Below are 71,894 nucleotides of genomic sequence, written 5' to 3' on the forward strand. Positions count from 1 at the left end.
GCCAACTATGGCGCCTAGCACCTACATCACTAAGACAGCGTACTCACGCGAGACCTGTGCTCGCGCTGTGGGCGTGCTTGGTTGCAGCGCCGTTGAAGGTTCCTTGTTCGAGTCGGTAGGCTTGGAAACCATGCTGTGTGAAGGGACGGCGGCTTCAGGGGAGAGTCCCGATAGGAATGCTCCGCGGTCGGACCCCGTGGACGGCGAAGTCGGAACGGCCAACCCGCCCACCTCTGGCTGCAGCAGCACGGCTTCTTGGGGTAAACTGGCCTTCTTGCCTTTGTGTCGCGTAGACCTGACCTTCTCCGGCTTTTCTGATTTGCGCCTCGATGTTCGTGCACCCTTGGTGCGCGACTTGGAACGGGAGGGGCCCGAAAAAGCTTGGCTGTGTGAACTCGATGCCATCGCTGTTCTCAGAGACTTCTTCCCTTTCCTCCCGTGGCGTGCGTTCACGAGGCGCACTGGCCAACGTCGTTTTCTTTGGCATTGCAGCTAAGTCGCAGTTCTTTCTTACTGCAAAGCGCCGGCGACAGCGGAGATCGTGTATTATCCTTCTGTCCAGCAGTAGGGGGTCGTATTCAGACACGATCATCCAGACAAAAGGCAGTAAAATGAGCCACCGGAGTCGTAATCAGCCATCGGTAGATGGCAATATAACGTCCGAATATGTTTTCTAGCTGAATAAAGTTGTTCCATCCATTCATGTCTGACGACTGTGCAATAAAGAATGCACCTGGACGCGGGAAAGGATGCAGTAAAATGGAGATATATGCCTAAGCAGAGTAAAAGTGCCAACTGCTTTCGCAAAGAAAATTCATGGGAAATTTCCAGCATTCATTGACTTGATTTCCTTGCAGGGTTAAAGCTGGGTGAAAACTAGGATATAACTTCTAAAATGCGATTCCTGAATCGGTTGACATATAACTGCCCGGATAAAGTTTACACTACGTTTAAAATTACTCCTCCATTTTTGCAAGTGCCCGGAAAATACTTTTTGAAAAACATTGCAAATTTCCCAGTACTACAGTAAAAGTAACTTCAGACATTTATTCCGTCAAACATTACACGCCCAGAATGCCCGCCTGGTGTCACTATATATAGTCGACGCTGTTCTCCTTCCACACCAAATCATGCCTAGCTAGGTGGTGAAGAAACGCGTGGGAAATGGGGTGTAGGGAACTGACCTGCCTATTGAGCAGCCGGGCAGTAGAAATGGCATTGGGGTAGGTGCGCATAGGTAGGATTGACAGTTGGCAGAAGAGAAGCCTCCGGCAAAGTGATAAATGAGAGAACGGGTAAAGGTGCTTATCTCGACGGAGCTGGAGGTGCACTTCCTGAATAGCGCAGCGCAGCTGCAGTCTTCAACCGTCCTCCAATGGTTTCGGAAAAGCTCTGATGTGTAGAGCGCTCTTCTGACTGATTGAAGGGAAGGGGGAATAGCGCGCTCTTGTATCTGGCTGAGTGGGGCTTGGAGGAGCTGGGTGCTTCGAAGGAGCGCGGAGGAGGGCAAATAAAACAAGGCGTTTTTTGCTGCAATAATCGCAAGGAGAGAGTATGTCCGGAGGGTGGAGGCACGGTCGCTCAATGGCCGTGTTCCAAGTATGGGTCGCTGGTGTGAGTTTGAGGTGCTGGGAGGATGCGGATGGTACAGGGTGTAGCCGTAGGAAAATCTAGAAGCTGCAAAAGAGGCGTTAGTGTAGGCAACTCACTGTGTAGCGAAGACCGAGAAATTATGCTGCGCGGTGTGTACGACGAGCGGCACAGAAGGGGGAATATTGAACGAGAGAGGAAAGATGCGAGGCAACTTGTACGTGATGGGTATACGTAATTGAGAGGGGAATGGGACGAATTCCAGCTTGAGCCAGAAACCAGTGACATCGACCGGTAAGAAAACCCGAGCAAGCTTTGATTCACGAAGAAGATTGATAAGCGAGCAGAGAGGAAGAAAAACGTTCATGACGAAGAGCTTAGTGGTAGAGGTGTTGGCAGGGAGCTTTACAACATTGCTGCATAGGCCAACTTTGGTGATCGCAAGGACGTTTAGATTAGTGTGGTTTAAATGAACGTGCAGTACAAAGTACAGGAACTTGTCCAGGGCGACTTCATGGGCAAGCCGCCAAGTATAAGTCTAACGGACTCCTGAACAAAGAGGCACCACAGGCTGCCCAGTGCGCGGTAAGCGGCTGCAGCTGCGTGGTGGGATTGAACGTTCTTCACAGCATGCAAACAAAACAACCTCGCATTTGATAAGGGCGGGAATAGCAATACCTCAGATATCATCATCATCATCACCATCATCAGCCTGACTATACCTACCGCAGAGCGAAGGCCTCTCCCATATTTCTCCAATTAACCCGGTTCTGTGCTAGCTGCCTCAGATATGGAGGTACTTAAAAGGGTTATGGGCACGCTGGATACAGAGAGTGTGGTTTAGAAGGACTATTTGAGATTTCTCCTGAGCAGGAGAGAGACGAGCTGTTGTGACAAATGCGTCGGGGAGGTACAGGCCACATTGCAAAGCAACTTATACGTGACCGGGAAATCGAAATGAACACCGAAGAGTGATGTCTTCGGCGTAAAATATTGTTACTCGGTGGCATGACAAGCGATGAAACACGGCGACACAACAGAAATAGTAGGACTTGATGACAATACGATGAGATATGCTTTAGAGGTCAGCGGGCCTGGCGCGAGTGCTTCGCCCCGTGCCGTTTCCCGCTTCATCGTCTTCGTAGCAATAGGTAGTGATAGTCAGAAATGGGGGCTAGTTGGGAGACGAGAAGGGCAATAGCAAGATTTAACAAGGTAGGGGAAAGGATGACACCTTGAGAACTGCCCCAGGCGAACGAGCTGGGGGTAAGACAAACGGGTGCCTTCTCTGAAGTGAGTCACTCGGTTAGGAAGGAACGTATTCCAATCAGGCATGCACGACCGTGATGATCGACTAAAAGCTCTCGGCATGGAGTGGCGCATGCGTTAGTCATCGCATTGCTTTTGCCGTAGGCTTTGAGCAAGAGTTGAAAAACAAGAGAATTTTTCCATTTCAGTTTTGGCGAGCGGAATCGATGAAACGCCGTACGCAACAGTCGCGTTCTACTTTAGTTACATGCCTACCGTGTCAAGCTTTCTTTCTCAAATTCGCTACTTGTATTGAATATTTTAAGGTGATTATTTCAGAACAATGGAGGTTCACGAGAGTCTTGTAAATGAAATAGCAACAAATACGAGCGGCAGAAAGGTTTCAGCCCGAAGACGCGCAAATAGCAATGGCTTAAAGGTTGCTTTGACGATTATTGTCGCTTCATTTTCTACGCTATCAGAAAACGGGCATGCAAAGGCCACCTGGGCACTACTCATCGTTTATGTTAAAGCATACCAAAAAGTGATATTTTGAACACAATGAGTAAAATTTACATGTTACAAAAAACCACTTGATTTAGTCGACACACAACATGTCGAGCAGAAAGTAAACGCAGCCCAAACATGGAAGCGTGGTTCTTCCCTTCATGGACTTCCTAAGCCTTCTTTGAAGACGTGCGCATAAGGGTAAGTGTGGCAACGTCTCAGTAAGTGCCAATGCTCTGAAGTCAATGCACCGCTAGGTAGCTTGCGTAGGGGCTGAGCACTGATATCAATATCGGGCAGGCGGCGCGATGTGACAAGGCGGTTCAGCGGCCGCCCACACAGGCTGCAAATCCCCATGACTGGCCTGGCATATAAAACATTTTGAAAGAATGGTCCTCGCCACGCATGCTTCAATCACGCGCCAACTATTTTGCAGAAAAATTTCAGCTTTGTTTAGTTCTTGTTGGGAAGCGAATCTCTTTAAAACACCACAACACGACTGCTAAAGCGAAAAAGGCGACAGGCATAAATTAAAGTCAAGAAAAATCCCGGTCCTTTCTTTTCCTTCGTACTCCGTCTTTCAAACGTTTTTAACCATGCGAAAAACACTATCGTCACCAGTCGAAGGATACTCGCTTAGAAGTGAAAGAAGAATTGCGGCCATGGACGAAGCTAACGAAAATGAATTGGGCGCGAAGCTTTCTTCCTCCCCTGGGAGCAAACCTGCGCCAAACTACTCGTCACCACAGCTGCAGGAAAAAAAAAACGCAGTCAGTGAAAAAGAGTACGTTTGCCCCTCTAGACAAGGCTACACCTGACCGTAGTCGGGACCATATCGTTCCAACCACTCTGCGTCTGGTTCCTGTGTTGGACGAGGGCTGGAGGTCGCCGCGCGGCAGCCAAGGCGAGCACTACCTCTTGGATGACCGCCCCTTAATGGGAACGATCGATGTGTCGTCGCAAGGTGGGCGGTTTTTCTTGCATCGAAGAATGAATTTGTGTGAAACCCGCAATACCATTTCATCATTATATAAAAGGAGGAGGAAACAACTTTATTTAACGCATTACATTAAGCGTTAAGAATGTCCTGGGCCAGGGTCACCAAGGCCAACTGATCTTGCAGCTGGTCAGAGGCTAACCAAGCCCGCCATGTTGGGGGAGGAGGGTGTGGAAAGTGAGGAGATTGGAGGGCGACAGGGCATGAAAAGATGCAATGCTCCAAGTTTGCATAGTGTTCTGGGCAATTTGGGCATGCAGGGGAATGTATGATTCTGTATAGAAAAGATCGGGCAGGAGTAAGCAGTGTATTTAGTTGTATGCGTCTAAGAATGCGGATTTGCGTGGTAGTGAGAGATTTATCAGGAAGAGGAAGTGTACGGAGAGTTTCTCTAATGTTGTCGCAGTGAACGTTGATTTCTTTTTTGTAGTGAAGAGTAGTGTCCCACGTTGGTGGATAAGGCCAGGGAATCCCAGGCGCCCGGTGTTGAAGTTTGCAGGCGAGGCGATGCACTACCTCATTGCCTGGGATTCCAGCGTGACCAGGAATCCACCTCAGTGTTACAGTGTGGGGACGTAGTTTGGTAAGAGCTCTGTGTAGATCATCGTGTAGTTCTTCAGAAATGCGACCCGTGTGAATGGCGCGTATAGCTTGTATTGAATGAGTGTATATGGTATATCCTGAAGGGTTAGGGGGTGCTTGTGCGAGGTCTTGAATACTGGTAACTATTGGTAGGGTCTCGAGAGTCGCTGTAGGAGGAGGATCTATGTAAGGACCGAGGGTATGCGTCACTACATCGCTACAGCTCTGAATTGAGTAAGCAGCCGCTCCGACGTTAGTTCGTGGTGCATCTGTGTAGATGATCGTGGAATCTGTTGGGTGAACATGGTTGGAAACGCGAGCGGAACGTCTGCCAGTGTTAGTGTCGGGTGCAACGTTTTTTGGAATGGGGATTATTCTGAGGTTATCCGGGAGCGAAGAAGGAAGGGTAATTATAGGGAGGTCTATAGGTTTGAGTGCAACCTGCTGTAGTATCCAATGTCCTTGTTTGGTGCTAGAAAGACGTCGCGATGTTGTTGTATGAGGTCTCCCAGGGGCAAGAACAGCCCCGTAGAGTATAGGCGCTCCGTGGACGTATGTACAGGGACGTTAAGGGCGGCCTTGTACAATATGTGAAGCGCAACCTCTATCTGATGTCTTTGGCGACAAGTTAGTGTAAGGTAAGGAGTCGTATATAAAATTTTGCTAAGTGCTAATGCGTGGACAAGCTGCCTAACTTGACCCTCGCGTAGCCCGGCGTGCTTATTGACTATGCGGCGAACTAGATGCGTAAGCTGATTGCAAACTTTAACGGTTGTAGATACATTGGCCTGATTGGTTGACTCATGGATATGAAGTCCGAGGATCCGGCAGGATGATACACGAGGGATGGGGTGACCTGCCATTGTGAGATTGATCAGCTGGTTATGTTGGCGTTAATAGCGAGTTTTTGCAATCAGCAGCAATTCGGATCTTTCAGGTGCGGGAGATAGCCCTACTTTATCAAGGTAACTAACGACTGCATCGATACCTTGCTGTAGGGTCTCCTCTACTGCTCCAGGAGACCCAGAAGTGCACCAAAGAGTAAGGTCGTCTGCATAGAATGTGTGTTTTAGATTTGGGATAGACACTAAAGTACGAGATAGGGGAGCCATTGCAAGGTTAAAAAGGGAGGGTGACAGAATAGCGCCCTGGGGAGTACCACGTGTGAGGGGGAAAGGATCAGATATCGAATCGGGGAGACGGAACTTGGCCGTACGGTCGCGGAGGAATGCTGTGAGGTAGCCATACATCTTTGGACCACAGCCAGTAGAGGCAAGGATCGAGGATCGTGGGCAAGGTTATCAAAAGCTTTTCGCACATCAAGGGCCACTATGGCTTGGATCTGGGAAGTGGGCGGAGGGTCAAATTCGTGCATGAGGAGAAAAAAATAGGTCCTGAGTAGACACACCTTTTCGGAAGCCAATTTGTTGAGGGGGAAAGAAATCTATGGATTCAAGATGAGTCTCGAGCCGATTGAGCACCATCCGCTCCATGGTTTTTCCCAGGCATGATGTTAAAGAAACTGGGCGAAGGTTTTGAAGCGCAGGTTTTTTGCCTGGCTTTGGAAGTAGAGTTATAAGTGATTGTTTCCAAGATGCTGGGAGTGTGCTTTCTTCCCAATGTAAGTTTATAATGCTCAGAAAATGTTCTTTGTCCTTGTCAGAGAGATTTCGAATGAGTGAGTATGTAATCTGGTCTTCACCTGGGACTGACTTCCGCTTTAGCTGTTCTAGCGCCCAGTCGAGATCCCAGAGGGTAAACGGCTGATCGAGTTCTACATTGGAAGCACCAGTGTACGGAGTATAAAGGCTGGGTAGGGGAGGAGGATTGTAGAGATCGCGGAGTTGGGCTGTTAAGGCATCCGCGCCCAGTTGAGAATAGTGCTTCTCGAGAGTGGGAACAGGCGCCGGTTGAGGCCCGAGTAGTTCTCTGAGTAAATGCCAGGTTCTTTTTTGATTTAGTGTGCCGTTAATGGTGTTACAAATTTTGTTCCATTGATTGGTGTCAAGTGTAACGCAGTGTTCGTTAACCTGTCGCGTCAATTCGGTGACTCGGTCGGAGAGGCGAGCATTGTTGGGTTGAGTGCGAAGAGTGCGCAAGAGTCGTTTCCGCCTCTTCCAGATGCGTATAAGGTAAGGGTCCGGATTATTTGACGGGGCTGAAATGGAACTCTCCTGCGTAGCTTGTTTCTGAGCATGTTTGAGTGCTTTTGTCCAGCTCTGAAGACTGCCAGTACTATGAGAGGTGTCGCGTATAGTGCGAAAGGTATTCCAGTTTGTGTGGGAAATTTTACGTTTACGCGGACGTTAATAATGTAATGGTCGCTGAGCAATTTTTCATCTGTAACTTGCCAGGTGACCTCTCGCAGTCCGCGGCCCACTGTGAGGTCTGGCATGGTGGATTGTTGGTTCCTGTAACCTTCCCGGGTAATGGAGTTTGGGGTGTTATAAACAGTTAATTGAGCTCCGTTTAATGCGTCGTTGAGTATACTGCCAGGTCGGAAGGTATGTGGGTAACCCCAGATAAAGTGCGGGGCATTAAAATCCCCACCTATCAAGAAGTCGGAGTCTCGAAACAATCTTGAAGTAAAGTGCATTAGCGGTTTGAAAAGCGTGTACTCTGTAGGAGGGTTATAAAAATTTAGAATGGATAAAGGGCGAGAGAAGTGATCAGAATACAGTGTAAATGCAATAAGGTGACGTTCAAGACGTCTGGGGACTTCAATGGCCTCAAATCGGATGTCCCGACGAATATAAGTGCTCACTAATGGGGCACAGTCGCTGTCATGCGGTGCATGCAGGGCACAGTAGCCTGGAATACCTTTAAGAGCACGCGATTCTTGAATGAGAATGACGTGGGGCTGCGAGGGTAAAGTCAGGAGCCATTGGATAAAGAGTGTTCGATTGGTACGCAGGTTTCTGCTATTCCACTGTACAATGTGTATGTGATTGTTCCCTGCCATTCTTAAGCTACGTTAGCGCGCTTCTCGGGAGGGGCAGAAGAGGATGCAGCAGTTGCTTCAGGGGATGTAGATGGACGGGGCCGTTTAAGAGAATGGTTTAGGAAATCCATGCGTTCGTCATCCTGCAGGAGATTGCTAAGGAGGGTATGCATGAGTTCGAATGCTTGGCGAATGGCGGAAATTTCTTCTGCAAGGTACCAGATAATAGGGTAATTTCGATCTTTTATATGGCGCATATAATTCTCAGATGTGATAACTGGTGTGGAATCGGAAGATGTATAAGAGAAAGGTTTGGGAGGGGAAATGGGAAGTGGCGGGCTCGGCTTACCCGGTGGTGGGAGCGTAGCTGGCTTGAGAAGCGGACGTGGGGCAGCTGGCAGTTCTTGAACTTCTTGATGCCAGACATTGGTCCGGGGGGTGGTGCCGTCTCTTGATTTGCATGTGACAGAGGGGGGAAGTCCTCGCGAGTCGGAGGATGATGGGGTGGCGTATTCTTCTTGCCAGGGTGACCAGACATTTTCTGTCGCGTAGTCAATAGTCGCTTTGTAGTGGGACGCTGGGAATTAGATGGCTTTTTCTGTTCTTGGACAGAAAGTTCCAGCTGTTCCCTGAGACTCTTCCTTCGGTCATATGCAGCCTTGTGGCTCTTTTGGTCTTGTTGTTTCTGTACAGGGCAGGTGTGGTCAAAAGTTGGGTGGGTTCCACCGCAGTGGAAGCAATAGGCGGAGCAACGATGTGGTTCATCTTGTTGGCTGAGCTGGGCTGAGCAGGTGGGGCAGCGTTGATATGTCGAAGGTGAGGGCAGTTCAGCAGCCGGTGACCATATTCACGGCACCTGCTGCACTTCAAAGCATTTGGTCTTTCAGGCTTGCATCTGTACAAGACGCGGCGGAACAGAATTTGTCGAGGTACATGGGTGCCTTCAAAAGTTATTAATACAGACTCAGTCTGTCCCATCATACGAGCGGACAGGATCGTCGCATGCCACGATTCAAGGCTTTCTAAAAGTTCGGCTTCTGAAAGACCTTTCTCGATTCCATGAATTACGCCCCGGCACGATGCCACCGGGGCCGTCATGTAAGATTGGATGCTATGAGTTTTGGCTCGGATGGATAACGAGGAAAGTGCTGCTACCTTTCGGGCGGTCAATTCGTTGGTGGTCTTCAGAAGGATGACATTCTGGTGGTATTTGATTTGTAGAGTCAGAGCCTGTCGCTCATGTGGCGCCAAGTCTGCTGCTGAGGAAATTTCTTGAAAAATTGCGTAGGGTTTAACCTGGGAGATATTGAGCGTACTTGGTGCCCTGATTACGACAGTTTTCAGTGTTGAGAAATGTGTCGCCGGAATCTTTTGTTTGCCTTTCCTCTTTGGGGTAATCCAGTCAGACGCATCTAAATCTTCAGAGGTATGAGCGCGTTCTTCTCTGGCGTCTGAGGCATTGGCGCGTGCTTCGGCAGCGTGGGCACGTGTTTCTCCAGGAAATTCATCGACGGCACGTGGCGGCGGCAGTGCCGTTGCCATGGTAACACAATCGAGATCCGTGGCAAGGCTTAGCGAGCCTCGGGCATCATCGGAACCTATATATGGTCGGTTCTTAGCCAAAAAGCTTTCAAATTCAGCACATTATATAAAATAATGTAGCTCTGTTAAAGAATACATTCTTGCACTTCAACATCTAACACAAGGAGATGCGGCAAGGCATAAGCCCGAAGTGGGTAAAAATCTTTAATTATATATAAGATCATTGAAGAAATCGCGTGACCATAAATGAAATTTCTTTTTCTAGTAATTAATTTGCTGACCTAGAATTCCTCTGCAGGACGGGAGGGAAAGGCACCATAGAAAAGTGACAACATCAAGAGTAGGCGGTCATTACCAGTCTGTCAACAAAGCACACTCAAGCCCGATAAGTGGACAACACTGGATTTTATTCATATGGGCAATAACGTTCCTTACGCGTTCAAAGTTCTTATACATAGGCTCCATTAGGTGGATCCCTTGCAGTGTTTTGCTGTGCAAGTTTCTTTTATAACCCTCCCCATGGATGCAGCATGAAAATAAAAACCACCACAATAGACAGTTTATTGACTTCACTTGCTCGTTAGCTTAAGCGCTACAATAGTTTCCCCTAGAAGTGAATCCAAGTTATTCTGCTTCCTAAAGTGGGTCATTAAAGCACTGGTCGGCATCATCTCGCTCCCCTAGGGTCGAGCAAACTCCGTTCCACCTACAAGAGGGATGAATATGTGTTGTTTCTTGGGCAGTAAAGTAGCAATAGTAGTAGCAGTAACACACACACACACACACACAAATATTGTCTCATCATCGCTGTCCAATTGCGGTCATAATGTTGAAAATAACACTGAGTAATGACTAACTATTGAGAACACGATTGTCGCAAAGAATAACTAAATGCTGAGTATATCACTTAACCATCACCTCTCATACTGTTCAGTAATAGCCAGTTTGCTTACAAATAAAGTAGTTCCACTAAATCTATCACAGTCCATAGTCCATCTTTCCAGAACATACAAAGGGCAAATTATCAACCAATAGGAGAGTAAATAGATGGGAAGGCAACCTAGATATGAAAAAGAGAGGGGGTAAAGATGTACAAGGCAAATGAAAAGAGATTTTATCGCTGTCTTCAAACACCTTTATAGCTCTCATGTACACTCCTCCCTCACCCGTTTTTCTTTTTTTTTTCGTTTTGTTGTTCTTTTAATTTCTTTTTTTTTTCCCTTTTTTATTTTAAACTCGCTGTGCTTTTGGCGGTGCTGGATGGGCAATGTTATTTTTACTGCTTCTTCAATTTCCCACGTTAACTTCAGTCCGGCGATATTCATTGCGCCATTTTATTGAGAATGAGGACTGCCTCGACCCATAAAATGGGGTAAATTTATGGCAAAAAATTTCTGGAATCTATTAAATATAATATGGTTGCCAGTTCCATGACACGTGCAACGCGATATGAATTTTGTATTAGTAGATGCAGATGTGATTTCATTCGTCCTAGAACAAAAATAAGGGTCGGGATGTATACAGAGAGAGAGAGAGAGAGAGAGAAAGCACTTTATTTGCACCCGTCAGCGAGCATGGCTGATCGGGTGAGAAAATTATGCGCTGGCGGTCAAGGGGTTTAAATCAGAAAGCACGAATATACTGGATAGCAAGACGAGTGAAAGGAAAACAAATGACCTTAGCTGCTATTCAGCTCTCGTCTGCGATTCTCTCATCTGGACTGGCCGACTTTTTTCTTGCGTCGTGAGAAATTATCACTATCCATGAAGCAGCAGGATTTAGCTAGAGACCCTTGGACAGGTCCCGGTTGTCGCACGATAAGGCAAACTCACTGTAGCCGGGGGTGTCCACTGGATATGGTTCTGTGCGCTTACTACCAGTTTAGGGGAGAAGCTACAGCTGACAAAAGCGAATCAAGAAGAAATGATTATGCTAGCAATCAAGTCATGCATGAAAAATAATGACCTTAAAGGGAAACTGCATCGGTTTTAGGCTTCGACGAGTTTCTATGGGCCGAATATATTGTAGCCTGCAGTTTTAGCATGCAAAATGTATTGGGATTATCTTTTGAAACAGCGGTGCAATTAGCAATTAAAACTACGACGACTATCACCCTTCTCCGCACCGCACATCAAAGGGTGCACATGGGTATAACACGGGGATATAACTTGCACAAAATCGAGCAAGCTCTAAAGAACGGTGGTAGCCTTAAAGGGGTGAATGGGTAATTAGGCATAGGCAGAAATCAGATGTATGCACTAGAGGACAAGACGGGCAATGTCATCCCAAATGTGGACAGGATAGTCAAAGAAGCCGAGGAGTTCTATACTAATCTATAGTAGCCGAAGTAGTCAGGACAATAACGAGATCGGCAATAATAAAGAGCAGTGAAACGTTCCGCCAGTGACGAAGGATGAGGTTAAAGAAGCTTTAGAAACTATGAAAAGGGGAAAGTAGCTGGGGAATAACAGGTAACTGCATACTTCTTGAAAGACAGGGAAGATATCGTGCTAGGAAAACTGACCACCCTGTATACGCAATAACTGATGTCATCGACGATGCCGGAATCATGGAAGAATGATAACATTATCTTAATTCATAAGAAAGTGTATGCTAAGGACTTTAAAAATTTCAGGCCAATCAGCTTACTATCCGTTACGTACAAGGTATTTACTAAGGTAATCACCAATAGAATCCGGACAACCTTAGACTTCATTTAGTGCCTGCACAGCAATCATTGCTCTGCGTAAAGAAAGTAACGAAATTTCCATAAAGAAAGGGGTTAGGCAAGGAGACAAGATTTCCCCAGTAGTGTTCACAGCTTGCTTAGAGGAAGTATTCCGAGACTTGAAATGGGAGGAGTTAGGGATAAGGGTGGATGGAGAACACCTCAGTAATATGCGATTCGCTGATGGCATTGTCTAGCTAAGTAACTCAGGGGATGAACTGCAAAGAATAATTGATAGCCTAGACAGAAAAAGCAGAAAGGTGGGCCTAAAAATCAATATGCAGAAGACTAAGATAATGCTTAGCAGCCTAGGGAAGGAATAGCAGTTTGCAATAGATAGAGGAGCACTGGAAGTCGTAGATGAATATTGTTATAAGTGTAGCCGACGCTGTCGCCAGACGATGAAGATGTTATGGACGCTCCTGACTTTTAAGGGAGCCTCTTCGTTCGGGAATGCCCCGTAACAATATGTCTACTTAGGATACATAGTAACTGCAGATCCGGATCATGAAATAGAAATAACTTGGACAATAAGATTGGGATGGAGTGCACATAGCAAGCACTCGCAGGTTATGACTAGCAGATCACCGGTATTGTTCAGGAGGAAAGTATATCATCATCATCATCATCATCAGCCTGATTATACCCACTGCAGGGCGAAGGCCTCTCCCATATTTCTCCACTTAACCCGGTTCTGTGCTAGCTGCATCCACTTGACCCCTGCGAACTTCTTAATCTCATCCGCCCACCTAACTTTCTGCCGCCCCCTGCTACGCTTTCCTTCCCTTGGAATCCAGTTTGTTACCCTCAGCGACCATCGGTTATCCTCTCTTCGCACTACATGTCCTGCCCATGTCCATTTCTTCTTAATTTCCACTAGAATGTCGGTAACTTGAGTTATTTCTCTGACCCACTCTGCACGCTTCCTATCTCTTAATGTTACCCCTACCATTTTTCGTTCCATAGCCCTCTGGGTTGTCCTCAACTTAAGTAGAACTCCCTTGGTTAGCCTCCACGTTTCAGCCCCATAGGTGAGTACAGGCAAGATGCAACTGTTGTATACTTTCCTCTTGAGCGATACCGGTAAGCTGCTAGTCATAATCTGCGAGTGCTTGCCAAATGCGCTCCATCCCAATCTTATTCTTCTTGTTATTTCCTTTTCATGGTCCGGATCTCCGGTTACTACCTGTCCTAAGTAGACCTATTCGCCTACTACTTCCAGTATTTCGCTACCTAATGTAAACTGCTGTTCCTTCCCGAGGCTGTTGAACATTACCTTAGTCTTCTGCATATTGATTTTCAAGCCTACCTTTCTACTTTTTCTGTCTAGGTCATCAATCATTATTTGCAGTTCATCCCCCGAGTTGCTTAGCAAGGCAATGTCATCAGCAAATCGCAGATTACTGAGGTATTCTCCATCTACCCTTATCCCTAACTGCTCCCATTCCAAGTCTCTGAATACTTCCTCTAAACAAGCTGTGAATAGTACTGGGGAGATTGTGTCTCCTTGCCTAACACCTTTCTTTATGGGAATTTTGTTACTCTCTTTATGCAGAACTATGGTTGCTGTGCAGCCACTATATATATCTTCCAGCACTTTCACGTACGGCTCGTCTACCCCTTGATTTCGCAATGCCTGCATCACCGCCGAGGTTTCAACTGAGTCAAATGCTTTTTCGTAATCAATGAATGCTATGTATAAGGGCTGGTTATATTCCGAGCATTTTTCTATCACCTGATTGATGGTATGGATATGATCGATAGTAGAGTACCGTTTCCGAAACCCTGCTTGATCCTTTGCTTGATTGCAGTCTAAGGTTGTCCTGATTCTATTAGCGATTACCTTATTAAATACCTTATACGTAACAGACAGTAAGCTGATTGGTCTGTAATTTTTAAGGTCCTTAGGAAAGTATAAACCAGTTGCATGTTACCTGTACCCACCTATGGGGCTGAAACGTGGAGGCTAACCAGAGGGTTCTACTTAAGTTGAGGTCAACACAGAGGGCTATGAAGCGCAAAACGTTAGGCGTAACGTTAGAAAAGGGGAAGCGTGCAGAGTTGATCAGGCAGATAACTCGTGTTAATGACATTCTAGTGGAAATCACGAAGAAATAGACATGGTCAGGGCATGTAGTGCGAAGAGATGGCAACTGATGGTCGCTTAGGGTAACAATTTGGATTCCAAGGGAAGAAAAGCGTACCAGACAGTTAGGTGGGCGGATGAGGTAGAACTTCGCAGGGGTCAAGTTGGTGCAGCTAGCACAGGACCGGGATAATTTGAGAAATGTGGGAGAGGCCTTCGCCTCGCAGTGGGTATGTACAGCAGAAGATGATGACATCGACGGATAGGGGGTGCATGATGGCGTCACTGAGATTACCAGTACATTCCCGACATAGAAAGGTTTGGTTTGAAGATGTAAAAACAACGCCACCGAAAGCAAGCCATGGAGACATTGCTAGATGGCATTAAATACCCCGCTGTATCGCTGTATGTGGGCGAAGGCAACGAAAATAAGAAATAATACCCTCCGTGACGTCATTACCGAACTTCTCCGAAGTCCTTCAGTGTTGTGAGCAGAAGCTCAAAATTTAATCGTCGATTACGTCATTCGTTAAAAATGCCTTGCATGATTTACCTACAGCCTATACAGATTTAAATCGTTGAATATGGCAGCACTCTTGAAAAGTGATACATATGCCCTTTAACATTGCGGATAGCTGCAACACTCGCAAAACAGAGATTATATAAGCGATAGACTAGCTCGTAAACATGTTCACGTAATTTGCCGAGCTTCGAGACGTAAATGGTAGATGTCAAGCGTGGCTGCATATAGTGATCTAAACGTGAAGTGGGAACACTCGGGTCCTTTTGGGCCGAGCTCGAGGTTCTACGACCCCGCCAGACTGTGTTGTGCCTTAAAAAAATAATTTTGACTTTAAGGGCTGTGGATAAAATTATATTGCCAAGTAGAAGTAACCAAATAAGTTTTATTTCATTGCTAAAATTAAGGCAAGAATGGGTGCAAAATATAGTAGCCATGGCTAGGAGGCACGTGGTGTGGCCGATTCAAAGGGTTGTTATCTGTGTGTATAGTTACAAAATTGCAACTACAAGCAGCGGGCTTATCTCGAAAGATGGCTTCTTTTTTTCAGCCCGTCGGCTCGTGTTCAGCTTCTGGGAAACACTATAGCGAGCTTGCTTGAAACGATGCATGATAGGTAATCCGCCACGTTGTTGTCGTTGGCGGCAGACGACGCAGTGGGGCACTGCCACATAGCCTCGTCTACACGGTCGCGTAATCCGCGCAAACGAGACTGACGGACTGCCACACAGCCTCGTCTACATGGTCGCGTAATCCGCGCAAACGAGGCTGACGCTATCGGACAGGCTGACTGCGGCTTATTCACGATTCCAAAAATACGTCTACACGAGCACGAGAAGGCAAAGGATCTCTTTAAGGCCGGTTCACACTACGCGAAAACAACAGCGGCGTGGACAAAACATGTCCGCCCGTCAAGCCGGAGACTTGTTTCCGATGACACTTGTTTCCAAGCAGCTTGTCACGCTGCACAAGCAGCTGAGAAACAAGGCAGGTTGCCGGGGTGTTACGTCGGTGTGACAGACTTGGGCAACGAAAACTAAATGCAAACCGCGGTCATCGGCAGTGTTTGACTTGTTCGCGGGCCGACCGAAAATCCCGGCGACGACACACCACCCCCGCCACTTAACCATGATTGATCGTTTTTTAATGGTTTTCGTGCTGGCAAACAGCACTTGAAAAAAAAAAAAAGCTCCCCTTCATCGCTTTGTTCTCTCCCGAGGTACGGCGCCTTGAATACAGTCGGGCAGTGGGCCACAATTGAAACCAGCTGTGGTGTAGCCGCCCTGGTTCTCTTCTTATCTCCGGCCCTTTCGTGTGCGGAAGACCCCTTACGCTATATAGAGAGGCAGCATAGGAGCCTCGCCGAAGTTTTTTCAGTGTGACAAGGAGTTCGCCAAGGATTCCTGCAGACCTTTCCGTTCCGTGTAGCCGGAAGACAAAGGCGTACTTCCGGACAGTTCCTGTTGAATCAGTGTGACAGAGTAGCTGACATTACGCGAACACGCTGTCGCCAGACAGAGTCGACCAAATGTTTCCGCAGTGTGAACAGGCCTTTAGCGACGCCAACGCGAATGACTCGCATCGGCCAACACGCGGAGATCGAAGCCAATCCAGGAAAGTATGAGTACTCGCCAGGGAAGTCAGGAATGTCGGCGATGTCGACGGGCGGCCACAGATCCAGACACATAGTGCAGTCAGTCGTCCGCGCATGAACATGTACGCGCCGTACTGCTTTGCGATTTCTTCATATCGCGCCCAATTTTTCAGGCCCAGCGTCGACGTATACGTTCCTCAAGGATCTGCCGACATCTTGCACGCACGAACAGCCGCATGTTTGCTCGGTGGACCGTCGAAAACAAGGCACTCGATCAATTCAGCCATGGCTGATTAGTCAGCATACATCGCTTCATGCAAGCTCCCTATAGGGGGTATTCACTGACGCGCTGTGCGCGGTGCATTGTGGGTAATTGAGGCGCAGTCGGCCATTTTTGTGTCCACGGAATGAACAGGGCGAACGTACGTATCAAAGACTGCCGTGCGGTTCTACAAGCAGTGGCATCCGCAACTATATGTTGTTTATTGAGCTATCGTAGACTGTAATATAGACGCGTGCACAGTGTAAACAACGGAAGCTGAAGAGCTGCGAGTACGACTTCGGCATTTTGAGGTTCCGGAAGTACACACGAACAACTCCACTCGAACGAGACACCTCACCGAGATGCGACGTCACGTATGGCTGGCACGGCTCAACCGCACAAGTATCATGGAATATGAGAAATGTATGTCAAAATGGGCTGGACTGGAATCTTCCGGATGTGCCCTAGCAGCCAGCTCTTGTCACTATATTCGTGCACGACTGTTCTTCACGCACTCGGAAGACACATTCCCGGTAAAAGAGCAGCGCGGTATCGCTTCCAGTCATGCGCATGCATGCAGCGCGCCGCCAACACCTCTTCGTCGTGTTTTGCTGCAATAAAATCCTTCAAAGAGGGCTCGCTAAACTTTGTGTTTGCCGTACTTGCCTCATTCGTTCAGAAGCCAAATGTTGGCGTCGTCTGTGCATGTCGGCTGCTAATCAAAGCAGACCGCATGCAGATTCGGCGAAGGAACGTAGGCGGGCAGAGTTGTTTTGCAGAAGGTTTGAAAAACTTTATAAACTTACTTATCTCTAATAACAAATCAAGTTTAGCTTGGCCAAACCTGCACTGTATTTCAAGAGTTTTGTTGCAAAAAGTTATTTCGAGCCCGCAAGGCAACGAGGCGGCGCCACCGGTGTCATCGCTGTGGCCTGTGGCAGCGGTTTCTTTTGCTTCCTTACCGCCACAGACGATCCAAACATCCGACTTCTTCTGATCGATTGAGGCAAGTACACCAAACAAGTTTTGTATAAAAGATACTGACTACCAAACGCCATTTCTATGCAGAATATCAGCTACAAAAACTCAGCGGTTTAGTTGGTATAAACGTTGGACAGCAGGCACGTAATTGCACAAAGAGCGAGTTCGTCTGCTTCAACCGCGGCTCTTAACCCAGCCGCTTGTAACGTAGTTGCGTTCTTCGAGTGGCCAGTAGGCTTGCGATTGGTTTCTTCTGACGAAGCTCGTCCGTAGGATAAGGAATTCATGAATTCGCACATATTTATGCGTATGCACAGGCCGACGCTTACCGTGCAGTTGCGCATATCGACTGCACACGGGTCGGTACCAAAGTTTTGTTTCGTACAGGTCTCTGTCCGCATCGCGCATACTTTGCCGATAGATCGAGCTGTCACTCATGATACCGATTGAGTTTTTATAACAATGGTGCTGGAATGAGGCAGAGTGACAAAGCAAACGGATGCGCGGGAACAGCTAAGCTAACCGCCGCCCCGAACTAGTACTAGTCAGAACAGGACACAAAGATGGCGTTGGCTGCACACTGACGTCAGCTGTGACGTCATGTGAATACCCCCTATAGGATACACGAATGCCTTCATTTCCCTACAGCAAATATTATTCGCCAAACATCACTGTGACTATGACGAATAGTGCATTCGTGTGGTAGCAAGTGTAACATTAGTTTCCGTCTGCACAGCACTGGGATTTTTCTTTATTGTCGCCGTCTAAGCGACGGGCTGTTTCAAGCGAGCGAAAATGAGCATGTGTCGTCGCCCTGCGCGCAGATGAGCGACCACGGCCCCAGCCGTCGGCGTACCTGACCTTCGTGCAGGGCTGTGCTGTCGCTGCCACCATGTGCCTAATCATTCTGGCGTTCGGCGCGGTCGTGGCAGGTGTGTCGAGAAAAAAGAGCCATCACGCCATGCTGTACATCGAGGTTCGCCGCGTCACAGAGCAAACCGAGCCCACTTCGACGCGCCTCCGCGAGTACGCTCTTAACGAGGAGGGCGACGAGACGTCCGAGCACACGCTCCGCAAGCAGTCGACCTCCGCCGTTGGTGCCAACTGCTCAGGGCTCTGCGTTACGGTCCTTACCGATGATGACGCGACAACGGAGGCCGAAAGGGAGGAGGATTATATCACGTCGACGTAACCCAATTCTGCGTAGAGGTGATGGGGGAGAGCGAGACTTTGTTCTTGCTGCTGCCATCTGTCATCGCCTGAAGATGCGCAGCGTAATTTACAGAATAAAAGAATTGAAGGGGCACAAATTCTCCTTGCGAATCCTTCGCGTAAATGGTCCTATTGCTACCCGCCCGATTAGTAGTGGTCTATCTTTTCATCTTTATTATACAGTCATGTGTGAGAAACCACCCGACAGAAACACCTTGGTTAATCGAGCTCTACAATCGTGCCTTCGTGATATAGGGGTAGCGCGTCTTAGAATGCAAGGGTCCTGTAATAATAATAATAATAATAATTGGTTCACAAGAAGGAAAAGGGGCTGTATCTGTCTCACTTGTTTCTGTGGACACCTGACCGCGACGTAAGGGAAGGAAGGAACGTGAGAATGAATGTGGAAAGAGAGAAAGAGGAGCCGTAGTGGATGGCTACCGATTAATTTCAACTCCCTGGGGATCGTTAACTAGTACTCCCCTGATGGAGCTTGATGGTCGCCGCTTGCGGTGGGGGCTTGCCTGCCCCCAAATTTTTATCTGTTGTAGGCCGTCATTGCACCCGCCATCGCTTCGGTGGTGGACGACGGCTGTTGTTGCAGCGCGCGTCTTTCTCTCTCTTTTCTTTCTTCTCTATTTTCTCTTCTTTCTGCACGAGGCTGCGGAGGTGGCTCAGCTACAGAACCAGTAGCAGGCCCGTGCATTTTCTTTTCCTTCTTCCTACAGCCACAACAACGGTGACATCGCACAGCACATGGACGCCTCTTCGTTCCCACTCCATCGAAGCGCAGCCGCCACGGTCGGCATCGATTTTGATCTTGCCTACTCATCCGAAAGCAGAGGCTCGAGCTGGCAGGTCCTGCCATATCAGCCATGTCACATGGTCACGTGACGTCACTCAACCCTACGTCAGGCTATGCCAGCACCTAAAAACCACCTGCCGGAGCCGTGCCCGTGATTTTTAGGTGAAAACGCCGACGCCCAATTTCGTGTGTAACGAGGCCAGATATAACGCCTAAAAAGGCTCAACTTTCTTGGCGATCGCAATGATCCACTGGCATTCCTGCAGCACCCACGTCAGCGCCGACCATTCAACCATCCATTTCACGCGTGATGCTTCCATTTAACAGAAACCCGCAAGACAAATTGCGCGCAAACGCTCGCGTATAATTTTAAAGAATCTTGGCAAAGCAAAATGTTTCGGTGTTTCGGTGTTTTCTTTGTATGTACGAATCCCTGCGTAGTGCAAAGTCCTGACCTATCTTAATGAGCAAGTATCATAGTGTTCATTTATTGCTCATGGATCAGCGGACACTCCCAAACGCATATTGTTTGTTTCAAAGATGCAAAATAACGAAAATGTTGCAGGCGGCATGAAACAGAACTACCGAATAGCAACCAAATACATGGAAATACAATGGTAATCGCAAGCAGACATCGGACCAACCACATGCCCGAAGTGTTCCACACCAGCTGCAGAAGTGGATGTTCGCCACCTGCTATGGACTTGCGCAGGGACAAGGGCATCAAGGACCCAGATTCTGCGCGAAGTGGGATTAACCACAACAAGGGAAAAGGACTTTTCTAAATGGCTCACCGACAACGCTAAGAGCAGGAGCCTGCTCCGGTTCCTCACGGAAAACCATTTACATGAGTTTCAATAATATATGCCTTATGGCAAGCTTGCGTACAAAAAAAAATACATATCTTGATCAGAGCAGCTAGAAAGAAGACTCAGGATGTAAGGAGCCGCTGCAGATTTTAGCCTGCTATCGCACAATACACTGTCATCGACGAAAAGGTCGAGGCAACATCTCCTTGACGTCCCCCTAATTGACTGCCTTAATTAACTACTTTAGTCTTTGGTACTTTCAAATTGCCCGCCAATCCCTTCCTATGCCCTTTTTTGGCTCTACTACAGGTTGCGTGACGCCACATTCTTGACGTCATCTTAACTGACTGATACCATGCATGGACTGATAGATGCGACGACTTGGAACAAGGCATGAGCCTATTCAAGACGTGAAACTACCTGAGACATCGACTAAATCCGAACAAATCGAAAATGCAGGCAAACATCAATCAAATCCAGGCTAGGCACGTGTTCGAAGGGACAGATGACCAGCTAATTGACAAATTATTCGAGATATACATTGACCAAATAGAAGCCGAGACATTACCAAAATATACAACCCAAAATTGATCTAGATGCTCCCATCACAGAAGCCGAGGTTCGAGCCTAGATAATCGGCCTGAGAACGAGATCGGCTCCGGTACCCGATAGAATCACAAACACGATCCTCAGAAACCTAGACGATGAATCAATCTCGGCGTTGACAAAATACATGGATGAAGTATGGGAAACCGGAAGCCTTCCACAAGCATGGAAGAGATCGAATGTAGTCCTTATTCCCAAGCCAGACCCCCGAAATTGGAAAACCTGAGACCCATCTAGCTAACCTCGTGCGTGGGTGAACTAATGGAACACCTGGTGCAAACGAGTTCTCTCCAAATACATGGAACAAGAAAACCTCTGGCCACATGAAATTGTGGGCTTTAGGCCGGGCCTCAGCACACAGGACGTTATGCTCACACTTAAGTACGATATTCTAAACAACATGCTGGACACAAAGGCTATCCTCGGCCTGGACCTAACCAAAGCGTTTGACAATATGTCAAACACAGGGCAACATGCACCCGGTACATAATAAAGAACGCAGAGAACACAGAGCAGATACCATTGCGAAAAGAACGAGAAACAAGATAGCCGAAGAAGTAGCCTATGCTCATGCATCGTGCACTAAACATCGAGCTGCAGTCTCGGCAGTGGTCGATGGAAACGAAATACAGATCATGGCCTCGTCACGCACCTGCGACACAGACACAGCTGAAAAAGTTGCAATAGCACTCGCTTGCGTTGGTACGCAGGCAAACGTGGCTATTAGCGACAGCAAAACTGCTGTTTGAAATTTCGGAAAGGGAGGATCTCGACGGAAGCCAAGTGCATCCTTTTAGCAAACCCTACTAATCGAAGAATATTATATGCATCCCAGACGGCCATAGACGTCCGACGGTCGACCGACGGACGTCCTTTTTTGGACCTTCGGACATCCGACGGAAGTCCGGTTATGTTCGATATACGTACAGCGGACGTCCGTCGGACTATCGTTCGTGGATCCGGATCGCGTCCCACGGACGTCCGACGGGCAGCCGGAGGCGGACATTCGGACTTTTCCCGGAACATGCTTGCAGGGCCCGCTATTGGTGTAAAAACTTGCCAATAACATTCGTGTAAAGCTCAGCAAGCATGTGCCATGGAAATTTCAGTCACATACTAGTGCTCAATGCCTTTGTCGTGAGAGTAAAGCAGACAATAGAATATGCAACAGGTTCAAGTTTCCTGTTGTCTGCTTTACTTTCACACACAAAGCACTGAACAGTAGTGTGCAATTAAAACTTCCATCAAAGAGGCACATATGCTAGCTGAGCTTTACACAAATGCACCATTCCTGAAAACATGCTAACCAGCATGCGAGGTTGTAAAAAAAGCATTTTTTTGGCTTTATTGAAAAACTGCATGCATAAATAGTCTACACTAAACAAATATCGATGTTAAGGAATGGCATGGTAAAATGCAGGCCAACTGGAGTATTAAGAATCTGCTTGAATAATTTTTTTTTTAATTATCCTTGGCCGTGACAGCTCTTCCCTTGGGGAGGTGGTGGAGGAAAACGTATTTATTGAAACCTAATATTTCGGAATTAGCGAGGAGATGATCGAGTTCTCTGTGGGCGGCCTCCGCAGGCCGGGATTCCAGGAGCAGTTACTATCCTGTGCATTTGCTCGATCAGCTGTTGCTGGTCTTTCAGGCCTAAGATGGAAAGAGCAGGCTGGGCTCCTCCTGCAATAGAAGGGGAAATGAAATTCAAGTTATCTGTGCTGAACTTTGATTACACATCTCCAAGGGCAACTGCCAGTTTCTCTCAATTGCTTTTTCCAGGTGGCACTGTACGCATGCATCTCCATTCAGAACTGTCACATACTATATAGAAAGGTCATATAACTACAGCAAAACCCATGCAGAATAACAAAAGATACAAACGTAGTTTGACCAGAACCTGGCATTCAGTATTTAATGCTTTTATGTCGTCTTTTTGAACATGCCACTCTGACCAAACATGGCATGTTATGCTTGCTGCTATGCGCCCTCAGCAATGCCCAAGAAATGGAGTGCACATGCAGAGAAACTAAGCATAAAGGATGCTGTATATGAACATAAAGCACAGCCAGAGCATTGCAGTATTACACAGGTACGCATTGGCGGCAGAAACCTGCATTTTGAGCGGTTTAACAGGCAGATTTCTAAAGTCATTGTTCCTGCTCTGAAAAGAAGTGATCAATAATAACATCATTTAAAATTGTTACCTTTTTGTTCTATAAACTGCACATTTCGCTGGTTTCCATGTGCCCTCTACCGAAGACATTCCCTGGGCGTGTCGGGGGTATATCGACATCAACATCTAGGCTACAAGCGTCTAGAAAGCGTCTCCTTAGAGCAGCTGCGACGAAGTAACTTATCTGATAACATGCAAGCTGCTGCAGCAGAATAAAGATAGACATTTGACATGTGGCTAAAGCCCAATGTGGAAGCATAGCCCGCCGCAGTGATTGCGCAGTGTTCATGCTTCTACAAGAGTTAAAAGTAAAGTTAAAAGTAAAGTTATTTGTTTACCCACAGCGCTATATGTGACATTACAATAGCAAGGCTTATAGTCACACAAAACACAAAAAGCTGACAACCACAAGCTCCTGATGTATTACCGGCAGCATGCAGCATGGATGTTAGTTACTGAAATATGGCTGCACAATTCTGGCAACCAGCTGTGCATGTATGTCATGGATTTCTCAACTACGCACAACAAATTACAAAAAAAATAATGGTATTTATAAATGCAGCCAGCTGTTCACAAGAAACACTGTAGCTTATTTATGGGGAAGGTAGTGGGCGCCAAAGAAACTGCCCCTGTAAAGGCGCCTAATTTGCCCCTATGTAATATCGGGGACAAGTGTGTGGAGTACACAAACTGCAATCAAAGCACATAACTTTCACATCGACCAGGAAACTCGGACCATACTTGTCGATGTGAAAGTTGAACATTAGTTCTTTCATGTGTGCAAGAGAAATAAGGTCACAATTCGTTTACATCGCGATTCTAGTCCAAAATCTACACATACTGTCCAGAGACTTTCACCCCTGCAGTATAAGCCACCACTTGGGTAAGAGATTAGTAAAAGAAGTGTATAAAAGACATTAGTGCTGTTGGACAGCCATAGCTATAAAAATGGAATTGACATTGGAGTACTGCCTTAAGGCGGGGCCTAGGGCATTACAAAAGCAAGAGTTAGTGTCCGCTGGTCCTTATTTGAACGAACAAAAAGAGGGGGGGGGGAAAGAAATCTACCTCAACTACATGTTTTGAGTGCCACCAAGCCGCAGTTAGTATTAAAGATATCACACAGTTTTGTGGAAGATTTGGGAGCGCTTTGCTGCTTTCTTACAGGATTGGACAAAAGAGCTCACCATCTTCAGAAAGGCACGTTATATAGAAATGAAAATAGTGAATTTACTGCATCTGGCCACAACAACTTGCACACGGAGAGGAAGATGAATTGAAAAATTTATACATGAATGTACGTATTTACAACAGGTGAAACAATGACCATGATCTATGCCGAAGAGGAAAGAGATCAAAATTTAGCTCAGAACGAGTTCTCCAGGCTGCGGGGCCGTTTCATTAACTTCGGGACTCCGCCCACATTTCTCATCCCCAATGACAACGAACTCACACATGACTGGCTAACAAACATTTTGGCATGTCTTTCCACTTTCATAAGTTCTTCACCCTCTCCCTAATACAAGCAATGCAAAAGGGACAACAAATTCGTTTCACAACAAACAGAATTTAGAGAATGGACCTCGAAATGATTGGCTCACTAGGTCACATGCCAAACTCTCTCCCCTAGGAAAAAAAAAAAAATTAGAACCCATCAAAACGGTGTCCCACGTGCGCAACCATTGCCCAAAGCTTGCATCCTTGGCGGCTCCTTTTACAGGGCAATTATTGCAATTATTGGCGTCCGAGTCAGCACCATTGCGGACCACATCAGAAGAGCCAACCAACATCCTCCCGCTCCGCATCATACCGTCACTGTTACACACTTGCCCTTTTTCAACGCCGCCATCTCCCACCATTGTTGACATCCAGGGTTGGAATCCTCAACGAGACCCCACTCAGCGCGCCTGCACTGAATAATTGTCACTTTTATGGGCTCCCCAACAAGGAAGCGGGCCTTACACCCTTCAACCTGACAGTGTTTTTTCTTCGAACGATAAGCAGTTCTTCCAAAAGAGGTGCTCGTTTCAAAGCTGTGCTGCCTCCGGGTGATGGGTCCAGTCAGCGTACTAAGGACCCCTTAGTACGCTTAGTACTAAGGACCCCTTAGTTATATACTGTTCGTAAATGAGCCCCCTACATGACACAGCAACGAGAACAAACTGCCTGTACCCGCGTCTTCGAGTGCGACAGCAAAGTCCTCGGAAGAGGGGACTTCTTTCCCTCTCTGCCTACGTTTCCGTTAAGCACTGTAGCAGCTGTAGCTGCCTCTCTGTGCGCGTCTCTCCGCCTCTTGTCCGAGGGCAAGTGGGAGACGCAGCTAGGCATTGAACAGGTGACCCAAAAAGAGCAGACTAATAATGGTGCCTAGCATACCCACCGATCCCTTACAGAAATCATTAAAGAAATGAAAGCAACACATCAGATAACGCTACAATGTTTCTAAGTGCAAAGTCGACAACTCCAAGTCATATAAATATATGTACATCTCCGCACATTAGCTAGACAGAAACAGTGCAGAGTAAACTAATAATTCAGTGTCAAAAACACTATTAAAAGGGGATAAAGGCCATGGGGGGCTGCGATGATTAGTACCGTTTTGCCTTTAAACTACAATAACATACTTGTTGCAAGCTTAAAATCGAAGATTCACACCTGTCCCACCCACAGCAATGGAACACACATCTGACTCAAGTCTGCAGAGAAAGAGCAAGCTAGACTATTGCAGATGCACCCTTGGTTATTTTTCTGGCATTTCTGAGGGTGAAGAATCTGACTTGTCAGTAGCATGTATATGAATAAGAATCCTATGACAGTAAATGCATCAGATTTTCTGGAGTGGCTTTTCTTTGCTGACCACATATTGAGGTGAGCTATAATTTATCCAACTTGGCCTAGGTTTATTCTATGAATAACAAAGCTATAGCAGGTACACAGTCGTCCACTCAGGCTGAACATGCGAGTGCGTGGCAAGCACTTTTTGAGATGCCACTGCATCCATCGCAGCTGCACACCGTAGCGAAGAGGCAGACAGCGTGAAGTACCAGCCTCTAGTCCCTCTACCACCACTGGGGTCCCAAACTAGGGACCCCTTGTTTTTGTCAGGACAGGCCCCCTCAGTGTCAGCTAGTGAGTAACCTCCTGTATTTGTATCTGATGGCAATGTTTTCCACCACCACCCACAATACGCAGCTGCGCATCATAGCAGATGTGAAGCAACAGTTCCTGGTCCTTCTATGCATAAGCCACTTTGCTTTGATGCATGCCTGCGCACCATAGTAAAGAGGCAGACGACATGACGCAGCAGCTCATGGTACCTTTACACATGAGCCCCCCCCACTGTACTTCAATACGCACCATAGCAAATATACAGACTACGCCACACAGCAGCTCCTGGTCCCTCTATGCATAAGCCATTTTGCCTCAATACGCACCTGCGTACCTGAGCGAAGAGGCAGACGTGAAGCTGCAGCTCCTGGGCCCTCCATGCACAAGCCACTTAGCATCAATGCACGGCTGTGCACTGTAGTAAAGAGGCGAAGAACGTTAAGCAGCAGCTCCTGGTCCCTCTACACATCAGCCATTTTGCCTCGATGTGCATCTGCACACCGTAACAAACAGCCAGATGTGACAAAGAAGCTCCTGGTTTCTCTACACATAAACCACCTTGCCTCAATGCACATCTGCACACTGGAGCAAAGAGGCAGATGACGTGAAGCTGGAGCAGCTAGTCCCTCTACGCACAAGCCACTTAGCCTTGATGCATGGCTGTGACGGATGCATTGCTATTTTGCAAACTGCATGCCACACATTCCCATTCAAGCTAAGAGTGGACGACTGTGTAAACGTAAAATACTGGTTATTTACTTCAACGGACAATGACAAAAAGTAACATGGTGGACAATGTAAAAAGAATTTGCTGCATGAAGTTTGTTGAAACCAGTTCTACATCCTACATGTAAACAAGCTAAAACCTTAATGTCGAAGGGATGTCCTGTGTGCTTAAAATCATCACGCTCAAACAACTTCAACACTGACAATCATGATTCAATATTAATAATATAGATAATGATACAATACTCACTTTTAGCCATACCAAAGAAATGAGAATGCAAAGGGATGTTGCTGTTTTTCCCCCGTGGATGACAGTTTTCCATGTTCAAAGTGCTGCTTCCTGTTGGCTTACGAAATCGGCTACAGCAAATGGCATCTGAAAAATTTTTGGAAGCCTCATGCTAGTCTTCAACGAGAAAAGCATTGCCATACAGAAGCAGAACACAAATACTTTTACAACACACTAAAAGCACCAACTGCGGTGCTGTTTTTAGGATGACTAGGTAGAGGTTTTGCTGTAGCAAGCCAAATGTTAGCCTTCAATAAGGAAAGCATTCCCATACAGAAACAGAACACAAAAACTTTTACAACACATTAAAAGCATCAATTGCACAAATGCTTGTAAGATGACCAGGTGCAGGTTTCTGCTATAGCCCACATCATGTGACCAGCGGTTATCAGAAGCCTTGTATGTGAGCATGATGCCCTAGATTCAATTTATGGCTATCACTGTATTAACAAGCATGGGTTTAAAGCTACTTTAATATGATAATCTAAAAACATGGTAAGAGTTTTCAGTGCGAGACATATGCTCAGTATCATGCACTATAAGGTGCTGCATGGCTCTAGTGTAGCTTTGGCATTATCTCGCTGTCAATAATGCAATGAAGTTCTGAGGAGCCTTTGAATATCTGTAAGGACAAAGCAACAACAATTTTGTTTTCATCTCACTTTTGCTCAACTCGTTTTTTTTTTTTTTTTTTTTTTTTTTTTTGAGGCCGCGGTTTGCATGGCCTCCCAGTATGCCTGTTTTGCATAAAAGAAGGCGTTGCAGGCACCAGAGCTCACAGCCCTAATGTATGGCGGCGGCGGTATGTCAAATTCCTGCCAGAACCGCGCAGAACAACAGGTCAAGAAAAAGACAAGTGCTGACTTTTTTTTTCTCTCATCTCCTTGTCCGGTTCTGCGCGGTTCGGTCCCACATGCATAACCAACATGCGCAAGGTGCTGTCCTGGTTTGTCAAAGCTGAAGGAGAGTACTAAACCTTTAGTTATTTAGTAGCTACAGCCGTTCCTTCTAGAAACTGTAGTTGTCGTAAAGCTCGAGAGAGAAAGATCAGCGGCTGTCCATTAAAAAAAAAAAAAAAAAAAGAAAGAAAGAAAAAGAGAAAAAAAAAAAAAAATCTCGCGACGTTTTCACAAGTGTAGACATGTCGCACGATAGGCTCGAGGAGTGAAAAAGTTTTCTCGTATAGTTTTTACAACTCAGCACGTTGCGCATGGTTAACAAATTAACTCCTTTAAAGCTCGGGCAGGCACTCCTTTATCAGAGACAGAGAAGTTGCGCGGCTTACTGGCGCAGCGTCCAGTAATGCCGAGAAAGATGGCCCTCAGACTTGAGGCTGCACTTTAGTTAGTCGGCGCGGAGCCATCCTGTCAGTATCGCCTAAAACACTCGACCGTTCGGCTGCCCAAAAGCTCACCACTATCGGTGCATCGAAAAGTTCCACTAAAGAAACAAAAGTTCGGTGAAATACTTACTTTGGAATCGGCGGGTGAACAAAGTGTGCCAGCCGCACCAAGCCACAGCAAAAAACAATGCTAGCAGTGCATTACAGCCGTAGGTATTTGTAACTGCGCAGAAAATGCAGAACACGGAAACGTGAAGCCATCTTCCATGACTAAACTTCAACTTGTCAGGTGGATTGGATTGGCTCATTTCAGATTTTTTTGAGGATAGGTTCGGTTTCGTTCTTTTTGAGCTTGCTGCTTGCTGCGTCTGTTCAGCCACTGATTAAAATTTCACCGAAGCATCATGATAGAAAAATGTTTAATGGTCATTTAACTTTTAATAAAAAATTTTTGATAGAAGAATTCAACGATGAAACACGCGGAAAATAAAAAAAAAACTGTTTAATGGAAACGCTTTCTATCGCATCGATTCGCTCTGGCATCATATAATGCAGACTTGACGGCATTACTGATTTATGCGCAGTTCAGACGAGCACGACGACTACAAACTATATCATAGCTGTGTAAAAGCAAATCCAGTGGCGGACGTACGGCGGCTGTCCTCTGGGCGAACGGATTCGACCATCCGCTTTCGTACGTACGCCGGAATTCCGGCGGACGTCCGAAATCGGCCGCCGAGTTGCGGCCGAGTTCGGCTGTCCGTCGGACGTCAGTGGCCGTCTGGATGGATACCTGAACCCGAATCTGCCCTTGGCAACAAGGCTGCACACGAGCTCGCCCGAGCTCTCTATGCCAGGCGGCTGCGGAAAAGCCCGATGGCAAGAAAATAAAACATTGCATCATAACATATCATGAATTTACTGAGTACTATAAGCTAAATAAAAGGAGCTATCCGCCCCCAGATCGGTCTCCCGCCAACGATGAGGCGCGCATTGGAGGCGTTCACAAGCTGGAAATTACATCTGTCCAGTATAGGTCTTCCTGACACAGACCGAAGATGAAAACGATTCGAAATGCAAAAATTGCGGTCAAAAAGGCACCCTCAATTACATAATTGGGAATGCGCCGATTCCCCAGGCACCGGCTTAAAAATAGATAGTAGAGAAGCCTAGGAAGCTTGGCTGCGAAGCGGGATATCCCACCATCCAACAATGTAACTTCACTAGTCCTTAGTCCGTGGGGTATTTCTTGACCCGCACCTCTGGCCTGCGTGCCGGGGCCGGGGAATAGATGAACTCTTATGGGTGGGACAATAAAGTTTTCATACATACACGCGTACATAAGGGCCATTTGTTTAACCTACACCAGCTACACCAGTGTAGGAAATTTCCATACCTATAATAGATTTTTGATGCACCGGTGTAGCTGGCGTAGATTAAAAAAATGGCCTTTGTTAACTATTTTAGTAATTCAAATGTGCCGCCAAGCTATTGGCTAATGAGACCATTTTCGCCTTTCCTTTTACATTTTTTTACCTGTAATAATTACCTAAATAACTTATTAGCCTTATTATTTTTTCGGCAACAACATTACGTCACCCTCTATCGATTGACACCACTCATTAAACTCTACCACTTCTCAATTACTCACAACTGCTGCGGACACAATTTTGTTGACGCGGTCTGCGGACATAAATCTTGGAACATTGCGAAGTAACGCTTTCGCATTTAAAAAGACACTGTAACATATGTGAACAAAATCAGTTGAGCTGTCAAGAGCATGCAGCTTAAAATAACGAAGATTGGGCACGCTTCTAAGGTTTCGAAGCACTGGCACTGGTAAGTATATATAGATCTCCTGGATGAATAGCACAACGCACTATTAGAATCGCATATCACAATTTTAGCTGAGCAACTAAAACGCGGTGTCCCGACCGCGCTTGCAGGCTACTGCCGCACACCGCAAGACTACAAGACAAGAAACTCTAGCTGCTTTGACTCTCTCTCGGGCCGTGCATCATAAACCGAGAAAGCGTTTTTGAGGCTGCAAAAAAAGTGCACTTTCCGCTCTTAGTCGTCGCAGCTATACAAGTTGCGCGCGATAGTCCGCATGCCCACGTATCGTTTAACTGTGGCTGCCGGCAGTCTAATTATCCAGCTTCTGCTAGCGAAATAACTTGAAAAATGCTTACTCTAGTATATTTTAGAATATGTGTATGCATGATAACATCAACGACAAACGAACTTTGGCCGAATGAAAGCTGCATGCTAAACTTCAGCGCGAACAGACGACACACGTAATTGTTGCGCTAGCAACGATTTTTCACCCGTTTTCTCAAGTACGAAAAGGTAATTAGGGTCATAACATGTGTGCAGATCATAATGACCTACGACTTCATTGGCGCTTATAAAACACGTGAAGAGTCGAATTTAAGCTTGTCGATGCCGAGCACGATGCGCCGAGTTTCAAGTACAGCGCAGCAGACGCGCGCCTCGCCCCCTCGCCCACCTCGCATGCTTTGTGCTTTGTGGCTCGTTCAGATTGGTCACCATAACCGAGATAAAAAATAAATAAATTTATAATGTTTATTTAACAGTTTAAAATGAAATTAATGCTAGAAGAAAGATATTTATCATTCTAATTTTTTGTTACAGCCGATTACGGCGTGCCCAAGCGACGCTCTTGCGAACTGATGCATTGACCACAGTTACAGTGTACCACAGTGGACCACACGTGTGTGCACGCACCGCATGTTCGCGAAGTTCGCGAATCGCTTTGCTCTTTGGCGGGGAGTAACGCTGCTGCGACATAAAATTTTCTAGGTTGTGTTGCTGATCAGTGTCGTCGAACCGCTTGCTTTTGTTCAGGCTCCTTCAAATTTGTTGTGGCAACTGTTGAAGTTATTTAGGTTGTTAGGAGCTTCGACCTCCGAAGAAACCACCACAGACGACATTGCGTTCACTGTCATGTGAGTCGTTCAAAGGACTTTGTGCTAGATCGTTTATTCTTACGCGTCTGAGCGCGTGTACCGTTTGTGCGACCTTGTTATGGAAGATGTCAGCAACGCATCTCCTTTTCTAAAATAATCTTCATAAGCAGATCTGAAATACGCTAACTGCGACTTCATTGTCCATGTCTCAAAATGCGCCGGTTATTCTTTTTTTATTTTTTTAGGCCAACGTGAATAACAACCCAGTTCCTCCACCCTTGCAAAAAATACACGAACTATGGCATGCAGGGGAACGAGCATACGACAGATATCTTTGTGTGTCTGAGTTGTTTCTTTTATTAAACCATTCGATGTGCTTTGTCTGCTCGGACATTGAGTTCGCTGCGGTGCCTTTGCAGTGTTCACAGTGATGAAGTGTTAAGATGCTTGTGCAGGCCTTGGCTTGAGTAATTTCTGAAACAGGAGTGTGAAAGGCGAGAAACAAAGAAACAAATTGCAAGGCACAGTTTGCCTTGCAATTTTCTTCTAATATCTCGCACCCCTCATGCTGTCAGTTCAGAATTCGTTGCATACTTACATTCGTTACGTTCGTGCTGCTATATTCTGCTCCAAATTGCTTTCCCTGCTCAGTCCTGCTCCGCCGAAACGCACTATTGCTCCAAACCGGCTGCCTCAAAGTTTTACCTGCAAATTATGTGGAACATGGTTTTGACGCGCAGGGTAGCATTAATGTTTTTGCCTAGGGAAATTGTGATCTCATGCAGTGCGATTAAGCGGCTGTGAGAAGCACAGCAGGGCGGTGGCGTGTTGTGAGTTGCGTGTGCCCGTACGGTAGAGGGGCCACCATAGTCAAAACGATGGCTGTGCATTTGTGGCAGAGGTATAATGAATCTTGTGCCCAGCCAAATGTGCTTTGTCTGCTAATACATGTAAAATTTTCTCGAACTAGAAAAGCATGGAGCACACAAGTAAATTCAAAATTAGCCACAAGTGATTGGAGGGAATTGATTGCAAAGCAGTTCTCAGCGCACTTTACGTATCACTCTCTGAGCCTCTTGAATCAATGGTGATGAGCGAAGTGAGGGCATACTATGAGCCGTTAAATAAGTTGTCCAGCTGCAAAGAGCTGCACGAGTTGTTTTCATGGCTGTGCTCTGAAAACAAGCAGGTACTTCATCATCGAGGCTGTCATGCCCAGGGGGGTGATGCTACTTATGTGGAAATCACTCGAGGTCTTTTTAACAGTGTTGGAAAGCCATAAGGGGCTTATTGTCTGCGTTTTGAAATTAATAATGGAGCCCTATTATAGCTCGAGTGGAAATGTTAGCAGCCACAGGCATAAGGCTGTGAAGTAAAGAATCTCAAAGAGTCCTTTAGTGCCTTCTATCCTCCTTGAAAGCACTGCTGACCAGTGTCCAGAAATTTATCAGCAAAGGCTTACGATCAGAAACGATATGCACAAGGTAGGGAGCAGAGATGTGCTGCTATCCAGAATTTTATCAGCAAAGGCTTAGGATCAGAAACGATATGCACAAGGTAGGGAGCAGGGATGTGCTGTTCACCCTTGTGAACCCCAACTAGTGGTGGTGCTTGAGCGCACCACAGTGGTAGGCTCCATTTTTGATCTTTCAAGTCAAAATAATGAAAAGCTTTTAGTTAGAGTTGATGTTATGAAGTGTAGAACGAAGCTTTCCATTTGCAGCTAATTTGTTCCAGATCGTTGTTCAGGTCAGTTGTGGTATTTCAAGGGTCTTTACATGTTTTTGTGTTTTTCATGCCTTGTCAGAGATGTGTGCATAGTCAGGAAAGCATTGAATGATGAATAAAAAGTAATCAAGTTGGATTTATTTGTCTGCCAGGAAGTGAAAATTGCCAATAATAGAAGCGTTTGAGCCTAGAAACATGCTTCAAAACATAACTGAAGGGCTCTAAAGCTGCTCCAAAATGGCTTTCTAAGCGGCTCCAACATGAGCCTGCTTCTACCCCCGTACTTGCATGGGTTTGGCCCTGCTGATGCCTGACTAAGCTATCTAGTTTCTTTCGTATTGTGCATGCACTGGATAACTTTGTTTTTTTGATAAGATGAAAAACAGAGCAAAGCAAGCAAACACAAATGACATGCTAAAGATGGTGAAGCAAACATATGTTGGTGAAATGAGAGACACATTAAAAATCCTCCCCTGTACATTACATGATGTCATTGGCTATTGACCTCTTCGTGTGGACGAGAGGCTAGTAATCTGGACAGTATGTGTTCATGTTATTCCAGTCTATGTTTCTTGCATTATTTTCCACCCTTCCAAGATATGCACTAACTAGCTGGATTACAATGTGCAATCTTTTCGTGGGACAAAGCCTGGTGAATAACCAGTAACTGCAAATGCTAACAGAAGTAAATGGAATGCAGTAATGTTTTAGTTTTTTTTATGCATTGTGTAATGAAAATTTCGGAGGGGTGGCATGTGCAGGCTGGTAGCGGTGGCTGTGGCTCCTCTTGGAGGTGCAGTGCTTCTTGATTTCTGCTGAGACAAATGTCGTTGCATTACTTCGGTTCATTACAGTGGTCGTGCATAGTGTGGCCAATTTAGTGCCTGTTTAATGGCTTGCGTTGCTCTGTTAATGTCATGTCAAAAATGTGCCATTTTCAGCCGTGAGGATTTTTTTTTTTTTTTAACTTACAGGGGGTCTTTCAAGGACTGCTGTCTCAGTGGCTTGGAGATGGTGCAACCTCTGGGGGAGGGGACATTTCCGGCAGTGGCTACTTTGCCTCAGAGACAAGGAAATTTGTTGTGGCTCTTGAGGTGGGTTGAGCAGTGTGAAATAAGGTATTGCTTAACTTGAAGTGCTTGATAGATTGGGCACAAAGGCACAATGGCATGAAAAGTAAAGCACAACTAGCATCTGTCAATTCATTACATCAAAGGTTGTGGATGAATGATGGTTGTGATAAACTCTGCAAGTTTCTGCGCAGAGTTTACCCTTTAGTCTGATGACGGCTTTTTTTGCCAGTTATCGTTTGTGTATGTTCCTGGTTAGCTGGCCGCCTTTGTGTGGTTGATGAGCGTAAAAATTCTCGCATGCTTGAAGTAATGTTGCTATCAAAGCCCATGACAAGATATTTGCAGAAGTTTTTGTGAGGTTGGATTCTGCTGAACGACATGAAGATAAGGCAAACATTTTGCCCATCGTGTGGATGTGATGCCAGTGTGTCTCATGGTGGCAAAGGGGATTTGAAATAAAGTAGAACAGAATTCTACTCATCAATGTGCAATACGGCCCTACAACATCTGCTGCTGGTGCAAAGCCATCAGTCTTGCCCATGCTTTGAACTAAGCTACTTTGATTTTTGGAAGCTAGCAAAGTCTGGTATTGCAAGGTACCTGCAAAAGAACTTAGTGGACACTGCTTGGTTGTTGCCCCCCCCCCCCCCCCCCTCTCCCCATCAGCCCCTTCATGGAAGATTTGAAATACTGAATGAGCATGGTTTACACCCCCCCCCCCCCCCTTTCCCGCATCACAAATAAAAAAATCTCCCGATTTTTGATCTAGCCAGGTTGGCAGGTAAGGAACTGGCAGAATGTGAGCCTTGAAAAGCAATTCTAATTATTATTGTTGCAGTGCTTTTCTTGTAGAGGATTCCGTCGCACGTACTGAAGGATGACAAGTTCTTTGTGAACAGTTGGGGTACTGTAGAATTGAGACCCTCCAGACGATTGATCACAGTTTTGAGGTCTGTGTCAGGCCGTTTCAGGGCCTTTAAATCAGAGGAACTGATGATATCAAGAAAAGGAGCGTTGTCCATAATGTCACAGGCCAACTCCACGGGTGCTCGAGACAGTGTGTTAGCATTTTCACCTTTATGCCCAGATTTATATAGGATGGAGTAATCAATTTCCTGCATACAGAGACTGCACCGTGCAAGACGTCCTGATGGGTCTTGGATATTAGCCAGCCATCACAAAGCATCATTAAATTCGCGGTCGTAGAGGTAAGGTAACCACTGATCTGGACGAATTCATGTATAGGATTGCAAATACAAATATATACAGTACGTAATTTCATTACTGCGCAGCTTTCTTGAGCTGCAGAGCATCAGTGTTTCAATGTGCATACGAGGCGGCAAATTTCTACTGGGGAAACAAAATTTTTGTTCCCAAGGATTTGTACTCTGCTTGCCTTTCACCAGCATTTAATGTTTCAGAGCAGCGTTTGCAGCAGCAGCAGAGCCTAAAACAATAGCTTTTATCGCCACTTACCAGAAGCAGGTCGTTTTGTTGTCCTTAAGCATAAGGTCAGCGAGTTAGAATGTTATTTGGGGTAGATTATGAAAAACTCATGCATGATTTCATCTTTATTGTTCTGGAGCATTCTCAGACTTCCGGCAATATTGTCCTTGTAGCACAGAATATGGATGTTTGTCAAGGCACTTAGCTCTCATTTTGTGAAGTAGGCCAGTACTCCCTCTTCTGACAGGCAAGGCGAGACTGGTGTCATTTTCATAAATTTGCCATATATGGACAAAGTTGCCTGGAGTCCCCTGGGTCGTCCATAGCTACAGGCACACTTATGACTGCTGGCTCTAAAGTTCTATTGTCATCAGATTTCTCCGCATTGTTCCCGGCCCACACTTTGCAAATGATGCCCTCGTCCGTGCATGGTTCTGCAGTGTCAGCGTATTCATCAGCAGGTATAAAACATGGCCCACCATATCGGAGTCGACAACGCACTTTCACAGAATGCTGCCGCACTGATTATCTTTGGAAGCATTAGGATTAGCATCAGGTACTGCGTCAACAAAACCGGCTTTGCGGAAACAGTTTGGCTCGCAAGTGGCCATCAACTCTGTCTAGGCTGCTTTCACGATCTCAGCTGCTGAATACTGTGAAACTCAAAAGTTGGAAGGAGGCAGCCGGGTGGTTAACAGTAATGAGCAAGTGTTTATTGCCATGTCTGGCACTTCTCGGTTCATGAGTGCTGCAGGCACGGCATTCTCGACCGGCATCCCTCTGCAACTCGGGCCTGACCTGAAGCGCTTGTACCGCACATGCCAAACGGGAGAAGAAATGGGCGCAATCGATGGAGGAGACGTGCGCGTACCACAACCAAGCGAGGAAGCGTGCAGGCTTTAGGTACAGGTACACAGTGGGGACATCAACGAGGGGCGTCTGTAAGTCTCAATGCTGCGACCTCTTGGCTTGTGCTCAATTTACCTTCCAAACGCTAGTGTGTGAGTATCTTGGAGGGGCCTGTCAGGTGTGCTTCTTGCTAATGGCCAGAAAATGGAATCTCTTGACTTTAGGCCAGCGGCTGGTGTTGTGGCAGGCCCTCCTTTGACAGGAGAGGGAGTTTTAAGAGAGGGGGAGGAGAGGTAATAGGAGCTGTGCAGATGGGTGAAAGGGCAGTCACGGATGCAGTGCTCTTACACTCATGGGCAGCGTGTGTCAGCAAGGAAAGGGTAGCCCGCTTCAGAGGGGCACAAAAAGCTGGTAGTTCATCTCTCAGGAGACTCGTGAAAATGACCATGCATGCAAAGGGGTGCAAGGCCATCATTATCTCGTATTAGTTGTGGTGTCAGGGTATCACCCTTTGTTTGCTGTAACCTATCAGCAGGGCTCAGAAATATTTGTTATACATGACATTTTATGCCATTTAAATGATCTATATTTTGACGGGTTTTGCTTTATTAAAGCGAAAGCTCGTCTTAATGGGAAACATTATTTTGGTTCGACTTAATGTACTGTTGACATCAGAGATTGTGTGGTGGACAGTAATTGAAATGGAACTGTTGTTCATGTGGCAGTGCATTAGAAAACCACCATACATGGTTGCATTACTCTTTTGGTGCTTATGGATGAATATGCTCCTGTGCAGCACATCTACCAGCTGTGCAATACTCCCAAGGTCCACCACTGGTGAAAGGTTATCTACTGCAACATCAAGCCCAAGAACCTGCTCCTGGGCTGCAGTGGCGAGCTCAAGATAGTAGACTTTGGCTGACTGTGCACGCACCTTCGTCCAGGTTAGTGCGCCAACTGCTCTCTGGCCAGCCAGTTCCTTTCATGCCCACAGGGATGGCGAGTGTTGTTGAAGAAGGTGCATTCTATCCTTGTTTTGTGCAGATGCCTGCTTTTTGTGTTATGTACCTTCTGATATGATCGGAAGACTGGGGCCTAGAACTTCGCCGCTGTGCTTTGAGGAAGGCAGGCGACGGCAGGAGATATTCAGGCAAAAAGTGAACTTGAGGTTTATTTTACATATTTACAGAATTCAAGAGTATGTTTGAGCATGTTTAAAGGGGTGTAGGGGAGCACCGTGTGGCTCAGAAGTGTGAATGCTCCTTCGTCCGCAGTTCTGAGCCAACATATCGCCGCCGTCACTGCTTCGACTGCGAGCTCCCGTTAACCCTGACCTGACCGCTAGACTGCAGCTACGTACGACACAAAAAGCATACATATGTTAAGCGCTGAAGGAAAAACACATTATTATTCAATGGTTCACTAAATCATGGCACATCTATCCCACGCACTGTGGCAATAAGAGCTTCAACGTGCTATTTGCAGGTATCGTAAACAAAAGGGGCATACTTGCCGCTCATACCAAGGAGAGCGTCGACCTTATTCCCCTATTGCATCCTTGCCTATTGTGCTGGTCGTCCGGCGAAAAAAGGGCCTCGAATAAAAAGTAAAAACTAAAAAATAATGAAGCACCTCAAATACATTAAAAAAGGTAAAAACAAATCAATATGTAGAAAAAAAAAGCTACACCACCAGCGGGATTCGAACTCACTACTGCTCGCTCCGTAACGTTCCACGCTAACCACTCGGCCATGCCGAGGCATAGGAAGGCGGGAATTTTTCTGCATATTATGTCATGGCCACATTTATAATGGAACTTCATGTTTCGAGGTGTACAGGCCATTGCTGCCGGTCTAAAAATTGCAACTTCTTGATCATCGGAGCATGCTGCTTGCTCTCACGACTTGCAACTTATGTTCTGAATGCCTATGTGCACTATATTGTGCACTGGGACCATTTTAACATGTGGCATATCACAGCGCTGGTAAATTTAGGGCCGCCGGCTCTTCGTTCATGCTCTGCTACCGTGGACGTAATTTTCGCTGAACACAGAGCTGTAGCACCAACCTTCAAGTAAAAAGTGCGACCAAACTTAAACTGGCAAGCACAGCAGCGAGGACACTATTTTGCTGGTAACTAAATCTTTTTTGTATGTAAACATTTCGGGAAGCGTTGCGATGACCGAGGGCTCGGTTTGCTTATATGCAGTGCAAGAAGGAGCGCAGAAGTTGAGAAACACGTAAAGTATTATGCATTACAAGCGCTCTGTTTTTTTTTTTTCCCCTTTATGGACCCATCGCTCGGTAAATTACTCTCTTCATTGTTTTATTTATTTCGGCTGTGGCCGTCACTTATTGTGAGGCGATGGTCGATTGCGAGTACGCTGTTGCCATGTTGGCCCCTGAGGGATGCTAACCGGTCGACGCCGCGGGCCGCGCTGGCTCGCCAGCAATCACGGAGTCTCCTCTTGCGTCATAGTGTGCGCCATTCTGCCCTACTACGTAGTAGGAGAAAACAGTTTGAATTCGACCGGCAGGAACAAAAAAAACACTCAACTTCTTATCACAATATCTCAGCAGTAATTCTATTTTTTGCTACCGGATATGCAGCAACAATGTCACGAAATGCCGTTTATTACATTTTTATAGCATATTTGGGAGTCTTTAGTGCTTTTAAGACTAGTTTTGTTATTTACTGACCAAATTTTATGTAGCTTCACAGAATTGCTAAGTTTTTCCTGCTGATTTCAAATATGCAAACATTTTCGTCCTAATTCATTTAGTTCCAGAGGTATTAGAATGATACTAGAAAATGTTGCTATTGTCTGCTCAAACATCAGGGAAAAACATGTGAGTCAGAAATTGATTTTTATTACACTGTTAGAACTGTAAAATGTAAGGAATGCAGTGTTGGAAGCAGTTTTCAAACTGAGCTGATATTAGATATTTAGCAGCAGACCACTTTGTGCTCACAGCAGTGGTAAGTATACAAGAATTTTAAAATAAAATAAACAAATTTACGTGTGAAAATAAAAAAAACCTGCTTCCAACATTTCATCTACAGTGAAACCTCGATAGAACGAACTTTGCGGGACCTCCTTGAATTGTTCGTTCCGGTGAAATATCATAATAGGTAAATAGTCTGAAATAAAAGGCAACAAATGCGCTTTTCATTGAAAATTACATACCTGTAGAAAGGGTTTTCACAAGGACCAGACAGTCATCAAATAGCAATGGAATGAGCACTTTTTTGACTTTATTTAAAGAAATTGGTAATTTCCTTTTGGCAACTGTGGCACATGCTTTCCAGGACAAAAGTTTCGATGTCCACTTTCCTATGAACAGCATCAGGCACTTTGTCACAACATGTGATAAAAGTGCGAAGCGTGCTGTTCGACACCAGAACATCAAAAGAAGACAGCTTTGTCCGCATTGTCCATGAGCGGCGGTTCTGCGTCGTCGCTGTCCAGGTCGCCATCATAATCTTTCACTCGCACGCTGGTGACGATGTGTTCATTGATGACCTCGGCTGATATTAAAGCTTCGCTGTCGTACTCAACGTAGTCAGCAAACGTTACTGACGTGTCCGTGGGCATTTTCTCACTCACCTCGTTTTGTAAGGTCATCTAGTCTGTCATCGATGACATGAATTTGTTCTGAGCGAGGTAGCGCATTTATGTCTTCACCATTGTCTTCCTGTGCTGATTTAACAAGGCCTGCTTTCCACCAGCAGTTCTTGATGGAGGATTCCTTGACGTTCTACCATGCTCCAGCGAGCATTTCTGTGGCTTTGTGGATGTCATCTGTAGTGGGAAGCCCAAGCTGGGTGTTGATCAGGAGTCGTTGCACCAAGCATTTCCGAAATTCTGTTTTTACTCTTTTTATGGTTTCCTGGTCGAAGGGTTAAAGCAGTGCCGTGTTTGGGGCGGGCAAGAACTCTAGGCGCACATTTTCAAAGCTTATATTCACAGTGTGTATGGAGCAGTTATCCACAATGAGGAGTATTCTCTTCCCATTCCTCATCTGGTCGTATAGCTTTGCAAGCCAGCTAGAAAACAACTTTCGCTTCGTCCAAGCTCGCTTGTTCGCCCTGTGCTCACATGTCAAGTACACGGCGTTCTTTAGGCAGCGAGGGCTGGCATATTTTTTCATTACTAGGGGCTGTCCCAGTGCATTGCAGCAATACAGGGTGGATATCCGAACGTGGGAGTTCTGTCCTCTGTACTTTTCGTCCTTGAAATTCGTTGTTCTGTTGGGTAGAAATTGATAAAAGAACGCTGTTTTGTCGGTGTTAAAAATGTCCTCTGCATAATCCTCGGTGATCTTTTGAAAGCTGTCCTCTTGCCAGGAGATTGCATTTTCTTTGTCTGCAGTTGCTTCCTCGCTGGAAAGTATTTTCCAAGTAATTCCAGACCTCTTTGTCAGGAACTTAGAAGCCACTTGAAGTAGCTTTGAATCTGGTGATGGTTGAAGGCAAAGGCGAATGAACGGACCTTTTCTTGCAACATCGGTCTAGACACGGGAATGTCTTGAAGCTTAGTTAGCTTGAACCAAGCAAGGACAGCTTCATCCACCTTATCGTAATTGCCAAGTCGCAGGTGTTTTTAGTGGGATCAAGCTGGGACTGCCAGTAAAGTCTGGGGATTTTTTTCTCGCTTCATCATCATCATCATAATTTATTATCCCTTTAGGGGGGACCCTGCTCTTAAGGCAATTTTTTTTTATTTACAGGTAGATTCTGATGAAAGTTGCACCACTTATGCAGTTTTTTGTGCTGATTTCAAATATGCACGTAAATTTTGCGTAAGCCATTTAGTTTAGAAAATATTGAGCACTTTATGTTCTTTGTTTGGAGGTGAGCTGTCAAAAAAAATATATGAGTTACAATAAAAATTGACCCATGAAATCAATTTAGAACACACAGAGAATGCAGAAATCAAGATTGAATGTCCTGGTCCCATTTTAACGAAATTTACAGCTTGTCAAAGTTCAGAGACCAAATAACCACCTGGACGCTCCAGAAAACATGCAAGTTTTGAACACTTTCCTTATTAAATACCACAAATTCATTGGTATTTTTGCACTGTACATGGATTTAGCTTTCTGGTGCAAAAGGAATTATAGCAATATCATAAGTAGAACCAGAGATATCGCACCTCCAAACATGTACCGTTACCAATATTTTGATTTTGAGAAAACGAAGAAAAACGTTTTATAACATGTTTATTCACTGGAAAGTTAAAAAAAAAAAACAGTCAAAACCACTCAATATGCCCCAGGAGAATAATCTGGGTGCATGGAGTCCTGGTGTCTGTGCTTCACTCACTTCTTCAGGAGATGTGAAACTTCACTCACTCACTCACTCACTTCACTCTCTTCTTCAGGAGTTTCTTGCCGGACATGCGGCTTCGGCGTATATCTCTCTCTCGACCCCTCTTGAGGCCAGTTTTTGGCACGTTCGTGCTTAGTTCCCCTAAGATTGCTGCCACTGCATGTCGGCTCCCTGCATTGAAGCGCAACACTGCCTCAGCAACAGCTGCTTCAACAGCAAAAAGCGAAGAGTGCTGTGCTTTGGGCACAAGGCTCCAGATGACAGAGTGCAAACTCTCATTGGAGTTCTGAGTCTTTCCTCGAGAACACCTTTCAAGCAGCTTTCTTTCGGAAAGCCGCTGATAAACTGGCAACAGGGCCGTGGCGACATCCTTCGGCAAATTATATTTGTGCTTAGGGACTGGCTCTTTCTTTGCTTTCGCAGCATTGTGCCGGCACCATGATTCTTCACCAGTTGGGCACAGTGAATGATTCGGCTCCTCATTAGTCGAAGTAACATGGCAATAAATAGCCATTACTGCCCTCTTCATGGCTTCCACATCATCTTCATGGGATTTTAGTGCACGGCCATAATATGCACTCAGCTTTGTGATGAGGTCCGCTGTCAATCGCCCTTTTCCTCCCAGGCTTCGTCCATGCTCAGTCTTGTGCTTTTGCAGCAGGTTTCTGAGTGCTGTCCCCATCCTTTTCTGAACATGATTTATGCAGTCCTCCTTCTTAACTTGCACAAAACCATACACTTCAGCCTGGGTAATGGCATCATACCGTATTTACTCGAATCTAACGCGCCCTCGATTGTAACGCGCACCCGTTTTTCGTGACCCCACCCCCGAAAAAAAAAAAAGCTCCGATTGTAACGCGCACCCGTTCTCCGCGAAAAAGAGTACCGCGCACCTAAAAACGCTTTCATACAGCAATACAACTTTGTCTCGTTTGGAAAAGCAAAGATTTAATCTCGGTGCACTAAAAAACACACACACAAAAGGAAACGGCTTATCTTGCCAAGATTGTCACTATGCCGGCACAAGGTTCACTCGTCGTCGCTGTCAGACAACTCCTTGTCACTGCTGACGGACCAAAGCATCTCATCCTCGGTGCCGTCCATGGCATTCGATATGCCACATTTTTTAAAGGCCTTGATGACCATGGCAGATGGTATCATGCACCACGCATCTTTCGCCCATCCAGTGAACTCTTGCAGCGAGGCACGCTTCATTCTGTTGCTGGGAGTGAATTCATGGCAGCCACTCACAAGCCATTCGGTGTACAGCGCCCGAATCCTATCTTTCACTGGCTTGTTCAAGCAAACATTGAGCGGCTGGAGCTGCGATGTCATGCCACCTGGTATCACGACAAGGTCGGTGTTGCACGCAGCGAGCTTGTCCTTGATGCGTTGGTCGAGATGGCACTTGAAAGCGTCGAGCACAATCATCGCACGCAGGCCCAAACTGCCGCCGGGTCTCTTGCGCCAGACGTTATCGATCCAGTCGGCGACCAAGTCCGTTGTCATCCAACCTTTTTCATTGGCGCGCACAATCACGCCACTCGGAAACACGATTCCTTTCGGGAGCGTCTTGCGCCTGAATATGAGATACGGGGCCGGCTTGTGTCCATCCGCGGTGCAACAAAGCATTGCGGTGACGCGTGTTTTTTCGTGGCCGGAAGACAACACGCGCACTTGCTTCGCCCCCTTCTTTTCAACGGTTGTGGTGGCAGGCATGTCAAAGTACAGCGGTGTCTGATCGGCATTTCCAATCTGGCCGAGGTGGTAGCCGTACTTGCGGCGCAAACTTAGAACGAACCGCTGAAAACTGTGCAGCTTTTCTTCGTACTCTTCAGGCAACTTCTGGCATATCCCTGTCCGCCTTCGAAGAGAAAAGCCTTTTCTCTTCATAAAATTAGACAGCCAGCACCTGCTCGCTTTAAAGTCGCTCCGCGTTAGCCCTGTTTGTAGGGCTAGCTGCATCGCCCGGACTTTGAGCAGGTCCGTCGTCACTGGCCGCTGCGCCGCTCGCTGCTCTAGAACATATTCTGCGAGCCGCTCTTCTATTTCGGTGAACCGGCCCTGCTTCGGTCCACTGAAACCTTTTCGTGTAGCCTTGCTGCCGAAAATCTTTTCCTTCTGCTTGCGCCAGTCCCGCACGCATGTTTCCGGAACTCCGAATGCGCGTGATGCGGCCCGATTTCCGTCCGTCTCTGCACACACGATGACTTTCCGTTTAAATGCGGCATCATGATGAACTCGACGAATCTTCGGCACGTCCATACTGGTCGGTCAATCGCAGAAAACGGGTAGGCTAACCAAAGCACACGTACCAGAGCACACGAAGGACGCTACTGCAGCTAGGCATAGACAGCTAGACCAGCTAGTAGGCTCGAAGTGCATACCAGGCAGCCATTTTGAAATGCCGATGGCGATATGATATCGGAGATTTAGGGTCGTACTCGATTCTAGCGCGCACCCAATTTTTGGACACGATATATCGGAAAAAAGGTGCACGTTAGATTCGAGTAAATACGGTAATCCGATTTGGAGTCGACAACATTGCCAGCTTGTTTTAGCTCTTCGATCATTTCCTTTGTTTGTGCTCGTTCGGCGTAGGAGAGTCGGTAGGAACGAAATTTCACTGGCTCCGGTGATGTCAATTCAATGTTCATTTCAGCAGCATTCGTGCAGCCAATCTCTGAAAAGGTGTTTGCGAAGCAGTCCCGATATACACAAAGAAGCTTTTCGAGTTTTTCTCGCTCTTGAGGAGTAACACCTGGACCTGTCTTGATATCCTCGCTCGGCATCATTAAAGGCCGAGTAACACTGGTTTCCGAGTCACACTCTCGCAGTGGCGTGTCGTCCGGGTAGCAAATTTCCGCTCGTGCGATCCGCTCGTCCTCTTTGATCGTCAGATCATGATTGGAAATATTCATGATCGGGACGCATGTTTCATTGTCCCCGTCAACGCTGAGGACACAGCATGGTATGCAATGCTCCCGACCCTCTTGGCACCTGAGCTGGACGTCAACGAACACATCCGAGCATGGTGCACTGCCTGTGGCGTGGATTTTAACGAAACCAACGTATTGTGGGGGCACCACCGTTGTTTCCTTCGCCCAAAGGCATACGGGTTGTTCTGGGAGCTCTGGTATTTCAATCGACTGAAGGTTGTCGTCACCGTCGTCCACGTTATCGTGTTCCTCAAATATCCGCACGGTATTCTTCCGCCTCACAACCGTGACGTGTGGTTGCTCGGTGAAAGGCTGACCCACAAGTAGGGGTATGGTCTGTGATGCGTCGGAAACAACCAGCACAGGAACGTCCGCTGTAGCTTGGTCGACCGTCAGAGTGATGTGCGCTTCTCCACACGGTGTCACATGCCCTGATCCGTAACCCCCGATGGTGAACGGCTTAGTCAACTTCGAGTAAGCGATTCCAATTCGGTCTGCATCCTCTTTCCGCAGAGTTACGCATTGGCTGCCGAGATCGACATATGATCTTATGTCGGAGCCGTTTGCTTTTGCCATCATAAAATACTTTTCGTTCGCCTTTTCAGCGGCTCGGAGGTCGAACCCCACGACGTTTTGAGCGACGCGCGCTCCTCTCTGTGTCTTTGCCCTGCAGTCATTTTCTTCGTGACCCACTCGCCCACAAGCTCTGCATCTCGCCCTCCGCGGCGGTGCGGGGCAGTTGAGAGACACATGGCCGTACAGTAGAATCTCGATGATACGAATTCCTCGGGAGCACGCGAAATATTCGTATCACCCCGAATTCGTATGAGCCAAAACAAGCAAATCTCGACATGATAATGAACACATTTTATTGGCCACAGCTACTTCCGGCTGAAAAAGTCAGTTATGCTCGCTTGCACTTTTTTGCCCTCGAGGTCATTGACGAGACACGCCTGAAAGGCATAAAATCGTGCAGCGGTTTCGTCGCTCACGTTGCCGGCACTTACGGTGCGGCGCAGAACATCGAGAGCGTTAAGGCTCTCTGTCGTCGACGGCAGCTGATCGCACTCGTCGGCGTCTTCACCATCATCACTCTCGGTCTCGACTTCATTCACTTCGTCGACCAACTCTTCAATGGATCTTAACCCGCAGGTCGCGACGTTGTCGTCCGCGGTGACGAAGTCGTGTGCGGAAGCTTCAGTTTGCAGACACCCCCAGCCTTCAATTCGAAAGTCCTCATCGGGCTCTTCATTTTCTCCCGTCGAAGCCGCGTCCCGTCCCGTTTTAAACCCACATTTGCGAAAACAGTTCGCGATGGTGTCTGAGGTCACATTATCCCAGGACATGGCCAAAAAGTACAACCCATCAAGCAGGCTGATCCGCAAATTCTCATCTTTGCGATCAATCTTTGCCAGGAGACGCCTTACTAAGAGTCCTTTAAAATGATGCTTCACATTTCGAATTATCCCAGCGTCCAGTGGCTGCAAATGGCTGGTAGTGTTGGCAGGCAGGAACCTTACGGTGACGTTGTTGAAGGTCGTTTCCTTTGGGTGCGCCGAACACTGATCTAAGAAAAGCAAGATCTTTCGGTTTTTTGCCGCCATTTTTCGATCCAGGATCGTGAGGAACTCGCGGAAAAATTCCGCGGTCATCCACGTTTTCTTGTTGCCTTTATAAAAGCAAGGTAAACGTCCTGCTGATCGAAAGCACCTCGGCTGTTTGGACTTGCCTATGACGGTAAGCTGAATTTTCTCCGAGCCGTCGGCATTCACGCAAAAAAGCACGGTGATTCTCTCCTTACTTTTTTGGCCGCCCTGGCAAGCCTGGCCCTTCACACACAAGCTACTCTCTGGTTGTAAATTGAAAAAGAGGCCCGCCTCGTCAGCATTAAATATGTCGCGCGGTGCATAGTCTGAAATCAGCGCCGGCAGCGTGTTCAGTCAGTCGCTGACAGCTGACTGGTCCACTTTTTTTCCTTCACCGCAAACGACTCTGTAGACAAGTCCATGTCTCTCCTTAAGGGGGGACATGGGTACTAGAGCTGTTTTCTTTATTTACAGTCCAAATGTAATGAAATTAGGCACAGATATTAAGTTTTTTCCGCTGATTTCAAATACGTAATTGTTTTTCTTGTAGCTCAATTAGTTCCCAAGATATTAAAATTTTTTTGCTATTGTTTGCCCAAACAATAGAAAAAAAATAACTCATTAGAAATTCAATTTTAATATCTGGGTAGAAACTACAATGTGTAAGGAGTGCAACGGTGAAAGCAGTTTTCAAATTGAGCTAATATTAGAGATTTAGCAGCCCACTGAAATTTATGCTCCCAGCATGGCGACTGGACAAAAAAAAATACAGAAAAAAAAAAACTTCTAGAGTCAAAAATGAAAAATCTGCTCCCACTATTGCGTCCCTTATACTTTCAGCTTCACATTGCAAAAAGAATTGTAGCTCTAGCTGCTCTAGGTGCCGAGATGTCTCTTGGGCAAAGTTGCAACCAGACACAAAACACAGTTTTGAGAAAAAGGCAAAAAACGAAGAAAACTAAGTTTAATGAATGCAAGCAAAAAATAATTGCATGTTCACATCTCCAAAGGGTTAATAAGCCCCAGGCATGTAATCAGCCTGCTTTTTTCCACCAACATGGCGCCTTTTCAAGGCCTGCAGCATATTCTCTCTAGATGCACGCTTGCATGCTGATGCTCGGCTTCTGCGCAGGTCTTTCTCAAGCATGCGCTTTTCACTTTGGGCACTTGCGTTGAGGTTCAGCTCAGTGAGGATGGCCGCTGAGGTTTTTGCGTTCCCACTGTTGAACTTCGTTACGGCTTCGGCCACAGCAGCCTCCACCGTAAACAATGAGGCATGTGACTGCTTGGGAGCAAGCGCCCATATCATTGAATGCAGGCTTTCATTGTTATTTTGTGTCTTCCCACGCAAGCATCGCTCCAAGAGTTTCTCCTCTGAAAGGCGCTCAAATATGGGCAGCAGGGCTTCACCAACATGGGGAGGCAGATTGCGAGGATGTTTAGGTGTCGGCTCGCCTCTGGCTTTTGCCGCATTCTGCTTGCACTACGAGCTAGGCCCTGGTGGGCAGAATGTGTGGTTGGCCTTGGTGTCGTTGGCAGTAATATGATAAAATGTGGCCATCACTGCCTTCTTCATTGCATAGACATCTTTGTGGGTCTTCAATGCCCACCCATAATATGAGCTGATTTTGTTAATCAGCTCTCCAGTCAGTTTTCCCCGCCCACCGAGGCTGTCGGAGCCAGGGCCCTTATACTTTGCTACTGCATTCCTCAGTGCTGTTCCCATGCGCTTTTTAACGTGGTTTACACAGTCCTCTTTTTCAATAGGTATGTAACCATACACCTTTTCTTCTTTTAAGGCAAGATAAGTCCTGCTGTCGCCGTCGCAGAGAACAGTGGTGTAGCGCAGCTTATGGCGCTCTAGCGACCTTTTGAATAAAATCAAGGTGGCCTCCACCTCCATCTCACCTGCCTTCTTCGCCGTATTTTTTTGACAAACATGGTTGGCTGCCCATGTTTCGTATGACGGGTCACCCTCTTTCGGACCCGACTCGCACCCCGCACAGTAGTTGGAAAGCACAACATAGTCCAGCACCAAACCGCTGAAAAGTTCAATTACCGTGCCGACGCCAATGTGCGACGAATGTCCACGTGTCATCCAGGATCCATCGTAGGAAACTGCGATGTTTCCCGGATTGTTTATACGCAGTTCGGCGTAGAGTTCGCGAACCGACTCCACGCACTTGGTGATGAGCTTCTGGGCCGTGCGACTGGCAGCAGGCGTCAGCTTCGTTTTCACGTATGCCTGCCACGTTTTTGTGTGGAGACCTCAATGGCTCACATTCATTGCCGCGAATACATCGTTCAAAGCCGTTTGGCGATTGCCAGTGGCCTGCATGGCGCGCGCGGCGAGAACATTCACGACAAAAAGATTTGCTTTCTGAGTGCCTTCGACGCGCGGCGAGCTCCATGCCGACGACGTCTTACCGCAGTTGTCGCACACAAGATCCAACTTCACACAAAGTCCATATTCCCGTTCTTCTCTCACTATTCTCACACCACTACAGCACGTTTTGCACTTCACAGACTCTAGCAAAGCGTTCACCGAATCCAAACACACAATGGTGAAGGGAGTCCCGCCGAGTGGTTGGGCGTCGATGCTGTCAGCGAGAAGTTCTTTTTTCTCTTTGTTGCTGCAGTTGATGCAAGCTTCTCCGTTCTTTCTGCCGCTTTTCTTCGCCGCTCCTCTGCTTCCAAGGGCTGCAGAAAGGTCGTGTCGTAGCGTACGCGGCTGTTGTCGGTGCCGTTTTCGGGCGTCGGGGAAGTTAGGCCTACCGTGGTGGCTTCGACTCCGTCGTCATCGGACGCGTGAAGTTCGACGTCTTGGGTACCCTTGGTGTTTTGGTGCCCTTTTTAAAGTTTTCGGTTTGCGAGCGCTTCACCCCCTTCCCGTAACGATGCCTGGAGCGAAATTTCACAGCTCGTCGATGCATCGTGCGTTCGCTCCGCTGCCAACACAACAACAAAATGGCGCTTGTTTGCGCTCTGCTGCTTCGACCGAGCGTGTCGAGCAGACGACGGAGAAGGCTTCAGCCAATCGAGTAGCACCCTTGCATCACGTGCCCCGATTAGCGAATAGCAGCGCGCGTCGGGACCTTTTTTTGGCGCGTTTTTTTTCTCGGGCTAACGATTGGGCGGAGACATGAATGGCGGGAATTTGAAGAGGAAAAGCTGCTCTTTCAAGAGAGACCAAGATGGCTCCGATAGCACGCGTGGTGCAGGAGCTGCGCGTCGCGGTAAACTGCTGTTTTTGGCATTCATTTCGGCTGAAATTTGGTGAACAGCGACAATATAAATTGGTCTTGCGGGTAAAAGACTGAATTTAGACGCGTGAAACTTTGCAGACAGGTGAAGAACTGTTTGCAGGTTTCGAAAATATCATTTTCAAAAAATCGATTTTTCGGCGATTTTTCGGCTTCTAAGACCTGTGTCCCCCCTTAAAACGATGCAGCCATCCCCCGGAAGCTTGAAAATTTTCGATTCCCAGGGAAAGCGCAATGTTGTCCGCCTTCTCGCGTAGCACCTTGCCGTCCACGTTGACGCCGGCCGCTGTAACTTCGGCAAACCATGTCAGCAGGACCTCTTCCAGCTTCACGTGTGTAGCCGTCTTCACCTGTTTGACGTTCACGCCGAAGTGCTGGGCATTCTTCATCACAACGTCTCGCTGCCCAACGATGGTGCACAGCGTCGACGGTGCTATGCCTAGCTCCTTCGCCAACTCGACACGTTTCTTCTTCGGGTTCTCGTCGACCTTCTTGAGTATTTCAATTTTCTCCTTAAACGAAAGGGCCTTCCGTTTTCGCGACATGTCGAACAGCAAACGCTTCGGTCTCTCCGCGCGCACTAAACTTCCGCTCGTCAGGTTCAGGTAGTCCACGTTGCAAAACGCACAGGTCAGCAGCAGCAGCGAACACTGAACAGACGCATGCAGCAGCAGCGCGCAGCTTCCTGTGATGGTGATGGCGATTCGGCTTTTCCTTTCAGATCGGGTCGCCCTTGCGCGAAAGCGCGGTTAGCGCGGTTTAGCGAAAAAAGAAAGAAAAAAAAAAACTAGCGTACGCCGATGGCTGCCAGGAAAGGCGCGACGCAGAGCTGTCAGGCACGTGACTCGCCCTGGCTAGGCAGGTTTTGTGCCGAGCCATGTGCCGAGCGCGGCGGCATGGGCAGCGGCGGCGACGTGGAGGTGAAGGGAGGCGTGTGGAGAGGAGGGCCAGTGGCCGCTCATAAAGCGGAGACTGGAGGTCAAGGGAAGCGGGCGTGGAAAGGGCCAGCTACCGCGCATTAGCCATGGTGGCTACTCTCCCCCTCCGAGACCAGCCGCGTCGCCCCGCTCGCGTGCGCCGGCTATTGGCGCGTTCGTATCATCCGCGAAGGCTTCAGAAACTGTTCGTATAATCCCAAATCATAGCGTGTTCTTTATAACATAGACCATCCAAAACACTTTTGAAATTCGTATCATCGCGAAATTCGGATCAACCGTAATCGTATCATTGAGATTCTACTGTACTCGCTGCAGTTGAAGCAGAGGGGTTCTCCTCTCTCGTTCCATGGCGGCTTCCTCCTCGCCCTCGGAGAAACGTCCCTGAGGCCGCGGCTGGTGTTCAAGGTCGCCGCCGGAGCTTCGCCGATTTTGTTTGTGTGGCCGTTGGAAATGGCGGAGGAGCGCGCACTCGGGAGGCCACCCGACTTCGAACATTTAGAGGCGCTGTTTCCTAGCCTTTCTTCGAGGCGTTTCAGGCAGTGAAGGAGATCCTCCGGTGACTCGTACGTGCGTACGCTCACTGCTCTGATTACCTCCTCGTCGTAGAGCCCCGTGATGAGGTATTCAATGCACGCTTCATCTGCGAGGGCGCAACGGCGAGCTTTCGATAGCTTGTTATAATAGTAGCACTCGATGGGCTTACTTTGCTTTTGTCGTCTTACCTCCATCTCCCTATGGAGTCGTTGCGATCCCGCTGTCATGGGGAAGGCGCGCCTGATTGCTTCTTTCCATTCCGGCCAGGTTTTGTTGACGGAGGAGAGGGAGTCATACCGTATCTTCGCAGGACCTTCCAACCTTGACAGTGCATTGCCAGATGTCAGCCGGTCGGACCAATGGTAAACTTGTGCCAAGTCGTCTACGCGCCGTATCCACGCGTCTGCCGTTGGAGAGCTGGAAGACACCGGATCGAACGAAGGCACCAACCAAGCAGTCTCTGCCGCGCCGATGATGGGTGTAGCCGCTGCTTGCTGCGTCTGAAGCAAGGCGATTCCGTTGATAGCTTCTCTCACTGCTGCCTGAACGCTGGCTTGCAGGATTTCTGCCACGTTGATCGCTGAGTGGGGTACCTGAGGTAAGTTGCCGCTGGTTACCGTGTTGTCTGCGCCTTGGCCTGAGTCGTCGTTCCCGCCGTCGCTGCCCGGTCGTCCGCCATCTTCGTTCGTCGACGATGCTCCGTTGCGAGTGACTGGCATGGTGGGGTTTGACAATTCGGGCGCACGTTGCCTATCCCACTTCTGATTTTTGTTAAAAAAGGATGGAGTATATCCAATTAAACTGCGTTTATTAAATTTCTTGATTACACGAAAATAGGCTTGTACGACAACGGTGATCTTTCCTCGTCCGTGTCCGGCACCCAGTCTCTTTTTCTCTCCTGGTCCCCGGGCGCGCGGGAGCGCGTCCTCCTCACCCTCTGTTTGCCTCTCTCTCTGCTCTTGTGGACGCCTCGGGGCCTCGGGTTACAGCGGCAGACCCTGCCTGCCTTGCTTGTCCCGTTCTTTACGCCTGGCTCGCAGAGCGGCCGTTCAGCTGGGCGTCCTCGTTTTTGAGAGCTGGCGTTAAAACAAACATAAACAAAGCCGGTTGGGGAGTAAACATGTATGGTGCAAATGAGGTCTACTGACCGGGACGCATTTATGTGAAGTGCCAACGTTTGAGGGGTATTTTGTGCCTTCACAGCCACTTGAAGGTATCTGGTTTTTATAGCTTTCCTTTAGCTCACCAAGAAATTTTCTTGAGCTACCGGTTTGGCAGTTCTGTCAAGGGAGACCAGTGGAACACGGCCGTTCGATTTGCATAGCGGAACGAAGTAAAACACCATGGCGGGTTATGGTTCTCGCGCCCTAGTAAAAACTAAAGGGCGTCTCAGCAATTACATTCCCACCTGGTTTCTGGCAACAAGGAAAACAGCCAGAAACACAGTGTGGAAACGCGTACACAAAACCTAGGAACAAGCATTACCGCTATGCCAACCAGCTGTAGGCTTTGGGGTAAGTGGTGGTGTTACCGATAGCAGCGGTGGTCGATGGAATTTGGATTATCGGGGGGTACGGAGGTGGAACTGACGAACAGATTATGAAGTAATAAAGAAAGTCGTGCTCGGTGCTTAGGGCACTCGACGGCTCTCCAAGACAGGGTTCAATCCCGCCCCCTGTGGCAAAATTTCAATAAAGGTAAAATACTAGGCACCTATGTGCTGTGTGATATTAGTGCATATTAAAAAGAGCCTCAGGTGGTCGAAATTATACTGTAGCCATCAACTATAGTGTTTATCATAGTCTTATTTGCTTTGGAGCAAACCTCATCAACAAAATATCAGCAAAAATAGACTTCGGGCCTGTTGACAGCAGCGGTTTGCCCATCATTTTGGTCAAGTGGGCACAAATGTGCCCCTTTGTTCACTTGTTCAGACATCTTATTTGGGAATACTTGGGAGGATGTTCTGTACATTTTGATCCTCCAAATTACCCTTTCTGCATGTATCCGGACACTTGCAATTGGCCTCATCTCGTTTTCGTATTTCGACAGCTGAGGCTGCACTTACAGGAACTATCGTATGTTCAGGGGCAGTGGACGCTGCTTTCACTCTTCAATAGTAAATCCCCGCTTGGATGTCGCTGTGACGAGCTGGAAACTTGTTTAGCACCCCTGCTCTTGCACCATTATTTCTACCAGAATGTCTTCTAAGTCCTTCATACCTGCTGTACACTGTTAAAAGTTTGATCTTAAGAGCAATCATAAGTAGCTCAATATCTATTAGTAAAAGGCTGGGAACAATATATACTACATGAATGATTCCACTGCTAAACTCATGGCCATCTGCTGTCTGCATTATCAATATGCGCTTGGGAGATAGGGGAAGAGGAAACGTTTTTCATTCGAGGGTGGTTCATTTTGTGCAGCAGCATAGCGCTAGGTGCTGCGTGCCATGCACAGACGACTATCAGAACCTGGTCGGGCAAAGGTAGGTGGAGCCAAGCAGTATTCCACTAAACACTCTTCAAGCCGCAGAGTTGACACCATGTTTAAGTAGTGCTTTTGTCCTATCCTTCTTCAGAGTTTTTCTGTGGTATTCTGCGATCTTTGGTATAGGCGATCAACCCAAAAAGAATCGATTCTCCGGCACCACGGCAAATGCCAGACTAGCCCAAGTTGTCCATAAATGCAAAGCTTTGCTCAAAAACGACAAGTCTAGCATATTGTGTACGCCAGCGTGGATACAGGTGCCACTTGCCGAGAGTGACAAAACAGCTGTACAGGTCATAGATCGTCCACGTCGCTCATAGAGAACGAGTCTGATTCTTCCAACAGGATTGCCAGTTGGCACACGGTCCTGTCGTGCTCTAATACTTTCAGGATCAGCTTGATGCTGCACCACATTTTCATTCTTAACAAAATCCTGCTCCGATCAATGTCATCGGCAACTTCTTTGCTTTCGTAGCTGCTCGGGTCGAAGTGCAATGAGCATATCATGCTGTACTGCCCAATAATGGCATGCAGAAAGTCTACTCGGACTGGCCTTTGCATGGCATCGCAACGGAACCTGTGCATAGCCACATTAGTGCCAGTCTTAGTGACACAAAAGCCGACCACGCATGAAATTGTAGACATGGCAACAGCTGTGCATCGAATCTTGCCTTGCGAGCATAGTGGAGGAATTAAATGAAGCAAACTAGCAAGGTAGCTTGAACTATCTCGACTCTATCCTACGTCAAAAAAACTGCGATGTTGTCACAAATACCTGCTGATGTTTTTTCAGTGAACCTATGTCACAATCAGTGTGCTAGAGATAGGTCCGTAGTGCGAGAATAAGCATATACACACGATTTAAAATAGCATTAAAATTTTTTACTAGACCTCTCTTGGGTTTAGCACTTACTTGAGTGCGAGAATAAGCATATACACAAGCTTTAAAATAGGATTAAAATTTTTACTAGACCTCTCTTGGGTTTAGCACTTGCCTGTGATGGTCCTCACATAGAAAAGGAAGAGTACGACAAGCTTTCCACGAACTTGGTCTATCTCTTTAAGGCACTGCTCTCATCCATGTTTCTTTAAATTTCACTGGCAGTGGCTGCTGACGCAGGTTTTTCGCTGCAGCACAGGAGAATGTCATTTTCTTGGCCTGTGGGTTTTATACCTCCCTTGCTCTTCGGCTCTGAAATGGGACCACAAATTGCCAATCTTGGCTGGGGTGTCCCATGGTTCTTTTTCGAGCTACTGAGCTTTAATCTTGATCATTGAAGCAGCTTGCGCAGAGAAGACAGACAGCTCAGTTCCAACATGCGCACAATATTTTTTACTTGGGCACCACGAAAAACACGATAAAATGGAAGATGGGAGAAGACGAAAGCACTGTTATCAATAGAGTTTCTTGTTTTCAGAAAAGGTAGCTCTATAAGCGTCATACTCTGTGAAAAAACAAAACAAAACCCACAAAAGACATTTCAGATGCACACAGATAAGGCGAGTCATATCACCTTTTAAAAAGCTATATAGCAATATCTCAACCCCTCTGCTATCTTCTTTTATGGTGCTCCCTTTGGCACAAAAATGAGTTTTGCAAGTGGTGGATATCCCGGCTCAGATCAGCATAGATGATGGATGGACATTTCGCAAAACCTTGCGGCTAGCTGCATCAGCAACTTGTGGCATTGGAACAAGTACACAGGAGTTCCTGGTGTTGTGATCTGCATCTGGTGAAAATTTTCTCATCGCTGAAGGCCTCATCATGTACTTCCCATTCGCGGCCTGGGCCAGAAGCAGCTGGCACTTTTTGAGTCCTGTCTCTGGGCATCTGTCAGATCCCATAGTTTCGAGGGGAACATTTTGAGGCCCCGTCGGACGACTCTTGTCATTGATGTGAGAGACATTCAGCTCCAGGGCCAGCTTTCCGATGCTTGTCCGTAGCTCTTGTTGAGTTCTTTTCACAATTTTTTCAAGGCGGGGAGTGGTCACTGTGATAGGATGAACATTGTGGAGGTCAGTCTGAAGTTTTCCATGCTATTAAGCCCGATGCACAATCTTGCAATGAATTTTTAGATCTTTAGCAGTCTCGGTAGGCTTCTGTCCAGCATCACTTAGAGGTAACCTTGAGGGTCAGTGCTGGCTAGGGTATGAGGTGCGATATATTACTTTGACGCCTGCGCATGATGTCACAATAGAACCAATACGCACCTGAGGTGGTTTCTCGATAAAATGTGCGGATGCAGCGCTTCCGCACATTTTATCCTATTTTATCCTCCCTAGTGTGAAATTTTGAGCCGCGTAATACATTCTTTATAAGGTATGTCCTGGGACCGGGAAGAAGTCCGAATAATGAAGTATGTCCGAAAAATAAGTCGACTGTATGTATGTTGCAGGTACATTTTGCAGTACTTTTCTGACAGAAAAGAAGGCGCATGCAATCACAGTATTAGAAAGCTGTCAGTGTACAAATGTGTCGACTGCATGTATGTTGCAGGTATATTTTGGAGTACTTTTCTGACAGAAAAGAAGGCACATGCAATCATAGTATTGGAAAGCTGTCAGTGTACAAATGTGATTATTTTTTATAGGTGTTTTTTTTTTCAGAACTACACAAATCATATTTCTAAATATATTCAATATGTGAGTGAATTTGTAAATGGACATAGTATGTTATTCATGCTCGACTTCCTTAATATGCTCTTATGGGCACAGAAGAAATGGGCTAAAAATGCTGACTCAGTGTGCTCTGCATGTCTGCATATTTTAGTCCTTTGTTCTCTCACAGCCAGAGTAGGAAATTGAGAAATTGAAATGTTCCATACGGATAGGTGTCTGTGCTGTAAGGAGTAGAGCACATGCCGCATACAAAAGCATTGGCTGCAGTAACTGGTTCTGGCAAACAGTGAAACGCTCCATGTGAGATGTGATGACTACTTGTAAATTCAGAATCCTTCACTATGTGTCGCTTTGGGATGTTAAAATCCTTCAACCCACTTCAGAGGTCATACTGCTTGTGATGGGCTTGTGGTGAAATGTTTTTACATTTTTTTATTCCATTATTGCATGTGTCTCACTATGTAGTTTTAATGTTTAAGTTGATATTAACTTGCTCATGGTAATTGTGGAGACCTTTATTTTCAATAATTACCAATTTTTTTTTTTTTTTTTTTTTCTGAAATGCCGGCGGCTGCAGGGTTACACATAAAAAGGAAGAAAGGCTTTTATAAGACATTAATCTGCACTCTCTTCATACGTGGCTCTTTGGGGCCTGCGATGCATTACTGTTTCAAGTTTAATGACTGCATCAAACTCCTCTCTTTGGTTAAGCATTCGCAGCTTCGAAGCAAGTGCCATGCACGCGAAGTCTGCATTATCTTGTGGCTCCCGTTACATTTAAAGCCTCTGCTGCCCCTCTCTCCGCGCCAACTGTAGGTGCTCCAAACAGGCAGCAGCAACAGCAGCATGTTTAGGGGCTTCTCGTGGGCTGTGAGTTTAAAAATGCTTTCGTAGTCGGGCATTGTGTATCCATCTCATATTTACCTTTGTTGTCCTGTTGATGACCGCCGTGCTTTTTTCGGCCTCGGTGTCTTTTAAAGAAAATTTAAGCCCTCTGAGCTGTAAAATCTATTCATTCTAGAAGTACTATAACAAATAGCGACTTGCAAGCGTGTTACATCAAAAAATGCTAATTTCAGAGTGTTCTACCTACCTTTCAATATCAAAGTCACATTTATCTTCTGTTTCTCTTGCCTCAATATGGCTGTAAAAATGAATGCGAAAATGTCATGCTTAATCTGACTGCATTATATTTTAGTCACTGCAGTCTTGTGTGCCTATGTTCTAAGTTTACCTATGAGCTACTGCTGTCACTGGTCTGGTTGGGCCATTTGACTCGGCAGAAGAGGAGGTTCCTGGCATTTCAGCTTGGTCTTGCAGGCTTCTGCTTCCTGTGAACACGTTTTTACGTGAATGAACCTACAATTATGGCCTAACTGAATTTATGCAAAAATATTGCAATGCATTACCTTAGGTACAGTCATAAATAGAAGTTATATCCTGTGAGAAAGTAGGACATCTTATATCAACAACTTACTCTTAGGAAAGGGTAAAATCTAGACTTCAGTAGAGCCTGAAAAATATGTTTACACTTAAAAAACTTGCTAACTTAATGATAGTCATATACTACAGTGGTTTTGAATGGATAACATACAACAAAGAAACAAAGAAGCCAGGCTACACATTTTTGTATATTTTGTGAAATTGCTCCACTCACATAGGTTCTCTTGAAACAGGTTTCATGATTGCCTGCATGTGAGGAAAATGTTTCCACTGGACGATGGTGATGCGGCACTGGCACTGCTCTTCATTCTCGTCTTTATCTGATACTCCTCCGCCGTTCTGTGTGGTCAATAACACATTCACTGTCACTAGTGGTCATTAGTATTGGCTGTCGCCGCTTGCCTTCTTGGCCGTAGCTACCGGTTGCAGCATTCCAGCTTGATGCCCACTTCAGTTTAAGTTATAAATTCATGGCTTCAACCTGGTGAGGTAATCTTTGGAAGGTTTGGCATTGTCCTTACTCCCAGAAAGCTTGTGCATATGTTTTGAGCTGGGGCTTGTGTAGCTGATATGTTTTTTATAGCTACTGGGCAGTGGAAAACTTCACTGACTGATTGCAGAAATGAGAAAACGTTGTACAGTGAGAAAAGCACGTAATAGTGGCCGCGAACCTCGACAGTGGACTTCAAGATGAACTGGAAAAACAGCAGCTTTACACTTCGACCCATTATATAGGAGCTCGGTAGCAGCTGTCCTTTATTGTGGATTTGCTTATACGTAGCTGGTTGCTTTAATGTTTTCTGAGTGGCGTAGAGCTCACCACTGGAGGTGAAAATTTCCTACTGGTTCCAGTACTACTGGTTTATTGTCAAATTCCCCATAGCCACTGAAACCAGCAGCAAGTTCTGCCATTTTGATGCTTCTGCAGCAGCAGGGCACAGAAAACCGTATCTTTATAAAAATGGCACAGTGGTGCTGATGTCCCACCCTGCCATTCTTACGTTAACACTGTATGAATGCAGTTCAAATAATTATAAATTCAGAAATTCGAAACAAATATAGAAACTAAACAATGAGTGGCATGTGACCATCATGCCATCTTTATGTTGACACTAGTATGAATGAGGTAAAACGAGAATAAGTTAAAATAACAATAAATACTGTAGGAGAAAGATGCCTACTACTGGCAGCATGAGCAATGAATGTGCCACTCATGTTAAGATGACTTGCTTGAATTTGGAGCATTAGACGCCTTTAGCAGACCGTGTACCCTGTTGCCCTCTGCGCCACCGACGTACCGTGAGCCAGCTCACCGCCAGTGCTGAATTGCTTCACCGGTCCCGACACGCGGCAGTTTACATTGAGGGCACCTGATGGCACTAGTTTCCTGTCAGCTAAATGCATGCCCAATGTGTCGGGACCAATTAGTGCAGGAGCACTGCCGGTAGGAGAGGTCCCAGCACTCCTGCAATGCAAACAACACAGCTCACAGTCCGCCAATGCTGTCTGTCATCTATTATCCACTGGAACCAGTAGCAGTTCGGTTTTACCGAAGGCTGCAGAAACTTGGGCTTGGGTGCTTTGGTTGTGTGGTACGCCTGTTGACCTATGGGAATCTTGGTGCAGCAGCTGCCTTGTACTGCACAACCAAAATGAAGTCAAGGGCAAAGGTGTCAAATCATGAATCATACTTTATTATTTTCCATGTCTACATAAGTTCTCCAATCTGCATAGTCACCCTTTTGTCTTTCAGACTGGTACTGATGCAAGTGTGCTCCAGCTCCAAATTGGATATTGCGATGAGGTTAGCTACGTAGAAATATTTCACAAATACATGCTAGCACCAAGCTACTGTAATTTAAAAGTGCACAATTTGAAAACCAGCCTTTTAAGAACCACACACTTGGTGGGAATTCACATTGGAACATGTCAAGTGTGATACAATGGCCTTTAACAAAATTTTTACTGAGGGGAGCTTCCACTAGAACGTGTGGAAAGATTGTAGGTGGTTCAAATGTTGCATGCACTCATGCACATTACACCAATGCCCATCACTGGCTGTTTCGTTGTTCAGCACTGAGAGCTACGTTCCTAGAAACAGTGCGAGTGCTTGGCCTTATTTATTTATTTATTGTACGCCTGAAATGCCCCAGTATGGGTTATTACATGAGGGGAATACATGGCAACACAGAAAATCAAAAATTAATTACAAAGATTAAATAAAAAGATCTTCGATGGCTTTTTAAAAATTCGTGGTGCTGGTGTGGAGCGTGGCATCGGCAGACAGGCCATTCCAGTTGGCTGCAGTCTAGACAAAGAAGGAATGCAGATGTCCAGAGGTACGTGCACGAGGTGGATAAACTGCTTTTGCGTGACTGGTTCGAATGGAGGTGCGCTGAGCTGGTTCTAGATCAGCAAGTGACATGTGATAGAATTTGTGAAAGAGCCTACGTCTGTTGATTTCGCGTCATGTCTCGAGGTTAGGCAGGGCTTCAGATTTCATAGTAGTCACACTGGAATGATAAGAGTATTTGGAAAACATGAATCTAACTGCGCGATTTTGGACAGATTCGAATGTTTTAGTCAAATAAGAAAGGTGAGTTGTCAGTACCATGGTAGCAAGACCTTCAAAAATCATCTGCCACTGAAAGCCAGTGTACAAAATAAAGTATTTTCTCTCTCGCTCACTAGGCCTGTGTTGGGAGTACTAAATGCAGTGCAGTCAGTAACCATCTGATGAAATAGGTAACTCAACACTGCAGCAAAGCTGCAATAACTGTTTGAGAACAGTCTCAAAAAGTATGCAAGTGCTAATGATGCACCAAATATACCAAAATACTGCTTCTGTGCAATGCATGTCACAAAAATTGCCACAAGCCAGCAGACAATCCGCGTGTACTCTCCTCCCCTAGCACTGCTCGCGTGCTGCCAAAAACATTTCTACCGGGAGTTTCAACATGGACGCTGAGAGAAAATGTCTTGCTGCTCTGGCTGTTCTACTTGAAGTGTGCGAGGACTGCGAGGAAGCTTCCACGAAAAAGCGTTAATTTATTGGAAGCGTCTTTAATATTTATATCAGTGGCCAGCTCACTACGAGCGCTAAAAACGTGACTGTTGCTTCATCACTGAGCACTTTTTTCGCTACTTCATCCATATAAGCACTAGAAACTGAGTAAAAATACAACTCTGGCACACCCACAAGCACTAACACGCAAAAAATGATGCACTGCAGCGAACACAGAGCAAACGACGCTGCGCATGCACAACAGGGGGAAACGGTACTCTGCTTGAACTGAATACAAGATGAAAAGCGGGGAAAAAAAAAGGCCCGGCATCGCTCTAAGTCAACTTCATTCCGGATTGCTAGCCAAACAAGTGAGCCCACGTGACGTACGTAACATCGCGGACATAGCAACGATAAAGCGAAAGGAATATCAGTCCGCGCTGACTGAAAAAGGTGCTTGGCATATTCAATCCGCTCCGTGATCCGGGGCCCTGGACGGCCACGCCGCTCTCGCTCAGAGCAGTGACGCCGTGACGTGGGGCGCAGGAAGCGCTGCTGTGCGGACAGTCTGTGCTGCGACTCTCCAGTCTGAACCCACCTTTATCAGCAGAGAGGAGATGCTGCACAGCCGTGGGTACAATGTTGGCGCAGCGCCAGCCCTAGGACCCGCTTTGCACGAATGCCGGGATTTATGTGTGTAGGGTGCGGCTGTTAGACCTCTCAGGAAAACAATGGTAATCCAAGATGTCCCGGAAGAGCCACTTGCAGAGAGCGACAAAACAACTGTACAGGTCATAGATCGTCCACATCGCTCATAGAGGACGAGTCTGATTCTTCCAACAGGATTGCCAGTTGGTGCACGATCCTGTCGTGCTCTAATACTTTGAAGATCAGCTTGACGCTGCACCACATCTTCATTCTTAACAAAATCCTCCTCCGATCAATGTCATTGGCAGCGTCTTTGCTTTCGTAGCTGCTCGGGTCGAAATGCAATGAGCATATCGTGCTGTACTGCCCAATAGTGGCATGCAGAAAGTCTACTCGGACTGGCCTCTGCATGGCATCGCAACGGAACCTGTGCATAGCCACTTTTGTGCCAGTCTTAGTGCCACAAAAGCCGACCACGCATGAAATTGCAGGCATGGCAACAGCTGTGCATCGAATCTTGCCTTGCGAGCATAGTGGAGGAATTAAATGAAGCCAACTAGCAGGGTTGCTTGAGCTATCTCGACTCTATCCTACGTCAAAAAACTGCGATGTTGTCACAAGTACCTGCTGATGTTTTTTCAGTGAACCTATGTCACAATCAGTGTGCTAGAGATAGGTCCATAGTGCGAGAATAAGCATATACACAAGCTTTACAATAGGATTAAAATTTTTACTAGGCTTCTTTTGGGTTTAGCACTTGCCTGTGATGGTCCTCACATAGAAAAGGAAGAGTACGACAAGCTTTCCACGAACTTGGTCTATCTCTTTGAGGCACTGCTCTCATCCATGTTTATTTAAATTTCACTGGCAGTGGCAGCTGACGCAGGTTTTTCGCTGCAGCACAGGACAATGTAATTTTCTTGGCCTGTGGCTTTTATACCTGCCTTGCTCTTGGGCTCTGAAATGGGACCACAAATTGCCAATCTTGGCTGGGGTCTCCCAGGGTTCTTTTTCGAGCTACTGAGCTGTAATCTTGATCGTTGAAGCAACTTGCGCAGAGAAGACAGACAGCTCATTAATATTGTAGTTCCAACATGCGCACAATATTTCTTACTTGGGCACCACAAAAAACACGATAAAATGGAAGATGAGAGAAGACGCAAGCACTGTTATCAGTTGAGTTCCTTGTTTTCAGAAAAGGTAGCTATGTAAGCGTCACACTCTGTGAAAAAAAAAAACCCACAAAAAACATTTCAGATGCACACAGATAAGGCGAGTCATATCACCGTTTAAAAAGCTACATAGCAATATCTCAACCCCTCTGCTATCTTCTTTTACGGTGCTCCCTTTGGCATAAAGATGAGTTTTGCCAGTGATGGGTACCCCGGCTCAGATCGTCATAGATGATGGATGGACGTTTCGCAAAAACTTGGGGCTAGCTGCATCAGCAACTTGTGGCGTTGGAACAAGTACTCGTGAGTTCCTGGTGTTGTGATCTGCATCTGGTGAAAATTTTCTCATCGCTGAAGGCCTCATCACGCGCTTCCCATTCGGTGCCTGGGCCAGAAGCAGCTGGCACTTTTTGAGTCCTGTCTCTGGACATCTGTCAGATCCCATGTCTGGTAGTTTGGAGGGGAACATTTTGAGGCTCTGTCGGACGCCTCTTGTCATTGATGTGGGAGACATTCAGCTCCAGGGCCAGCGGTCCTTGTCCGTAGTTCTTGTTGAGTTCTTATCACAATTTTTTCAAGGCGGGGAGTGGTCACTGTGATAGGATGACCATTGTGGAGGTCGGTCTGAAGTTTGCCGTGCTGTTAAGCCCGATGCACAATCTTGCAATGAATTTTTAGATGTTTAGCAGTCTTGGGAGGCTTCTGTCCAGCATCACTTAGAGATAAGCTTGAGGGTCAATGCTGGCTAGGGCGTGAGGTGTGATATATTACTTTGATGCTTGCACATGGTGTCATAATAGAACCAATATGCGCCTGAGGTAGGTACTCTATAAAATATGCGGAAGCGCTGCTTTCAAGTAGTACGCTACAAAAAGGAATAACTGTGCCGCTAGCTCAAAAGCGATCGGTGAGTTGTGCTGCCAAACATGCTTACAGCCATATTGGATTGGATTGGCGCGGCTGATTGTGGGGTGCTTTAATTTTAGTTTTTAATATACGTTTGACATTCTTAACGGTTATTTATACTAATGACAGCCTTTTCATTCTGTAAATTCCAGAATATGAATAATACATTGCTTTTCGTTATGAAATATTCGTCTGTGCACCTCATCGGCACCTACATTTTTGAACCTCTCCACTCGTCTGGGAATTTGAACTGAAATAATCAGGGAAAACCTGGAAAAGCCCAGGATTTTGAATATAGGAGTTTGCTAGACACCCTAAAATAAATAATTGTAGCAAGCCCTACGGAGTACAGCATTTGTGGTCTACCACGATCTACAGCTTCACACCACTTCATTTAAGATAAGCGAAAACACATTGTAGAAGATGGCAAGAAAATGGCAGAATGATAGAACATAGTGCATGATAGAAGGGTGCTGCAGATAGGTCCCACTGACTAGTTATAGTACTTCAAGATGCAGGCTGGACTTGCTTCCAGAAGTTTGCCAGTGCATTCCGCACTTCTTCACCTCGCCCATCACACACTGTGGTTGTGTGACATGGCTGTCCATGCACGCTGTCAACTGCGTTGAATTCTTGTTCTCATTGCTGCTCAATGCTGTCCTTCAATGTTTCGCAAATGTTGTGGAGCACACAGGCAGCCCTAATGGCTTGTTTTGCATTGTGCAGCCTACATTTCATCCTTTTCATAACAAACCTTGAATGAGCTTTTAGCCGGCCATATGCATTTTCTACAATTCTCGTTTTGGAGAGATTATAGCGTGTGCTTTTTCTCTGTGTTTGGATCACACAGGATTATTGGTCCCACAGTTGTGTTTTCAATTGTGACCACTGGAGAACGGAAATGGTGTCCTTGAGCTAGGTAGCAAAACTTGGAGCGGCTGTACACATGTGCATCGTGGCACCTGCCCGGGCTTCCGACATTTGTATAGAGGAAGCAGTAGCGGTGGTCCACCAGTGCCAAGAGGATGATACTGTGCCTGCATGAAATACAGAGAACAATAAGCACTACCATCACATTAACACCTGTTTTGGAACTAAATGCAGTAACCATCAAATTCCTTCAGTGTCACAGCGAGAACTTCCATATTGTGATGGAATCTCAATAATGTCACCATGTTAGGGAATTATAAACCAGATATCGTGCCTTCGAGAACTGAAAAATCTTACAAGCAATCCATTCCAAGAATTTGTTCATCTTTTTCTGAATCTAGAAATCTTGATAGCAAACAAAGGGACTTGTAAAGAAAAAAAAAAAAAGAAAGGCGAACCTACCAAAAGTAGTCGTCAGCTTGTTTTTTTGGTGGTGGTACTGTGAAATGGCAGCGGTCAAGGGCACCCATGGCGTGCGGGAAGCAATGGACTGCATAGAACTCGTATGTGCTGGTCCCTCTCGTCACACTGCACAATGCGCACCTATTTATCTTCGTGTTTCCCAAGGAGCACCTTTGAAAACTCAGTACATCTGATTCACAGTGGACCGGCATTTGGGGGTCGAAATAACGTGCTTTCACTGTATGCAGTTATACACGGGACTAATCAGCTACAGTAAAACCTCGTTAATTCGGAAATTGAGATAATTCGGCCTGCTCACTGCCTCCCTTAAAAAATGTACATAGGTCTATGGCAGCAAACTCGTTAATTTGGCGCTAATTTACGTGTGCACTGGTTAATTCGGACTGCGAGACGGGCCAAGGCTGTCGCGGAAATTAGTTTTTGGAGCATGCATCTCTACGGCCATCATTCCCCTAGGACCGAAAACCACCGTTTCAGAAACATACGGAAGGCGGCGCTGCTCTACACACACACACACGCACACACACACAAAATTGTGGGCTACAGCCATCACTAATCATCCGCAACTCCGCTGCTGTGCCGACGATCCGGCTCATGCTTCTGCGTCTTAAGGCTACCACCGCGCTTCACTCTATAGATCAAGGAGTTATCCAATATGTAGAAAAAAGTATCTTAGGCAAGTGCTGGAGCTTTGCATGGATCGGAAGCAGGTGTGCCCATTCATATTCTGGCTCACGTGTGGGCACACACACCGCCAGGCACTGTGGATTTGTGCAGTCTGCCACAAGCTTGGAGCCTGCAGCGCTAGCAGTAGAGCAAGACAACGACGATGAGTCATTCGTCAGCCTGCTCCCCACTGAAGTGAATCTCGTCGACTACACTTCCATTGTGCATGTGAAAAAAGGTAGTGTCGCCGCGATTCGAACAGCGGCTCTTCCGTAAACTATCGACACTCCTGCAGCTGAAGTTTGTGCGGCACAGTAAAAGTTAAAAAATTCTTTCCGAGAAGTATGCACAGTAACTAAATGTTGCGCTTAAAGCCATAGAGCAAACAAATTTGCCGTAGCCTCCCTGATATGGTTATTGCTCTTGTTATCAGTGCCATGCTTTGCACTGGCACCCCCCAACTTCAGATTTTCGAATTTTAAAAAGGGATCGACTTACAATTGTGCAAATACGTAAGCGATGATGAGATAATCAGCGATGTCCTCGATGTGGTAGATGAGGCGCCCGGCAAAGAAGGCTTGCTCGATAATGATGAGCTCCCGATGCGTCATACCGCTACAGAAGTCGCGGATGATCTTGCAGTTTTGGAGGACTTCTGTTATGATGCTCCAGGCAGCACGCTTGCCCTGGAAGGGTTGTCCCATGCCTATAAACTGGTCCTCACTGCCTACCCAGCTTTCTGCGAAAAAGCAAACGAGCAATCTGACTTCTTCACGAAGTAAAGGTATGCAATAAAAAAAAAATCACATGCAGTTTTTGTTGCTCATTCGATAATTCAACATTCGGATAATCTGGACATTTTTTTCACTTCCTTGAGATCCGAATTAACGAGGTTTTTACTGTTCCAGCATTTTCAGAAGCTGCTGTTTCTGTTAAAACCAGGCGAAAATGCATGCAGTGTGTATAACATGAAGCACTGTCTTCCCAGTGATGATATGAGGGGGCGTCCTCGCAAGCTTTCTCCAGAGGAAGAGGTATTCCTCACATTAGTGAAGCTTGGGACCGGATTCTTCCACCCACACCTTGCACACATTTATGGCGTCTCTGTTAGTACGGTGTCAAGAGTGTCTTCCAGCTGGATGAACTTTATGTATGTCCAGCTAGGAAAAGTTCCTGTGTGGGCGCCCCGAAGTGTGATTGACCGCCACATGCCTGCTGCTTTCTGTGACTGCTATCCTTTCACAAGAGTGATATTGATGCCACAGAGAGCATCATGCTCCCTTGTAATGCAGTCTGGAACGTATTCAGATTATAAATCGGCCAGCACTTTTAAGGCACTTGGTGTGGCACCAGATGGTCTGTTGTCTTCTGCATCCAAACTTTTCATGGGGTCTCTCTCTGATAGAGAACTAGTCATAAGAAGTGGATTTCTCGATCAAATATTCTCTCCTGGAAACTCGATAAAGGCTTCAAAATCAACGACCTGCTGGAAGAAAAAGGAATTGGCCTGAATATTTCACTATTCCTGAGAAAGGACCAGTTTGAAAGGAAAGAGACGTTCAAGACACTCAAGATATTGCATCATGTCGCATCCACGTTGAGAGAATAATACAGCGCATTAAGTGTTACCATATCTTTCACCGCTTCATACCACTATCCGTGGGCCCATTGATAAATCAGATATGGGAAGTCTGTGCAGTGCTAAGCAACATGCAAAGTCCTTTGATTGTAGAAGTGCAATAACATTGTTCAAGTGTTTACTTCAAGCATGCTTGAAGCAGATACATTCATTCAGTGCCTTAGCTTTTTTACGTGGAAAGGCAGCAGGGTGTTATAGTAGAAATTGTCCAATGCACTCGCCATAATCGTCTACTTTTGTGCACAAAAACGTATTCGCTGTGTAATGAGGAAGTGCGGGCCATACACTATGAAGTCCGCCCATTGTGTATGGGTCACGCCTATCTGACCATGCACCTGCATAAAGTAGTCGTGGTCCTCCCTGAGAGCAGGCGTGCAGTTCTCGTCGAATTTCACAAAAAAATCTTCACACAGAATGTCTTCCTTCTTGGCATTTCATTGAATATGGGCATTTAACTTCAAAGTGCCCCGCGGGAAAGGCTCGTGAGGGTCAAAGGCAATGGCGTCGGGTGATGCTCTAGGCTATGGTTGCCCTGGATCCACAAAAATGCTGCAGTTCATCACCTCCACAGGATGGCCTCCTGAAGCCCTTGCCTCCTTGTATCGTAGGAGTGCGACGCTTTCGTTAGCGATTCTATACCTGATATACGGCAAACATGTTACATAAGGAACGCCAGAATTTCCTTCTCTGGCTACGTATACAATGGCTGCATAGGGCGTGTGCACTGCCCAGTTACAATTAATTTCAAAATATGCACATGCCTGACCCCTAACAGGAGACAAGTCCTTCATAGCAGTCAGGTTGGTAAATCCCTTCTCCGTCACTGCTTATTTCATCACAACTCCAAAGTTTGATGTTGTCAAGCGGTAGGCTCTTGCCCGCATCCATGTTGGGCTCAACCTTTGTTTCCTCGAAGCTTTCTCCAATTGCTGGGCCTCGGCTGATATCACGACTATCCCCTAAAAAATAAAACAGGTCTTAGGTTTTGTAATTGCTGCAGAAAAAGCACATGCCACCAGCACCACGATGTTTTAAGAGATAAGATGTTTTTACTTCAGAAAATTAGCTTTGGCTTAGCTCTGGTTAAGCCTGAGTGATTGCGAAAGCAATACCTCCCTGGCTGCGCTTGGCTCTGCTGGTGGTTTGGCATGGTTTTGCCTTTTGTGCAACTAAAGGATTTACCCTGGACACAACATGGTTTTTACTGTTTGTTTATTCCAATGAACACGCTTTGGTGGTTCGTAAAGTAGTGACTGTCTGAACACTGGTAATTGCATCTGTCTCCTCTGCACGGCGCCGGCATTTGCGCGCAGCACGTCGCTCCAGCGACGCCTTGTACAACTGCTCAGACATGACTAAGCGGAGTGCGCCTGCGGCACTCTGTTTATCCTTTCCGAGCGAGCGCCCTCACGCGGTGGGCCGAGGAGGCCGTCACGTGGTAGCCGCCGCGCCGAGCGAAGGGACGATTACGGCCGAAAAGACGAGTTGGTGCCCCTGCTCTCCTCTGGTCGTGACGTCACACTGTCATGTGGTAGCCGCCGTGCCGAGCTAATTAACGACTAAGGCCGAAGAGACGAGTTGGGGCCCCTGCTCTTCTCTGGTCGTGACATCATGCTGTCACGTGGTCGTGCGCCGGAGCGAAGGAACGACCTCCACTGACGGCAGAGAAGTGCTAGCAGTATTGCTTTCGCAATAAAAGTAACATGCAGATCTAAGAAAAAATACCCTGAGCATTGTTGCAGTATGTCCATCCACTCCATCAGTAACCACCCAAGATGTGATGCCACAGAAGCACTCAAAAGGTTGTGGTGTCTCCCGCACTTGTTGTTGCTTCTTTTTTGTCTTCTTACAGAACAGAAAATCTATGTGGCTCGAGTAACTGCTAGTAGTTTAGCAGAGAGCCTTTTATATGCTTGCCATATTTTTTTTATAGACAGCCTCACCGTTGTCGGCAGCTTGCAGAACAACTGCGAAATGCTCCATCCCTTCCACTGTACTTATGGCATCTGCAAGTTCTGTTATACCTTTTTGCTGTTGCTCGATGGGTTCATTTGCAGCATGACCCTCGTACTCCTTTGAGGTACGCGGAACGGATTGACCACCTTCTGCGACTTTTCTCCAGTCAATTCTTTGTACGCTGGTTCCACATGGGGGTATCTCCTTGGCACTCGCCACTGCTGAGGCAAATCATTTGGGGACAGGTGTTGTGGTGCCTCCAAAAACCCCTTTTCTGCAGCAGTGCCACAATCAGTGCAGCTTACAAGTGGTTGCAGGCATACTTCCCAGCAGCACACCCACACTGCCACCAAGCACGTCACCTTGCTGCGACAAAGCTGCTGAAACAGTATACGGTGGCTGTGTTTTCTTTTGGCTTCTATAGCAGCTGGCCCTCACGAAATACCATGATGTTCCTGAAATAAATATAGCACCTTCATCAGCCTTTGTTGCGTGACTAAAGCAGACTCGTCTGATAGAGTATCAAAGCATAAAAAAAAGCAGAACAGTGATGAAAACAAAGTTGACTAAACAGCTCACAGTATTGTTTTGCGTTCTCGCCTTGTTGTGGTTTTAAACTCGAAGTGCACTACATGCGTGCTGCCCGAAGCAAGACTATGGACAAAAATGTTGCAGAGAGGATTGAAGCTTTAGTGAGAGAAAAAGTTACATCAGTATCCGACGTGAAAAAGTGTCCTCATTGTTATGTTCACGATGTGCTGTTTCCTGGGAAGGAAAAGACAAGTGGCATCTGCAGGGCATTTTTTCCAACAAGGAGACATAAACAGCCACATTCAGCACGTTCTTAAAAAAGACCGCTTCAGCACTGTCGATCAAGACAACACGCATAACTTGGTCAAAAAGCTACAAAGTGAGCAATCCCAAAGTTCTGTACTTTATTGCCTCTATGCAGCAAGCAAAAATGCAAACAGCAGCAACACAGATGACATGGAAGAGAGTTGCCAGTGACTGCGAGGAGACATTGCTATTTTGTTTCCAGTCTAAGTTCATGAGAGATATGCTTAAAAAGTATGGAACCTCTGCTGTTTGCTTGTATGCAACACACAAGACAAGTGACTACGCTCTACCTCTTTTCTTGTCATCAAAACACCCTATGGTTACACAACTGCAGGCGTTTTTATTGTGCAATTCGAGACAATTTCCTGTATCTCTGAGGCTCTGAGCGTGTTCAAAAAGTAGTGCGATAACCTTGCTCCGCAGTACTGGATGGTAGATTATAGTCAAGTAGAAATGGGTGCCATCCGCCAAGCATTTCCAAGTGGCAAAATATCTATCTGCGATTTCCCCAGGCTTCAAGCATGGCAGAGGTGGCTGCGTAGAAAAGAAAATGTCATATCACATTCTGACAATGCCCTTAACCGCATGAAAAATGTGGCTAATGCTTCTAATCATTTTGAGTTTGAGAAGGCACTGGAGGCCCTTATGTATTCAGAATATTGGTCGAATAAAAGATTTCGAACTTATTTCGAAACAATGTGGCTATCTATAAAGGAGCTGTGGGTATTGCTCTACCGGCTTGAATATGATGTGCTCACAGCAAACAATGGCATCGAAGCTCAGAATAGGGTGCTTAAGGGGCACTACATCAAGAGTGCAAGTGGGAAGTGGTCACTTGCCTGCCTTATAACAGCGCTTTTTATTCTTACTTGACTGAAAATGAAAAAAATTTTTTTATTAATCTCAAATGAGGCAGCCATCATTGTACAGACAGTACAGAGAAAATGTTCCCGGTTATCTTCATGGCCGACCACACAACTTTATTAAGCACACTTGAGGAGGCTTGTGAATGCCGAAGAGTACAGCCGTGCTGACAAATAAGCTGCCTGTCGAAGGCAGATTTTCTGTTCGCTCCGAGAAGGCTGATGACAATGCACACAGTTGATTTCAACAAACCATCGTGCTCTTGTCTTGATTTTTTGAAGCACAAATACCCTTGCAAGCATTTCTGTGCAGTCTTCAAGTTTATTCAAGGGTGGTCTTTTCACTGCCTAAAAACTACTTGGACGCCCATACATATTTCAGCACCATAGTACGCTATCTCATGAATTCCTTAAACAGAGCAGTACTGCTGAGATGAACACTGTAGAACCTTTATGCCACCGGTCTTTTTCATCCTCTTCGCAGTCTCCTTTCCCTTCACTGTGACAGACAGATAGCTCGCCTCTCCGGCACAGTTCATGGACGCTGGCTTCTAAACCAGGCTAACATTTCCCCATTCAGTCAGTCTCTTTGCACACTCCTTCCTCTCGAGGGGCCACAAACCTCCGTATACCTCCTCTTCCAGCCAATATGTCGCCGGTCCTGCATGCTGGCTGCCAATATGCTGCTGCCTCTCATCATAGTCCGCCCTTCAATACCCATGGACTCGCTTATACGGATGCCTCTTATGTGGCTTCTCGCGGGTCCGGAAGCCAGGTCCTCTTTCATCCTCTTCTATCTACCCCTGTCACACACACTAGCGGCCCCTTTCTCCACCCTCTGGATATTATCTCGCTTGAGGTCCTCTCCATCATTCATGCCCTTCAAAGTTTTCTGTCTCTCCCACCTGTGCCTTAGTATATTATATACACTGACTCCCAGGCTGCTATCCGTGCCATTCAATCAAAAAGTCTAACACATAATCTGTCCACGGAGTTCGAAGCTGCACTTGTTGCTCTGCAGCCCTGCCCC

At 46.5% G+C, this 71,894-nt stretch overlaps 1 protein-coding gene, 1 long non-coding RNA gene and 1 pseudogene across 3 annotated transcripts; 2 read left to right on the top strand and 1 right to left on the bottom strand.

The window, feature by feature from the left end:
* Positions 1–21,846: 21,846 nt before the first annotated feature.
* On the bottom strand, positions 21,847–28,938 carry LOC146196134 (uncharacterized). Its single transcript, XR_014706082.1, has 3 exons — positions 28,782–28,938; positions 27,271–27,396; positions 21,847–22,693 (listed from the first exon to the last, which is right to left on the bottom strand). It is a non-coding gene; the product is annotated as an uncharacterized LOC146196134 (long non-coding RNA).
* Positions 28,939–31,364: 2,426 nt separating this feature from the next.
* On the top strand, positions 31,365–56,362 carry LOC146196135 (uncharacterized). 2 transcript variants are annotated; one of them, XR_014706083.1, is made up of 3 exons: positions 31,365–31,620; positions 34,284–34,403; positions 37,474–41,937. XR_014706083.1 is itself a non-coding variant. In XM_084598098.1 (3 exons), the coding sequence occupies exons 1-3, from the start codon at positions 36,679–36,681 to the stop codon at positions 48,406–48,408; spliced, it is 315 nt and encodes a 104-aa protein (XP_084454224.1). In that variant the 5' UTR covers positions 35,138–36,678; the 3' UTR covers positions 48,409–56,362. The 2 variants fall into 2 exon arrangements, 1 of the variants encoding a protein (XP_084454224.1); XM_084598098.1 differs by lacking the exons at positions 31,365–31,620; positions 34,284–34,403 and adding exons at positions 35,138–36,769; positions 48,333–56,362 and having other exon boundaries at positions 37,474–37,621.
* A 13,434-nt stretch (positions 56,363–69,796) lies between these two features.
* LOC146196136 (uncharacterized) overlaps positions 69,797–71,894 on the top strand; it is a 3,713-nt pseudogene continuing 1,615 nt past the window's right edge.

Source organism: Amblyomma maculatum, chromosome 3, assembly GCF_055883805.1.
Source record: "Amblyomma maculatum isolate TAMU_Amacu chromosome 3, ASM5588380v1, whole genome shotgun sequence".
NCBI classification, from domain to species: domain Eukaryota; kingdom Metazoa; phylum Arthropoda; class Arachnida; order Ixodida; family Ixodidae; genus Amblyomma; species Amblyomma maculatum.

Bases quoted from the DNA above. Each gene is read 5' to 3' on its own strand.
- LOC146196135 (XM_084598098.1), top strand. From the start codon at position 36,679: ATGGAGGAGACGTGCGCGTACCACAACCAAGCGAGGAAGCGTGCAGGC. The intron at 36,770-37,473 runs GTAAGTCTCAAT...GCTCCTGTGCAG, and splicing joins GACATCAACGAGGGGCGTCT to CACATCTACCAGCTGTGCAA. The intron at 37,622-48,332 runs GTTAGTGCGCCA...TCTTCTTTTAAG, and splicing joins GTGCACGCACCTTCGTCCAG to GCAAGATAAGTCCTGCTGTC.